Source organism: Malus domestica, chromosome 14 (assembly GCF_042453785.1).
Source record: "Malus domestica chromosome 14, GDT2T_hap1".
NCBI classification, from domain to species: domain Eukaryota; kingdom Viridiplantae; phylum Streptophyta; class Magnoliopsida; order Rosales; family Rosaceae; genus Malus; species Malus domestica.
In genome coordinates this window covers 18,325,772-18,397,860 of record NC_091674.1, presented here as the reverse complement: position 1 = coordinate 18,397,860, position 72,089 = coordinate 18,325,772, and the positions used below count along the sequence as shown (strand labels likewise).

The following is a 72,089-nucleotide window of genomic DNA, read 5'->3' as shown; positions in this document are numbered from 1 at the left end:
GTAGTCACTTTAAGCTACCAATTAGCTATAAAGGTTTCATTATTTCGGGTCAAATGGTACTTTACCATTTCCTTGAGTATATGTCGTATATACACTCAATGTAGTCATAAGGATTTTCATTCTTATTTCTTTCGAATTAAGAGGTGTAACTCTATGACATAATCATAAAGTTCAAACCATTCAACTGAGACAGTTTATAAATCCTTCTCGACTACCTTGGAGCTTGTGGTATAGGAACTAGGTTGTTATATTTGTTGATCACTATCTTGTCTCTCAAAGAACCCATTCTTTGAGTTCTATCCCTCGTTCCTTTGCTCTATCTTAGGCAAATCCTAGTGTAGGATTACAATGAACTACCCAACAAACAACATTTGTTAGTTGGTTTATAGAAATGATATCCAAATGTTATTTAAGGATACCCACAAGATAATTCTTTAAACAAATATTGCTTATTAGCACACAACCCCAAATCTTAACATGATTAAGATTTGTCTTTCTTTCCAACTACATCTTATGGAGTCATGAAAATTTTGGAAGGTCTTCTAATTGACAATCATATTATCTTAGAAGTGTATATCTTATATATGGGTAATTGGTAACATCCAACGAACTAAATCTTATTTGAGTTCGTTCTTCTCTTAATGGAGAAATCCATTATCTTATGATGCTTCTTTCCTTGATATCTTTCAAGGAAACTGTTCTAAAGTGTTACCTTTCATTGGATCAAATCTAAGGAGGTAAATACTTTAGACATCTTACTCATCAACTTACATTTCTTGAATTCTTTGAAACCTTTTGCAAAGTATTTGGACTTGTGTTTATTCAAAATAAATGATAGTCCAACCGAGAGCGATATTCGGTGAATGTCATACAACATGAGTAGTATTAGGTTGTGGACAAGTGCCACTAACATCTAAGTGAATTAACCTCAACAACTTTGTGATTCTTTCTTCCTTTCCAAAAGAATAAAGATTCAAACATTTTGCCTCTATACAATTTTAACAAGAAGGCATTGGATCCGGATCGAACGATCCAAAGCATCCAGCTATGACCAACTCCTAATTTACGTTTTAGAGGTATCACAACTCAGTTGGGATTAGTCACTACCTTGCAACCTTTTGGGTTTTAAGCATCGTTATATTCTAAACAGTTAACACTATCATATCATCTCTACTATAGAGATAATCAATTAGATTACAATAATCTAATCATTCATTAATAAAGAACAATGTTTTGTCAAACACAACATTCATCCATCTCTCATAGTGACGGAATTAAGTTCCTTAAAATTGGAATGTAAAGACAATCTTTGGTTTTTCCAATTTCTTTGGTAGTTCATATGAGGAAGTAAGTACGATCTGCTTTCGTAGAGATCTACATTTGATTCACGTTCCGAATGTGAAGTACTTTCTCTTCTCTCATTAATCTTCTACTTCTTATTAGCCACACTTTTACAACGATTGTAAAACATAGTTACTAATACGGAATCAAGCATTCAAGTAGAAGAACCAACTGTTTTGAACTTTTCAAGAACAATTTACAACACCTTCGAAAGGTGTGTTCTTGACACTTGCAAGACATTTCTTGCAAATACCCCTTCCAATGTCCATCCTTTCATAAAGAAAGTTTGTTCCCTTGGAGTTATTTCCCCTTCTTCATTTGACTTCTCCTTTGACTACAATAGTCATGGTCCTTAAACTCCCACTATCTCTCTTGAAACTTATTTCAATTGTGTTATACACATCAAACGATTTGGAGAGCGTGTGGTTATTGTTCACTATATAGTTTACAATAAACTTAGTGAACCATTTGGATAGGGACACAAAGGTGAAGTCCTTGCCTAGTTTCCGTCTCTAGAAGTGGTTTAACACTTCAACACTCAATGATTCAAAATCATCATAAGTCCATGTTGATGGACTATTTTTGTCAACTAACCATTATGTTCTAAACATAATTACAAACTTTCAAGAGTTGTTCAAGGCAACTCTCATTTCTTCATACAACAATTTGTAAGTGAAGAATCATGGCACATAAAGTGTCCATGCCCTTGTGCTTACTTCTCAAGTTCCTTGTTCATGTAACAAAGAAACAAGCACTAATGTTTGCGTTAGCTAAGGGTTGTTCAAAGCAACTCTTATTTCTTCATACAACAATTTGTAATTGAAGAATTATGACATTAAAAGTGTTGTCCTCTTTATGATAGACTTATCTAACATGTTCTTCCAATGATACATTATCAATAGGAAGATTGTGAGGATGAGAATACTTAGGTACATATACAAGCCATTATAGACAATCTATGGAATTGTAGTACCAAGTCCGGAAACTAAAGCTTTCGGCTTTTTCTTTGTCAAGTTTTGGATAGTGTTTGCAAATATATTGGTAAATAAATACATAACGAATATAAATTGATTGATTTTAAGCCATTTGATCCGGGTCTTTAAATCAAATAGAACCACCCACTATTTTTGGAAAATTCCATATCCCTCATCGAAATTCGAGAGTTTTGGAGGAAACTCTTAGTAGGGTATGGGAGACTCATCATTACCAAGCCCACCTCACAATGATATGATGTTAGCTAGCATCAATAATAATGAGAGAGTACGCTTACTCATTTGCATCTCTTGCAAGTACCCATCTTATTTGGCCTCTAGAGAATGAAGTCTCATAATGATATGATGTTGGCTCCATTGCACTTAGTTAAGTCATTCCCACCATGCAAGTTCGAGTAGGGGTTCAAGAACAACCTCACAATGATATGATGTTGATCATTCTCGTTGCCTACCTTCACAACATCATGTATGCATATAGAACTCCTCCTGAGTGTAAGCACGCACTTTGTAATCCCCCATGATAGGGTGAAGTCGGTGTACGAGTCACAAACGATCAGAGCCTACCACGGTGGAAGGCCACGAAAGAGTGTTCAAAGCACTCTCACGCTTATCAACTTAATAATGGTTTGGTTGAGGGTTTTAGGTCTCATCACATATAAGCATGCATTTTAATCTTATTAAAATAATTTGGTCCTATTACAACTATTGGTCCATGTGATTGATTTAGTTGTATATAATACTCCCACTATGCTTGTAAAACGGTTTTTAAAGCAAGAGTATATGATACTACTAACATAAGGTTTGCATTCATTGATGGACTATATAGTTGCCTTAGGGCCTTAGGATGACTATGAACCTTTGATTCAATCCAACACGAGCCTAGTGTTGAATCTCGGCCTAGGGATGGTGATTGATTTTAGTTACGCGTTTAATCATATTAAGGCGTGTTTTTCCTATTGGGCGTTGGACCCAACTACTCCAATTTCATGCATATCAAATAAAACAAGAAAGGAGTACTTCAAAGTAAAGAAGAGCTTATGCTCTTTTACAACATTTAATCAAAACAAATTACTTTAAAGTAAAGAAGAGCATATGCTCTTTTACAACATTTGATCATATCAAATTACAACCAAAATCTAATCTACACATTCCCATGGTTCAAACAAATTTGAGACGGCCTTTCACATAGCTTAATTATCGTAGGCTTAGGTTCATAATCACCCTTTCTTTAATTAATTAACGCTTTAACTATTTAAACTTGAATGCAACATTTTCATTTGGTTTTTGTTTCCATAGAATTGATTTAAATGGAGCTAAATGAAATGAAAATCCAATTCTCATTTAAAGATACAAACTATTTTGTTCTCAACTAATTTGGGCCAAATGCAATAACCACAACTTTTTGGGCTATGTTGCAAAACACAAACTTTTGAGGTCACTTTGTAAGAACACAAAAGTCCACAACTTCATGTAATTACAACTAGAACCCAAAAATTTCATCAAATACAAAAACTTCATTAAAGGAGCAAAACAATTTGTCCTTTAGTGTTTTTGGGCCTTTACGTAAAAACATAAACTTTCGGGTCAAAGTACAAATACACAAAAGTATCAAAACTTTATGTAATTGCATAAAAGCCCCAAAAGTACCCTATTTTAATAGGGTGGCCGGTTGGTGAGAGTGATGGTGTCATAAAAACTTTTGAATTTTTCAACAAAGTGAAAGGTGATGGGTTGAAAAGGTGATGGGTTGGTTTGAAAAAGTAGGTTTCCATAAAACATGGTTCCTTGAAACAAGGAAAATGTGTAAGTGATTGGTATGGGTATTTATTGAAAATTCAAACAATCCATCACAAACAAAAACTTCATTCAACAACCAAAACTTTTGAATCAAAATACCCAACCTTTTTGTTCTTGCCAAAAACATAACAAGAACAATGAAGAACATCCATGAAAACCCATAAGAGCTCCATGAACATTTTTCACCCAAAGACACCCCAAAAACTCTCAAACTTAAGGGAAATAAGATATTACCATACTAGGGTACTTAGGGGTTCCTAATGTCACTTTAAAACACTTTTAACAAGACAAACATGAACCCAAAAATCCACCATTTGGATTTGGCCGAATTTCCCAAAAACATGGCACCAAATTTTAGCTCCAAAATTCATGCTCATATGAACTACATCTACAACATTTGAGATGGCAAATTTTCTAACAAAATTTACATTCAAAGAAGCAAGAATAAAGCTTGTAACAATTACAACATTCAAATCAAAGACTATGAACTACAAAACCCAAAAGGATTCACCAACTACTAGACCTAGGCTCTTGATACCACTTAAAGGAAATTTTGTGAAAAACATGTTCATTTGAGCAACATCTATGGCATGCAATTAACATTTAAAGGCGGAATCATGCTTGTATGCACTCAAAAACAAAACATTACCCATGAAATTCAAAGCCTAGTAGAAAGGTGAACCAAGACTTAACTCAAGAACAAAGTGAGTTAAGATATTTTATACCTTTGTTGATTCCTCTTTGCATAAGCAAAGGCTAATCACCCAAGGAGAGGGCCTTCATTCCTTGCTTCTTAGTTCCATCGATTTCTTGGAGGAGGATGGTAGAAAGGATTCTCCAAGTTCCCAAAATTGAGAACCTCTAATTTTTCCACACCAAGGAAGGACTTGAAGAAGAGATGAGTGACCTAGAGGAAGTAAGATTGCTAGCTAAAATCCTCTAGGGTGGCCGGCCTCTTAGAGAGGAAGGGAGAGACATTGTGTTCTCATCTTTTCTCTAAAAGAAACCCTAATGAAGAAAATGCTATAAAGTCATATTTATACCTACCTTCATTGGAGTGGCAAACTTGTAATAAGTCCAAAACCCACTCCTTTATCAATATGGCCGGCCATAGGGTGTTATTGGGCTGTTTGGGCCTTTGTGAATATTTAGTCATTAAGTTGTCATACAACTTAAGTTAATGGGCTTAACGTTCGAAGCCCATTGGGCCTTGAGGCCCAAAACTAACCCGAGGTCTTTAACGAACTTTATTCATTTGATTAATTAACATATTAATTAATCTTTGCCATAAATAATTAAACCATTTAATTATCCTTACTCATCTCCGTTGTTTCTTCAATCTCTACCTTACACGGCGTACAATCCATTAGGTTCCTTTTAGCGAGGCAGTGGGCGATTAGAACTCTTTCAAATCAATTGTGAATTAAAACTTACTTTCAATTCTCCCTTTAGTGTTTATACACGTTTAGGGCTTCCACAAACCATGAGTGACACCTAGCAGATGTCATGGTTACCCAAGCTAATCAGAAGAGGTGGAGAACCTATTCAGTTTAGGATTACAATGCAATACGGTCTTTCTCTAATACAATACTCTTGACCACATTGTTTGGTTTGATAGTTTATTCATGTCTACTATCCAATGTGATTCATTTACTTATATGATTACTTTGAATGTGATTTGGAACGACTTCCTAAATCTCATTCATACTCTGGCCAGAGATTCTTAATCATATCATAGAGTATTCTCCCTCAAACGGTTTGAAGGTTAGAGATCCCTTGTTGCGCATTCACTTGCCTACATGGCTAAGTGGCTTAACCCCAACTATGCCGTGGACACCTCTGACAGAGTGACTTTGACATAGTCAAAGATCAATGACTTAACCACAAGACAACTATGATGCCTTAGGTCAAATGACTACTTTGCATTATCCCAACCATGAGTTCTCATGTGACATGAGTTTGAGAACTCCTCGTTGATCGTGTTCAGTGGACTTATTCTCTATTGAGCACCTACATGCTTGTCTTGGTGTCAATCACACCAATGACTCGAGACCAGTCACTCTCCCTGAGAGAAGACACATCACGTAATGATCTTAACGGATTGTCAATGCCTAATTGGCAATCTTATGATCAGGAACATTTAGGATATGTATACGAAAGAGAATGGTCTCATGAATCTAACTTCTTTAAATTACATTCTCCTAATTACATATTCCTTGGACTTATCGTTTAAGCATATAACATTTATATGAGACGGCTTAAAACAATAATCTTTGCCCTTGATATTAAACTATATTAGTTTAACATGTGAAATGTCCGTAAAGTATCATCATATGGTTGGTTTTAGGGCACATTTCCAACATAGACAACTTGATGCTTTTAATAAGTTGATTGCCAACTTGTTAAATTTAGATGAAGATATTAAGGATGAAGATAAGGCCTTAATATTGTTGAATTCCTTGCCGGACTCTTATGAGAATTTTGTTACCACTATTAACATGGTAAAGAAACTGTGAAATTTGAAGATGTGTCAAATGCCTTGATGAATTATGAAATGAGGCATAGAGATGAAAATCATGATAGTACCTCTGAAGCTTTATTTGTTAAAGGTAGATCATCGAAGAGGAGATCCTCTTCTAGTAGGAAAAAATCACACTCTCGACCTAAAGCAAACTCTAAAGGTAGAAAAACCTTAGAAAGGGATGAATGTGCCTTTTGTCATAATAAGGGTCATTGGAAGAAAGATTGTCCTAAGTTGAAGACCAAAGGAAAAGAAAGTTCTGAAGCCAATGTTGCTGAGGTTGAAACAGATTTTTTTTATTTTGCTTTAACCACTTCCTCATCATTTGATTGTGCTACTAAATGGGTGTTGGATACGGGTTGTACTCATCATATGACTCCTCACAAGGATTGGTTTTCAAGCTTGAAAGAGTTTGATGGTGGTGTTGTGTTCATGGGAGATGACAATCCTTGTACAACAAAAGGGATTGGTACAGTTCGTTTGAAGTTGCATGATGGCATGGTTAAAGAGTTGACAGGTGTTCAGTATGTACCGAATTTGAAGAAAAATCTTATTTCTTTGGGAATTTTAGAAGCCAAAGGCTTCAGGTTTCATTCAGATGGGTAGGCATTGAAAGTTACTTATGGTGCACTTGTGTGATGAAAGCGCCTCGATGTGGTCATTTGTACCTATTGCAAGGAAGCACCGTGACAAGTGAAGCGTATGTAGTCTCAGAAAATATGATCATTGTGTGTACTTCAAGAAGTTACAACATGGGTCTTTCATTTATTTGTTGATATATGTTGATGATATGTTGATTGCCTCAAAGAATGTCGAAGAGATTGAGAAATTGAAGAAGCAAATGAAGAATGAGTTTGAGATGAAGGATCTTGGTGAAGTGAAGAAGATCCTTGGCATGGAGATCACTAGAGATAGAAAGAAGGGTTTGGTCAGTTTGAATCAAAGACAATACCTTGAGAAGTTGATCCGGAAGTTTGGAGTTTATGATTCAACCAAACCGGTTAGTACCCCTTTGGCTCCTCATTTTAAATTGAGTTCTCCACAATGTCCTAAAACTGATAAAGAGAAGCTGCAAATGAAAAATATACCATATGCAAATTTGGTTGGTAGTTTGATGTATGTAATGGTATGCTCTAGACCAGATATTGCTCATGCAGTTGGCATGGTGAGTCGATATATGCATAATCCAGGTAAAGAGCATTGGCAAGCAGCTAAGTGGATATTGAGGTATCTCCATGGTACTCGAGATGTTGGTTTACGTTTTGAGAGAGATGACTTTGGTATTGGTCATTTTGCAATTGGTTATGTTGATTCAGATTATGCAGGTGATCTGGATGGAATGAAGTCGACTACAGGCTATGTGTTTACTATGGTTAAAGGGCCAGTTTGTTGGAGGTCCATTTTGCAGTCGTCTGTTGCCTTGTCTACTACAGAGGCTGAATATATGGCAGTTTCTAAAGCTATAAAGGAGACCATTTGGATACATAGGTTGATTAGAGATTTGGGGGTTGATCAGAAGCAGGTGAAGGTACATTGTGATAGTCAGAGTGCCATTTATTTGGCTAAGTATCAGGTTCATCATGCGAGGACCAAGCACATAGATATGCGTTATCACTTTGTGCGTGAAGTCATTGGTGAATGAGAGATTATTCTCCAGAAGATTCCAACTAAAGACAACCCCGCTGATATGTTGACTAAGGTTGTTGGTGTAACCAAGTTTGTTCATTGTTTGAACTTGGCTCACATTTTGCCTATATAAAGAAGGCGTTGAGTAGTAGGAGTTTTGAAGCATTTGGCTCGGCATGAGTTGTTCTCTTGCTAGTATTTGGGAGTGATGTTTTGGTTGATTGTTAATTATGTTGTGTTGGCTTGTCATGACGCTTTCGGAATTTGGCCAAGGTGGAGATTGTTAAATATATGGCCAAATTGAAGTGGCCTTTTATGTGAAAGCCCAGCAGCCCATTTAAAGGGCCTTTTGTTCTTGGCCCATGTGGAAGTCACGGGGTGACTTAGGGTTTTTATTTGGCAGCAATTACTGCTTTTGTTATCAGAAGAAAGGCAGCCGCTTAGCAAAAAAAACAAAGGGCAAAAAAGAAGAAGAGAGGTGCCACAGCTCCCATATACGAAAGAAAACTGATTTTCTTTCTTGGTTAGTTCTCACTCCATCAAAGTGTTATTTGTTATAATAGCTTTGAGCTTTGTATAGAGAAGAAATTAATCACTATATTTCTTTCTCTATTTGTTTATTTGGTGTGTGAAAGCTATTGGTTGTATTGGGGTTTTGGGTTGTGAGCTTGACAACACTTTGTAAACTCCTATTTGGTTGATAGTGGATTATTGAGTGAGCTCCTACTGCTCCGAGGACATACTCCAGTTACACTAACTGTTGAGGAACCTCGTTAAAATCTTGGTGTCTTTTATATTTTGTTCTTGCATTCCATTTGATATATTTCCTGTGGGTTAGCTTGAGTTGGTTCCAACGGGTTTTGTGCTATCCTAGCACAACATTGAAACTCGTTATTTGACAATGCTTTGGTGAATATTTCAACAACTTAAGAAGTAATTCTTGAGTTTAATCTACCTAGTAGCTCCAATATCTTTAGGATCCGAATAGTTTTTAAGTCTTGCCAATGGTGTGAAAGTTTCATTAAAATCTACTCCAAGTTTTTGTGAGTAGCTCTTTTCAACTAGCCTTGCCCTATTCTTTTGGATTGACCCATCCAAATTAAGCTTTGTCTTGTTAATCCACTTGACACCTATGACATCTTTGTCAATACGCCTGTCCACCAATTCCTATTTGGAATTCTTCTCAATTACTAACTTTTCTTCCTCCATAGATTTTTGCCAAGCTACATCTTGCATAGCCTCTTAAAATATTTTTGGTTCAATGATATACTAGTTTATCATCAAAGCCTTATGTGATAAAACTCAACACCTAATAACAGGTGGTTAAGTTAGGACAATATCAGTGATATTGGTGGTAGACCATGTTTGGGCCTATAAACTTTTACATGGTATCAGAGCAAGCTATTCCTTCAACACATCCTGGGCCCGATTTACTAGGCTCAAATGTACCTCCTTAAGTTGGGTTTTCGAAAAGTTGCACTAGCACCACCTTAAGGTACTAAATGATTAGGCCCTCGAAAGTTGCGTTGGCCCTAATACTTGAATGATGATCGGACTCTGGAAAAGTTGAGTTAGCTCCGGTGTTATGACTTGACTAGTTCCCGATGTGGGAATTGGTTTCCCTTATGACCCTGTGTGGGGTCACTCGTGAGGGGACGTGTTGGAGAATAGGATCCCACATCGGTTATATGATAAAAGAATATACAATTAATATATGAGAGTTTTCACCCCTAATATTACTGAGGCTTTTTGTGATAAAACCCAACACCTAGTAATAGGTGGCTAAGTTGGGACAATATCGGTGATATTGGTGGTAGACCCTGCTTGGGCCTATAAAATTTCACATAACACACATATCTTAACCTTTTTCAGGAAGCATTGTATTATTAGTCTTGAACGTTATATTGACATGCGTGAGTAGTACATATATATCGAAATATCCCACATGGGCATAATGAGGGAGAAAAAGAGAGTTTAAATACCGAAGCCTTTTGTGAAAACTCCACCCTTGTCGAACTGTGCATGTGGTAATTAACAAATTTGGAACATTACAAGTGTTATGGAAGTGTCATTTGGCCGTCTCTCTGATAATTTTACAAGTCAAGACAATGTACTAAGAGCGCGTCATTTGGCTGTTTCTCTGATAATTTTACAAGTCAAGACAATGTACTAAGAGCGCTTTTACGTAAGGGTAATGGTAACCAAATAACATAATTGAATTTCGATTACGGATTACTCCGGTGTTTACTAATTATTAAGGAATCAACAGTGTGGTGGACCCCACCCAAAATAAGGAATGCAATTCCTGAAATTGGTGGAGTGGGATAAATAAGGTATTTGAATTTCAGGAGGGTAAGGGAATCGGGAATGCAAATTTTCTTCCTATTATGCCATCTCGCTTGCTGGCTCATCAGGCGGTGGATATGCTTCTCGCTCGCTGGCTCATTCCAAGGAAAAAAGTCCATTCCCAGTTTGGATGCCGGGAAAATACTAGGAAGCTGTGAGAAAAACCCAGGTGAAGAAAGTACCCAAAATAGGATTTTGAAAAATTTAGAGTGTGTAACGGAAAACAAAAATTGGAGTGATCTTCACGATGAGAAATAGAGGATTTGAAGATTGTAAAAATGCAGAGGCTGAGGTGAGTTATAATCTTGCTTGGTGGATTATAATCGTGTTTAGTGGCTTTCCTGGGTATACAGGGGGATGAGTGGGTTATAAATTTTTAACTTGTTTGGTCTGCGGAGAAGATGATTTGGCTAGGGTTTTTTAACTCCACTTTAATCAAACAAATAAAAATAATTATTTAAAATGTTATTAAAAATAAATATAAAGATAAGATGAAAAAGATAAGGGCATTTTAATAATTATATTGATTTATACTCCGACTCAAGTGAATTGGTAAACACCTCATATGAATTCAATTTTATTCCTACTCTAATTCCATAACATTTAAGTAAACAGTTTCAACAAGAATTTGATTCATATTTTAATTACGGTTACATAAACGAGCCACAAGTGATTTGAGAGTTATTACCAGATGCTAATTGTGGCTGTGACTTCTTTGATTGGTTCAAGCTTATTTAGCATTCAGTTGTTTTTTTCCTGCTTGTCATATGGGGCTAATTAGAAGAACTAATCCAAGTTAAATAACAATAAATTTTTATTGATCTACCGTTCCATAGGGGATAAGTGTCCTCTAATAGATCCCACATCACGTTCTCACCTGTCATTCGGAGATTTGATCTATTTAATTATTAATAGAAGCTTCTACGGATATTTAATATTAAAATTTTCTCTCTTGGCTGACCAAAGAAAAAACCTAAAATGTCCTCACTCCACCAAATTCATCGATTATCTAGAAGTCAATAATTCCCGCACTTGGACGCGTTTGGTTCGGTGTGTGCGATAAAATTGTTCCCTGATGAACTCACATTTTCCAGGAAATTCATTCCACAACACAACTTATTAAAAATAGGACAAACTCCAAACACTATATAAAGCACAGTACTCTTGCCTCATTTCCACAAACAACTCCCTCACTTCCAATCTTTCATTCCACAAAAAGAAGCCAACAAAGCAGGTAACTTTTATTTTTTTCAGCCCTTATATCAGAAAAGAAAAGGAGATTAACATGGCTTGGAAACAAAATGATGCGGAATCGTTGCAGTCCGCTGACGAGCTGAAACGCCAGAAAAGAATCAAATTGACCATATACATTGGTATTTTCATTGTGTTTCAGATTATAGTTATAACGGCTATTAGTCTTACTGTGATGAAAGTTAAGACCCCCAAGCTCAGGCTAGGCAACATCAACGTCCAAGAGCTCAACTCCGCCCCAACAACACCTTCATTTGACACTAAATTCACAACCCAAATCAGAGTCAAGAACACAAATTTTGGTCCATACAAGTTTGATGAAGGCACTGTCACGTTTTTGTACCAAGGCGCAACTGTCGGGCAAGTTTCTATTCCAAAGAGCAAGGCTGGAATGCTTTCCACCAAAATAATTGACGTTGAGGTGAGCTTGAGTTCAAGTGCATTGAGCAGTTCTAATATTGGGAATGAACTGAGCAGCGGGGTGTTGACTCTCAACAGCGCGGCTAGGTTGACTGGAAAGGTTGAATTGATGTTTATAATGAAAAAGAAGAAGGCTTCTACCATGAACTGCACCATTGCATTTGCTCTGTCATCGAAGACGCTCAAAAGTTTGCAATGCAAGTGATCAGACCTGCGAGATCAGTATTAGTTCTTGAATTTTATTGTTTCATTTTTTATCTTCTATGGGACTTCTTGCATTTTGCTGCAGAATTTTCATAGTATTGCTCTACTTTGTTTTTCTTTTTCTTATTTTTAATTTTGTTTGATTGAATATAGAAACAGATGATTAACTTCTGTAGAATATATAGCAAGAATTCCTTCCTTCATCAAATCGAATCCAATCACAAAATTTAATAGAATCGGATAGTGAAATGAAGAATAGATGTTGGTAGAAGTACTGTTGGACTGCACAATCACATTTGCCATGTCCTCAGAGACGGCCCAAACTTAAAATGCAAGTGAAATCAGACGTGATATTTATTTGAAAAGAATTTCCGTGGACACTTCTGTCCTTCTGCACACCTTACTTATTTCATTGTTTGATTTTCTTGATTTCTTCAATTCAAAAGTAAAAAACAAATGCAGGTACGTAGGATGAGAAAAAAATTGTACGGAAATCACTTTTCTATTGAATTCTTTTATCCTAAAGTGTGTTCCCGTAAGGTCGTTAATTTTTGGTTCCTGCTGCAATAAGAAGGTCATTATGACGTTAAAAAATAACTCTAAAATGAATAAAAGGATGAACAAATTAAACATGAAATATATCCTTGTTTTGGCCAGTCTGACTAGGGTTCTTGTTCGACCGGTCTGCCCTATTTCGAACTCCAAACTGAAGAATCTGTTTCTCTTGGATCTGCTCTACCGGCTGCGGGTTTGAGCATCTTTTTGGGGTATACTAGTAAAGAGAGAAGAAAAAGTATGATATCAATTTATGGTTGGGGGACTAAATGTACCCTACTTTTCGCCTAGTTTAACAACTACACAATTCAATGTAAAACAATGAGTATAAACAACATTGTAACCACCACACTGTAACAGTTGAATCTCAATACAAGTGTACATTTACGTTCAATTATCATTCAATTCTAATCTGAGTGGCTAACCTAAGTGGCAGCGAGTACCTCTGCAGCTTCATCTCTCCTCTATAGACTACTTGATGAAGGCAACCACCATTCCAACTCAATCTTCATCCAAGCTCAGTCACCAGATCCATTGTGTATGTAAATGGTCCTGTGATCATAGAATCAGTGAATTAACATTGGAAACAAACGTTATTCTAAGCGTACAAATACAGAGAACGATTATGATGCTCTGATATGAAGAACATGTTGTAAACTAAACAAAAAACCAATCAAGCAATAAACAAAACACAACGATTTGAGAGTTCAGAGTTCCTCCAATATAGGCGTACCTCTCTAGCAATGGAAGCTTTATTGATTACCAACAAATACAAGAGAACTCACAAACACAAAGTGTTCTCAAGTATACAAACTTATGCCTCTCAAAAACTCTCACACATAAAACTCTATCCCACATCCATCTATTTATACTAATAGATGTCATAGGTTTACACAAAGGCCCTAGAATATAGGAAACCAAATCCTATACTAAAACCAAATCTCAAACCAACTAGGAAACACAAATCCAAATATCTTGCGTCCAAGATATCCTAATCCTTTTTAGTTTAGGCATGTTGATTTAATGCCAAATCCAACAATCTCCACCTTGGCATGAAATCCATAACAAGGCATCAAACAATTTCCGTTGCTCCACCATATCGCAAGATCAAACTTGCTTCAACCGCACCAAATCCAAGCAGTGCTCGAACTTAGCTGCATTAACCATCTTTGTCAACATAACAACTGGATTATCTTCTGTAGCAACCTCTTTTAGACAAATCTCACCTTCAGCTACCACTTCTCTCACAAAATGATATTGTACATCAATGTGCTTAGTCCTGGCATGATGTACCTGATATCTGGCCAAATAAATGACACTTTGGCTATCACAATATACATCCAACTTGTGTTGTTCTACACCTAAATCTCATAACATTCCTAGAGTCCACTTTGCTTCTTTGATAGCTTCAGCGATCTCCATGTATTATGCTTCTTTGGTTGTAATATTGATCTCCAGCATATAGGACCTTTTGCCATAGTAAACACATGCCCAGTTGTCGATCTTCTCTTGCCTAAGTCTCCAACAAAGTCTGAGTCCACATATCCAATTGAGAACTTATCAATTCCTTCATCACATCTTTCAAAATTAGTGGGAATTTCAACCTTAATTATTGGCAATGCATATACACCATGTAGGCCATGCAATCTTTATATCTCGCAGGTAGGGATATGTCTCTTTTTCCCTTCTTTTTGGCTATGCAATCATCTTGTATCCTTAGTTCTTCTGATGGTGTTTCTTCTTCACAATCACTCTCTTCATGTTCAAATTGATCACCTTGTCTTTCTTCTTCCACAACTTTCTTACTTAGCTGTGAATTCACAACTACTTGTTCCCCAATCTCCACCATCTAAACATCTTCCTTTAATTTCATGTGACTTTCATCGAATGTCACATCTCTACTTACTATATTCTTGTTCAACTCATGACACCGAAGTCTAAAGCTTTTCACACCACTATTGAATCCCATAAAGACAGATTTCTTGGCTCATGGATCCAGTTTGTTTTCTTTCACATGAAAGTAGACATTGCATCCAAACACTCGTAGCTTATCGTAGTCCTAAGCTAGTTCTCCAGACCACACTTCAATAGGTATTCAACCCTCCAATGTTGTTAATGGCAGTTAATTAAGCACATAACATGCAGAGCTCAAAGCTTATGCCCAAAATCTCTTTGGTAGCTTAGCTTGAGATAGCATGCAAAGAACTTTCTTGAGCAAAGTCTTATTTAGTCTCTCTGCAATCTCATTCTGTTGTGGAGTATGTCTAACACTGAAATGTCGAGTAATCCCTTCCTTTTTACACACTTTGAAGAAAGGATCAGAGGTATATTCCCCTCTATTGTCACTTCTTAGTATCTTAATCTTCTTTCCAGTCTTGTTCTTCACCATGTTCTTTTATTCCAAGAAGATGTCAAGAACCTTGTCCTTTCGTTTCATCATATATATCCATGATCTGTGAGACTAGTCATCAATAAAAGATACAAACCATCTTTTTCCACCTATAGAAGCATTCTTTGTAGGCCCCCAAATATCAGAGTGAACATAGTCCAAAATCCCTTTCATTTGATTAACAGCTAAGCCAAATTTCACCTTTGTTTGTTTGCCAAGAACACAGTGCTCACAGAACTTTATCTTTCCAGTCTTTACTCCTTTTAAATACCCTTGATTGATCAATCCTTGCAATGCTTTTCTCCTACATGTCCTAACCTCATGTGCCATAATGCAGGCAAGTCATTTTTATCACTTTGCACTTCATCAGCTACCACAGCCACTCCATTTTCCAAAGTACTTCCTTGTAGCATATAAAGTAAACCATTTTGAGGCCTTTCATTATGACAAGTGCTCCTTTAACAACTTTGAGCACGTTGTTATCGGAGTAAAACTTGAAGCCTTGTGACTCGAGAGTGCATAGTGAGATCAATTTTTTCTTTAGATTTGGGACGTACCTTACACCATGCAATTCTCGAATCACACCATCATGATGCTTGATCCTAATGCTTCCAATTCCTTTAGTTGTGCATGGATTATCATCTCTCATATACACAGTTCCATTCATAACTTTGAAGCTTGAAATCCAATGCCTTTGAGAAGTCATGTGATGTTACAACCTGTGTCGAGCACCCACTCTTTCATATAATCCACAATGCTCGATGCAGTTAGGGCATAGACAAATTTCTCATCCTCGACTTCAACCATATTTGCTTCGGAGTCGTCATTCTTCTTTTTAGTCTTTTCTTTGATTTTAGGGCAGTCCTTCTTCCAGTGTCCTTTCTCATGACAAAAAGCACACTCATCTTTGCCCAAGAACCTCCTATTCTTTGAGACTCCTCTAGTACGAGACCTACTATTTTTCTTGTGCGAACCTTTCTTTTCTTTCAATCTCCCTCTCACCATCAAAGCTTCAGAGTTATTCCTTTCTTGCCTATCAAGGTGTCTCACCTCATGATTCATAAGAGCACTAGAGATTTCATCATACTTTATTATCTCCCTGCCATAAATCCAACTAGTCACGAAAGGGTCATAGGATTCAGCCAATGAGTTCATCAGGATCAAGGCCTTGTCTTCATCTTTGATTATCTCTTTAAGATTTGTCAGTTCAGCTAGAAGCTTGTTAAACTCTTCTAGATGGCCAATCATTTTTGTGCCCTATTTATACTAGAACCTGTATAACTTGCTCTTGAGATGCAGTCAATTCTCTGCACTTTTCTTCATGTATTTTGTCTCAATGCAGCCTGCAATTCCTTCGTAGAAGTTATGTTCATCACACCATACTTCTGTTGCTTTCCCTAGCATAGCCAAATTGTAGAACATGCATGAGCATTCAATCTTTCCCATTCTTCTTTTTTCATCGCAAATGACTTATCTCCTAACACAACAACCAAACCTTGTTGTACCAGGACATCTTAAACCTCACACTGCCACACAGCAAAGTTGTTTGTTCCATCAAATTTCTCAATTTCAAACCTAGCAACTTGGTTCCACTAGTGCCAGACTTTTCTTCAACATCATCATCACTGGTAGAATCACTAGTCTTTGTCATTGCTTAATAGTCACAACCCACGTAAGAACCTAAGCTCATGATACCACTTGTTGTAAACTAAACCAAAAACCAATCAAGTAATAAACAAAACACAATAATTTCAGAGTTCGTCCAATATAGGACTACCTCTATAGCAACGGAAGCTTTATTGATAACCAACAAATACAAGAGAACTCACAAACACAAAGTGTTCTCAAGTATACAAATTTATGCCTCCCAAAAATTCTCACACATAAAACTCTATCCCACATCCATCTATTTATACTAATACATGTCATAGGTTTACACAAAGTCCCTAGAATATAGGAAACCAAATCCTATACTAAAACCAAATCCCAAACCAACTAGGAAACACAAATCCAAATATCTTGCATCCAAGATATCCTAATCCTTTTTAGTTTAGGCATGTTGATTTAATGCCAAATCCAAGAGAACAATACTCACAAGCTTAGTTGATAATTAGTATCAAATAGTAAAAATCATTTTAGCTTCTCTCAATTGAACTGCAGCTCAAATGCTTAGTTGATAATTAGTAGGATATATCATCAAAACATATGATTTCAAAATACGCAATGCTCATAATTTGAGGATACAAGAAAGAAGAATTGATTCATACTTTCATGAGTTTTTAACAGAGATGAGACATTTTCTCTCACTAGAATTGAGAGGATTTTCTCACTGTAGAATGCAGATTCGGAAAAATTCATTGAGTGTTATGGGGAGCTCACAAGAAGCATGTGATAGAATGATACTGCTCAAATCTCTCGGCAGCTGTATTTGGGGAAGAACCCATTAATTATAAGAGCAGAATGATATTTCACATTAGCAAGTTAAAAGAGAAACCATTAGCTCAATAAGTAAACAGTAACCATGAAATAATCAAAAGTAAAACTAACAAGTGTAAAAAATACAAACATCTACAAGGTTTGAAACTTGACAAAGCAACATATATTGAAGACAGGAAGAAAGGAAAACCAGGCATAAATGGTTAAAAATAATCAATAAATGTTTTATAAATACAAATTCAAGGGTTGCACAAAGAATACAAATCAAGAACTAGTCTTGTTCACTCGCAGTTTGAATCCTAAATATGTTACAGAAAGAAGCAGTTCAACTCCACCCTCCTGCTTCACGCTACTTATCTTGTCTAATCACTTGCATTGCAAACTTTTCAGCTTCTTTGATGACAAATCAAATGCAATGGTGCAGTCCATGGTGGAAGACTTCTTCTTCTTCATTATAAACATCAGTTCAACCTTTCCGGTCAAGTTAGCCGCGCTGTTGAGAGTCAACACCCCGCTGCTCAATTCCCTGCCAAGATTGGAACTGCTCAGTGCTCTTGAACTCAAGCTCACCTCAACTTCAATTTTTTTGGTAGAAAGCATTCCAGCCTTGCTCATTGGAATAGCAACTTGCCCGACAATCACGCCTTGGTACAAAAACGTGACAATGCTAGCATCAAACTTGTATGGACCAAAATTTGTGTTCTTAACTCTGATTTGGGTTTTGAATTTTGTGTCGAATGAAGGTGTTGCCTGGACAGAGTTGAGGTCTTGGACGCTGATGTTGCCTAGCCTTACCTTCGGGGTCTTGACTTTCATCACAGTGAGACTCATCGAGGTTATGATGATGATCTGAAACACAATGAAAATACCAATGTATATAGTCAATTTGATTCTCTTCTGGCGTTTCAGCTCATCAGCAGATTGCAAAGATTCCGCATCACTATTTTTCCAAGCCATGTTAGTTATCTGCTAGATTTTGTTGGTTTCTTTTGTGGGATGAAAGCTTGAAAGTGGAGGGAGTTTGTTTGTGGAAGTGATGGAAGACAGTGGATTATATATAAGCATTTAAGATGGAATGGGATGTTTAGTGGTACAAGCTTCTACGAAATGCTGAAATGTAACCAAACACGCGTACATTATTGGGATTTTGACTATAGTCAATCTAGACTGCTGTATGTAGGATGAAGTCTTTTATATGACATAGCTTACAAAGAAAAGGATAATATAAAATAAGACGTGAGGTGCATTTCTCTCTAAGGCTTGGAGAGATCCGATTGTTTGTGTTCTAGGAAAAGTCTTCATAGGTGCTTTCCATTATATTAATCATTTCAATCACACGTTGAACACAATATTAACTTGAATATTAAATTAAGCTTCTCAAGCCTTGTTGGATTGGTTTAAGTTTCTACTATATTTATCATTTCAATCACATGTGAACACAATATTAAGTTTATTTGCTGGATTGGTTTAAGGACATCTTTCACTCCTTAATTTTATAATTTGAACACCCCATTCCACTTTGTTTCTTTAAGCAATAGAAAAAGGCAAGTTTTTTGGCCCATCATTTTTCTCCTCTGCACTCATCCAATTTTTTTTTTCTGCTCTACATTTCTCCATTTTTCTAGTCTTACGATTGAGTAAATTAAAGAAAAACTAATGTAGAGGTGATCTTGAGTTCAAGTGCCTTGAGAAGTTCCAATCGTGGCAGTGAACTGAGCATTTGGGTGTTGGCTCTCAATGCCGCGGCTAGGTTGACGGAAAAGTTTGGACTTGTGTCTATAATGAAGAAGAAGAAGTCTTCCACTATGGACTGCACCATTGCTTTTGACTTTGTCATCAAAGCCGCTCAAAAGGAAAATAAATAAATAAATTTTTAACGTTTTCCCAACGAAATAGGTGCAGTGCAGGTCGTGGGGCAACGTAACCGTATACCCGTTTATCCATACCCCGTTTACCCGTTTATCCAATTTTTAACCCATTTATCCTTTTTTGCACTTATTTACATTTTTTTTTAACCGTAAGCGTATACAACTCCAATAATTCTAAAATATCAATTTGCAGCACCCAAAACATGAATTCAGACTTCAAAGTTCTAAAAATGTAAAAATATAGAAATATGTGATGCTTAATTCTAAAATATCAAGCAGAACATTTGTATCCATTGTGAATTCAAACTAGTTTTACAAATAACAACCTAGTTTTACAAGCAGAACATGAATTCAAACTTTTCTAAGATATAAAGGACTAACTTCCACGACTACATAAGTGTATACAAAACATGTAAAAAAAAACAGGACAATACTATTAGGAGAAAGAAAAGAAACCCATTTGTTAGAAATAGTTAGAACATCTAAAAATATGAATTCAGACTTCTTCCACGACTTCCCTAATTTTAATTGAAAATCAAAATTACTGATTATTCATAAACGGGTAACCGTTATAACCGCGGTTAATGCCCATAATCGCCCATTTAAATTTTACGGGTAAACGGTTATACCCATACCCATTTAATTATCTAAACGGTTATCCGTAACCGCAAAATTTAAATGGTTGGATAACCGCGGTTACCCATAATCGATGGGTATTTGCCCATCCCTACATACAACTCAAAATAACCCAACCATAATTTAACCTATAACTCTAAACTTTGACTGCCACCACAAATTTTGAAACCGTGTAGCCATAAAACTCATCGCATCTCGCCATAAAGAACATAGGTACCATTTGGTACATGGGACGGGACAGAACAGACTGGGACGAGGCGTTTCGTCTCACGTTTGGTGCGCCTAAAATAGGTGGAATGTGTTGTTCCACGAGACGAATTTTGGGTGAATTTTCGTTCCGCCTCACCCATCTGGAACAACTCGTCCACATCCGTGGAACACTGTAGACATTGAAATTTCGGTAAAATAAATGTTAATCAATAATTAAAATTTCAATGTTTATGTGTCACATAAATTTTACACATAGCATGTGACTAAACGAAAAATCAAAATAAATCGGAAAAGTCATCAAACAGGACACGTGTCAACACCTGGCAGAAATGATTTATTTCATCTAATTATTTAAATCCAAAAAAATCAAGTTTTGGAATTCTATAAATAGGAGGCCAAGGCATTCATTTTGGCACACGAATTCATAACCAATTCACCTCACACCACAACCTTGAAGCTTTGAAACTCCAAAGCTCTCAAGCAAACCCCGAAGGATCAAGAAAGCTCTCTTCATTCTTCGTCAAATCCTCATTCAAAAGCAAGCCCCAACGATCCTTGAAGAACTTCCACTAATTCAAGATCAAGCCACCCCCCACAGCCCTTGAAGAAAACGTTCATCATTCATCATTCGTTCATCCCTAGATCAAGCCCCGACGGCCCTTTGGATAAACGACGTCAACAAATCCGCACAACTGTTTATCCCAAGATCAAGCCCCGACGACCCTTTGGATCAAGAACATCAAATCCACCCATTACAAAGATAGAATCAGAGGCTAAATTTGTAGAAGAGATTGTAACCCCTAAATCATCAATACAAATATTATTTTGTACACGTGTTTCTTGTCTCGTTCATCGCAGGAATTTCCGTGTTTACAAATTTGGCACGCCCGGTGGGACCATCTCTACCTCTCATCTCTGTCTTTGAATCCACAAAAAGCACAAATGGCATCAAAGAAGGCTCAAGTTGTTCTCGCAGCCAATGCAAGGAACAAGAGCGTCATCACCGCAGGCGGTGTCACTTCGGGCATCATAACTCGAAGCAAGGCAAGAGCTCTTTCTGCCGCCTCTTCTACCCCTACATCAACTCCGCCAAATGAACAAGAGCACCCGAGGCACGAACCTGTGATCACCCTGGCCTCGCTAAGGGCGCCAATGAAGGAAAGCCCAAAGAAGTACTCTGGTTCCACTCTTTCCAATGTCGACTCAAGCGGCAGCTCAGCCATGCAAGTTATGACTATTGGAGCTACTTCAATAGATGAGCAGCTGGCTCATATGAATAAAGCGATCACAAGGCTGACACGGATTGTGGAAGAAAAAGACCAGCAAATCGCCGCACTCGTTAACCAACTAGATGTAAAGCCCGACATGAAAATCGAGCAAGGGGATGATTCAGTAAAGAAGGAAAACGACGAGGATGAAGAGCCTCCGGTGGAGAAAATCAATGTGAAGCCGGAACCAGGCCAAGCAGCGGCACTCACGGGATCTCTTTCTATCCAACAGCTGCAATAGATGATCGTCAGCACCATTAAGGCACAGTACGAAGGAAGTTCACATGACTCTGTACTATACTCAAAACCCTACTCCAAGAAAATTGACGCTTTGAAGATGCCAAGAGGTTAACAGCCACTAAAGTTCATGCAGTTCGATGGAAAAGGAAACTCGAAGCAACATGTAGCCCATTTCATTGAGACTTGCAACAACGCAGGGACAAAAGGAGATTACCTCGCTAAGCAGTTTGTACGCTCGCTGAAAGGAAATGCCTTTGAGTGGTACACGGACCTAGAGCCTGAATCCATCAACAGTTAGGAGCAATTGGAAAAGGAATGCCTCAACCGCTTCTACAGCACCAGCCGCACCATGAGCATGCTAGAGCTGACAAGCACGAAGCAATGGAAGGATGAGCCAGTCGTGGACTACATCAACTAATGGCGCAATCTGAGCCTCGACTGCAAGGACAAGCTCTCGGAGATCTCTTCGATCGAGATGTGCGTCCAAGGCATGCAATGGGGGTTACACTATATCCTTCAAGGCATCAAACCACGGACATTTGAAGAGTTAGCCACCCGTGCCCACGACATGGAGCTAAGTATTGCCTATCACGGGAAGAAAGAGCCGATCACTGACTTTAAAAAGGATAAGGTGTTCTTCCCAAATGTAGACAAGACTGGGAAGAAGCGCCCTAAGGAAGCGTTCACCGTCAGCACTGCGCCTGTCAAGACCACCTCCGCACCTATCAAGATCTCCTCCAAAACCAAAGCAAATGAGATAAAGAAAAGTGAGCCTCCTCGCACCCAAGAAAGGTACAAAAGCACCTTGAGGGAATTGGAGCAGAAGGTATACCCTTTTCCTGACTCAAACATGGATGCAATGTTAAACGACTTGCTAGAAAAGAAGGTAATCGAGCTACCTGAATGCAAGCAGCCTGAAGAAATGAATCGCATAAACGATCCTAAATACTGCAAGTACCATCGAATCGTGAGCCATCCTGTGGGTAAATGCTTCGTCCTCAAAGAGCTTATCATGAAGCTAGCACAACAAGGGCGAATCGAGCTTGACCTCGAAGACACGGCCGCAACACATATTACTACAATTGCATTTGGATCTTTCGATCCCGTGCCTCTCCAAGCAGCACCTGACCATTCCTATCAATGCTCAAGTTACACGATACCTTCTGCGCAACCATCGTCGGGGGCAAACGAACAAGATACACATACCGATGATGAAGAAGGATGGACATTGGTGACCTACAAAAAAACAAGGAAACCAAAACCACAAGCCATAAGACAAAAGGTGGAACAAGTGAGAAAGCACCGTCGCCGCAACAGTAGGAAGCCCAAAAGAAACGTAAAAGTTGATAAGCCAACGTATGCCGGGGAACCTATGGAGCAAGAGCTACGCATTCCTGTCTCATTGCACGAGTACTTCCCGAATGACTTCTTCCAACAGTGCACTATCGTTGCATGTCATATGGTCGAAGTAGAAATAGAAGAACCTTCAAAAGGCAAAGATATCACCACTGAGGGAGAAAAAACTCTCGCGCTCGAAGAATGTCTGCCAACACACTTTAGCATTGAGGAAGCGCTACGATTACCAAAGAAGATGCGAATAGCATTAGCAGCAGTCTTGGAAAGTCCCAATGACCACGAAGTGCAAGAAAGCAAGAACGAAGGTTTCAAGCTTCGGCCACATGAATGTGCCACATGCTGTGCCATCGATGACGCAATCCATTTCACCGACGAAGACTTGCTGCTAGGATCCAAGCCTCACAACCGTCCTCTCTTCGTCTATGGGTACGTAAGGAAGCACAAAGTCAACCACATGCTTGTGGATGGCGGATCAGCCATAAACATCATGCCAAAGTCAACAATGACTACAATCGGCATCAAGGCGGATGAACTGTCCCTAAGTCGTCTACTAATCCAAGGTTTTAATCAAGGAGGATAAAAAGCGATGGGCATGATCCGAGTGGAGATGACTATTGGTGAACTCAAGTCAAGCACGATATTCCATGTGATTGATGCAAGAACTTCCTACGGCTTGCTCTTAGGAAGGCCTTGGATCCATGCAAATGGAGTAGTACTGTCCACCCTTCACCAATGCTTAAAATTCTATCGAGAAGGAGTGAAGGTGATCTATGGCGACACCAAACCATTCATCGAAGCCGAATCACATTTCGCAGATGCCAAATTCTACATGGATGAAGACATGGTGCCCGAAGCTCTTCCAAAAGAGATCAAATCCACAGGCAAAGCAACACCTAAAAAGCAGGAGTGGCAAGCCATGCCCAAGAAGCAAGAAGAAGAAGCCATGTCGTCTTCAAGCAAGAACGATGATGAGCTTGCTAAACCTGCAACAATCAAAGGGAATAGGACGCCCTCAAATAGACTAAACACACCCGTTTTCCGATACATCCCGATGTCAAGAAGAAAGAATGGTCAATCCCCATTCGAAACTTAAGCAAGCAAAGCCGATGCACAACGGTACATGGATAATGTAAAGTTGCTCAAGACGGATGCAGTTTTACCTCTGACACAGCTAAGCAACGCTAAGGTTGCTAGATTACCATAAGGCTTCGTAAAAGCTCTACCAAAGGGGGTGGAACCAAGCTTTCTCCCAACCAAGAGGACCGAAGAAAGTTTTGATCCAAACGCCTACAAACTCATGTCAAAAGCTGGGTACGACTTCGCTTCTTCTTCGAATCCTGGAAAGAAGGTTTCAAACACCGTCAACAATAAAGAACGTGACCTCACTGAGACTTAAAAGAAGTTGAAGAAGCATGGTTACGGAGTTAACAACAACAAAGCTGGACTTGGCTTCACACCAAATGCACCCGTGAAGATTTCGAGCAAAGCGAAAAATGCTAGCACTCAACACATTAGCGTGAGCATTGAACAAGATCGAGAGGAGCCTAAATCCGCCCCTCAAACGCCAATCTTCGATAGGATGAATCGTTCAAGACCCAGAACGTCAGCCCTTGATCACATTGGTGGTCAAAACCGAACCTCCGTCTTCAAGAGGCTTAATAGGCCAACATCCCGAAGCTCTATTTTTTAAAGGTTGTCAAAACCTAGGAAGCAAAGCAACACGGCTAGCTCTCCTCCTCGTCAGTCAGCTTTGGAAAGACTTGAAGACAACATGAAGTTTTCTGGAAATAGGGAAACAACGTCAAAGGAAGAAAAGCTCGACAGGCTAGCAGAAAAAGGCGATATTCGAAGCTCAATTCCTTCAAGGATGAAGCGTCAAGCAATCTTGGAGGTTGACGCAAATGGACCACTGATAGTAAGAAGGCGCACCATCATCCATACTGGACAATCTTCATACCAACAAACCCAAGAGGACGACACTAAAGAGGAAGTCTAAGATGTCTTCCACATCACGATCCAAGAAGGTAAAGAAGACGAGATCCCTGAAGAAGGTGTCACTGCTGCACCACCACAACTCAAGGATGAGGGGCAAGCCACGGTTGACGATCTCAAGGAGCTCAACTTGGGCACAAAAGAGGAGCAAAAACCTATCTTTGTAAGTGCACTGCTAAGAGCAGACGAGATAGAGGAGTACTACCAACTGCTATCAGAGTACAAAGACGTCTTTGCTTGGACTTACAAAGAAATGCCCGGCCTTGACCCTGTCATCGCTGTGCATCATCTTGCAGTCAAGCCGAGAACGCGACCGATAAAGCAAACTCAAAGGCGCTATCGATCCGAGCTCATTCCACAAATCGAGGCAGAGATTGACAAGCTAATCGAAGCAGGATTCATTCGAGAGGTGCAATACCCCAAGTGGATCTCCAACATCGTCATCGTCCTTAAGAAATCTGGATAAATATGTGTTTGCGTAGACTTCCGGGACCTCAACGACGCTTGCCCGAAGGACGACTTCCCCTTACCAATCATCGAAATCATGGTGGACGCAACCACTGACCACGAGGCACTGTCATTCATGGACGACTCTTCTGGATGCAATCAAATTCGTATGGCTCTCGAAGACGAGGAACTAACAGCATTCCGCACTCCAAAAGGTATCTACTGTTACAAGGTGATGCCCTTCCGTCTAAAGAACGCTAGAGCTATATATCAACGCGCAATGCAGAAAATCTTCAATGACATGCTACACAAGAACGTATAATGTTATGTGGATGATGTGGTGGTCAAAACAAAGAAAATATCAAATCACTTGAAGGATTTACGAGTAGTGTTCCAAAGGCTGCGAAAATACAACCTCAAGATGAACCCATTAAAATGTGTGTTTGGCGTCACCTCCGGAAAGTTCCTCGGCTTCATTGTCAAGCACCGTGGTATTAAAGTGGACCAATAAAAAATCAAGGCCATTCAAAGCATGCCTGAGCCAAGAAACCCGCACGAGCTGAAAAGTCTACAAGGACGGCTAGCCTTCATCAGACGCTTCATCTCTAACCTTGCATGGCGTTGTCAACCGTTCCGCCGACTCATGAAGAAGGATGTTTCGTTTGTATGGGACGAAGCATGCCACAATGCTTTTGAAAGCATAAAAAAGTATTTGTCAAGTCCACCTGTCTTGGGGGCGCCTGTGCCCGGGAAACCACTCATATTGTACATCGCCGCTCAGGAAAGTTCAGTTGGAGCACTCTTGGCGCAAGAGAATGAATCCCAGAAAGAAGGAGCTCTCTACTACCTCAGCCGAATCCTCACCGGCGTCAAGTTGAACTACTCCTCAATAGAAAAGATGTGCCTTGCCTTGGTGCTCGCCATCCAGAAACTCAGGCATTAGATGCATGCTTACACCATCCACTTAGTTGCAAAAGCTGACCCGGTCAAATACGTCATGTCCAAATCAATCTTGACAGGGCGACTCGCTAAATGGGCGCTGCTTCTTAACCACTATGAGATCATCTACGTCCCAACTAAAGCCGTAAAGGGACAAGCGCTAGCAGACTTTCTTGCCGATCACCCAATCCCAGCTGATTGGAAAATCTCAAACGACTTGCCTGACGAGGAAATGTTCTACATTGACATCTTCCTGACATGGACGATGTTCTTCGACGGATCTGCACGAGCAGATGGAGCCGGGGCATGAGTAGTATTCATGTCGCCGCAAAGGCAGCTATTACCTTATTCCTTTCAACTAAGCGAATTATGCTCCAACAACGTCGCTGAGTACCAAGCACTGATCATCGGACTCCAAATGGCAATCAACATGGGAATCACAGCCCTTAAGGTATTTGGCGACTCCAAGCTTATAATCAATCAACTCTTAACTGAATATGAGGTGTGGAAAGATGACCTCATCCCATACTTCCGGCTGGCAACTCAACTGCTACAAAAGTTTGAGACTATGACACTAGAGCATGTGCCAAGAAAAGATAATCAAATGGCAGACGCTCTTGCCAACCTAGCCTCAAGCATGACATTAGGAGAAGACGAAGTTGTAGACGTGCCAGTCTGCCAAAAATGAGTGATCCCCCTCGTCACTGAAATGCTACTGGATGATACAAATGTCATCTCAGTACTTCCAGTCGATGTTGAAGAGTGGAGACAACCGCTGATCGATTACTTAGAGCATGGAAAACTTCCAGGTGATCCTAGACACCGTTCCGAAATACGTCGACGAGCACCTCGCTTCCTCTATTACAAAGAAACACTCTACCGACACTCTTTCGAATGAGTACTTCTGAGATGCCTAGGTGAGGAAGAAGTTAATCAAGCCATGGAATAAGCACACTCAGGCGTATGCGGGGCGCATCAATCTGGACCAAAGCTACATTTCCAGCTCAAAAGAATGGGTTACTACTGGCCAAGCATGGTGAAGGACTGCCTGGAACATGCAAAAAGGTGCCAAGCCTGCCAATTCCACGCCAACTTCATACACCAACCACCTGAACCATTACACCCTACAGCTGTTTCATGGCCATTCGATGCATGGGGATTGGACGTCGTAGGACCAATTACTCCGAAATCATCTGCATGAGAAGCTTACATCCTAGCGGCAACATATTACTTCTCTAAGTGGGCTGAAGCCATACCCCTAAGGGAAGTAAAAAAGGAAAGTGTCGTCCGTTTCATCAAGGAGCACATCATCCACCGATATGGGGTGCCTCGCTACATCATCACTGACAACGGAAAGCAATTCTCCAACCGACTTGTGGATGAGCTATATGAGAAATACAAGTTCAAGCAGCACAAGTCTTCCATGTATCATGCCCCGGCCAACGGTCTTGCAGAAACATTCAACAAAACATTGTGCAATCTCTTAAAGAAGGTGATCGGCCGAACAAAGAGAGACTGGCATGAAAGAATAAGCGAAGCACTTTGGGCATATCGGACCACACATAGGACTCCTACCCAATCTACGCCTTATTCTCTTGTATATGGCGTGGAAGCTGTTTTACCGCTCGAAAGTCAAATCCCCTCACTGAGAATGGCTATACAAGAAGGCTTGACTGATGAGGAGAATGCAAGGTTGCGCCTTCAAGAGTTGGAAGCACTCGACGAAAGAAGGCTCAAAGCTCAACAACACTTGGAATGCTACCAAGCACGGCTATCCAAGGCATTCAACAAGAAGGTCCACCCAAGGTCTTTCCAAACTAGAGATCTCGTCCTCGCATTGCGTAGGCCTATCATCACAACTCACAAGACGAAAAGCAAGTTCACATCAAAATGGGATGGACCATATGTAATACAAGAGGTCTACACCAACGGCGCCTACTTAATCATGGCAGAAGACGGCTTGAAGATTGGCCCTATCAATGGAAGATTCTTAAAGCGCTACTACCCCTAAAAGGCGACAACCAAAGCTCCTGGCCCACAAGAGCATAAACTATGTACGGCAAAATCATCATAAAAATAAAAAAAAATAAAAATGCATTTGAACTACGTTATGACTTAATCTCTCCTCAACAGAGGGTACGTAGGCAACTTGAAACGTCAAAACTTCAAGTACAGTCACACCATCTAAAAAAAAAAACACTTTAAAGAATGAAGAGCAAATTCAAGAATGTAAATACTTTATTTCTTTGAAAGAAGGAGTCGGCTCCAAAAGCCATATCACAAAAAAAAAAAAAAAAACCAAAAGATACTACTTGAAAACTATGTCCCCAAAACTACGAAGACGATCTTCAAGCAAGCTTTCCAAAGTCTTCAAAGTCTCTGCCTCGGTGGGAGACAAGATGGGCAACTTCATAGTCATGCATTTCTCTCATTCAAGTTGCGATGCTTCGATTACCAACTACTCTCTCTCTCTCGCCAACGTATCTAGACGCACATGGACATAAGATAAAGAAGTCTCTGTAACTTGATAATCTCCCAAAGCAGCTTGCTGAGAAAACTGGACTTGAGCCAGTGACGAGTTTATTGTTGCTAGCTGATGAGCTCTAACATCTGGACTCAACTTCTCCAAGGAAATGGCACGCAAGGAAGAATACTCAGTCGAGGCGGCCATAAGTTTGACAATCTTGATCTTCAAAGATGAAGAGTGAACGTTAAGGTTGTCAATAACAGAAACAAGCTTCAACAAATCCTCATTGAGCAACGTAAGGTCTTCCAACGGGCACTTGGAAATCCTCTCCTCTATATGGCTCTTGATATCCATTGTCGCACTAAGACTGATGCGATGGATGACTTGCTCAGTACCGCTAAGGTTCGGCCCTCTCAAAGAGATCTCAGAGCTAGCTGGCAAAGGAGTTGGACACATAACGTGTTCTTGCATACCTTTACCTACACATGGCAAACTTGGGAAGTTCGGCGGATTTGGAACAAGCTCTGCACCAGGCGGATCCCTGATCTCCCTTTCTGTAGGTAGTTTGCCTGCAAATAGCATATCCGTATAGGAATAAACATCTGCAGTTGCCAAATCAAAAGAACAAGAAGGCCCAACCTAAAGAAGACAAAGAAAGATGTTAGAAACGAAAGAAAAATAATGAAAGCATAAGAAATCACGAGAGAGAATGAAGTACATACATCTCTCTCAAGTGGCACACAGTCATCGAGTAGAGGAGGTCTAAACACTTCTTTCTTCTTATGACGAAAATTGACATCGCTGTCAACCTGAACATCCTCAAGTGGTCGCTTGTTTGAAACTTGTTGACACTGTTGCAAAATAAATCCATCTTCGTGCGAGTCAACTTCATCTCCCGCCTCTTCAGAAACATCTGGATGTCGAGAAGACAAGCATGGGCGTTGAGGAGCTAAAGCTACAAGTCTATCTTGTAAAGAAGCCGCACTGGTGGAATCAAGAGCTACCGCTTGCATAGGAACCACATGACAGCCCTCTCTTGACATATCATTGCCCGAGTGAGAAGAATTGGTACCACTTGCCATCCCCAAGTTCTTATAATATACCTTTGACCACCAACGAGCATAAACATGGGTCACTGGATTACTCTTGAACTCGTCCTTGGCTGGTAGCGTGATAACAACATTTGTACATACACGACTTACAAGGATGCTGATTGGTTCTTTTCCTTCAGCTTGCCTGGCAAGTTCTGGACAAAACCAAATTGCCTGCTGAAGCGGTGGGGACTATATGGCTAAACAATGCATCGGCCTTCTTGCCGCAAAGAAACAAACCCCGAACGAAGACTTATAAGATAAGACAAGTCTGACGAGCGAAAATACGAATTGTCTACGATGCCTCGTCGCGCCGAGCCAACTCTCGCTAAGGGGTCCATCCTCAAATCTTCATAACTTTCAAATAGCGCTCGTGCCTGCAAATCATCAAGGCTTTTCGCGGAGAGCACGCCAGAATACTTCGTTATCAAATGCCTCATCTTGGCTGCAGTCGATGAAGAAGGCATTGACTTGTCTAGAGTCGTCAAAGAAAAGTGAGTGCCAAAATATTCACCCAACCAACCATACACATAGTGGTAAGAAAGCACCGCAGCACGATCTTCAGTGCTTGCCTAGTTCAAAACAATGCTCAAGCCATTGTAAATGTTGGCTAAAACCGGAATAGCAAGGCTAAAAGACTCACCTGCAACCATCTTGCTAGCAATTTTGAAAACTCCAGGATGAACTAAGTTGACGTCGCCTGTCGGGAAAACAAACTTACAAAGCCAACAAGCTAAGAAATCAGCTAGGTAAGACTCATCCACATGCTCTGATACTATGCCAAGATCCTCAAACGCTCTCAACTCGTCAAAAGAGTGGCGCCTGGTTGAGCCAATAACACCGGACGGGTCTGAGTCTCCCTTTGGCCTAGTGGTCTTGTTACGACAACTTTTCTTCGAAGACCTCTTATACCTCATAGCCTCCCAGTACCAAAATCGGATCCATGAGGAAATCGTCACGCCTGATTTACCTTGAGCATCCTGGAAAAGCTTGTGATACGCCCAAAACAAATAGCGGCAACTCGCAGGTAATCCTCGGCTATTGCAAAGAGAAAGTTCCTCCGTGCTGGGAACGACCTCATCATAAAACTTACCATGGATCGGCAAGCCTCCTATTGACATCTCCCCTTGCGTCGTGTGAAGTGTGTTGGTCCCTAAACACCAATACTCAAAGAACGCTCGAAGGACGGAAGGATGACAATCATAACTAAACAAAGATGCGTACACAGCGTGGTAAAGGCCCACTTTAGTAAGCACATCTTTAGATCGGCTTAAGACATCTTCGAGCCACTCCCAATAAAACTCATCAAAGACGGCTTCTCCAGTAGTCGACAGGGTACCATTCCAAGCCATGGCTCCGTTGCGAATGTGTTCACCAAGAAGCTTAAACGAGGCCGGGTGATGGTCACGAGCATGGTGCGAATGATTCAAAATAAGAACCCTCAATGTGTACGCCTTTTTCTTCGTATTTGGTTGAACAGCGTCTACCACCTCCCAAGATACTTCAGAAGACCACGACTTAATATGCATGGAATTGTCTTTCACAGGAAAAGCAAGCGCCTTAGGACCAGTTAGTGGCGGGTAAAGCTTCAATGTTGTTCCTTCATCTTGTGAATCGTCTTCCTTCGCAAGAATGGTGATGGTGTTGTTCCTAAAACATTTGAAAAATACCAGGACCGCAAATCAGCCACAAAACTTGAGCAGCACGACAAAGATGGCAGCTACAGGATGGTCCTTCAAAGCACACTACAGTGGCAAAGGAAACCAAAATGCTACGCAATCGCACTACGCAAACCCGCAGCGATTACGCAAGCAGTTTCTTGCACCACACGTCGACGTCACCACCAAGAAAGAACTGTGACCAAAAGGCATTACGCAGCAAAGTCTCGCTGCAAGCTCTTGCACAGCACCACACGGCAACGCGCCACCGAGGGAAAACTGTGGTCAAAAAGCACTACACAGCGAAACCTCGTTGCGGTCTCTTACACAAGCACACCCACGGCTTTAAAAGCTTTGCGAAAATCCTGGCGTCAAGCTCTGCCTTCTCAAGATTTAAAAAAAAAATTCCTGACATTACAAACAAAGAAATCCATCAGTGGGGACACACACATTGTGCGTAAAAAAAAAGCATTATATTACGTTATATATATATATATATATATATATGTATATATGTATATATAGACATATGTGTGCATGGTTTGGTAATGGGACAAGTGCACAAAATGGAGATGGTGACAAGACGATCAACCTCCACATATATATATAAGGACGCAAATGGTGATGGTGATGGGACAAATATATATATACATATATGCATGGCTCAAAAGATGGAAATGGCATGCACGGCTCAAAAGACATATATATACACTCAAGTGACTCACCAAGTAAAAGCAGCAGCGCAGGATTGCTGGACAATGGTGCAGTGGCGATGCAAGGCAACAAGCAACGCAGTGGATGAAGCTATGTAATAAGTGTACAAGCAAAGGAGCAATCCCATATATATATATATATAAAGGTCCCCGGAGAAGCAAATGAAATACGGTGGCTATTCAAAATGCAGGTCCGTGACTGTGTAAACTGTGCAAACGACCACCCGTGCCTGGAAAAGAAAAACCAAAATGAGAGGTGATGGGATGGTGCATTGGGAAAATATGATTGTGTACAAAAAGAAAGTGCCAACTAAAAGAAAGTGCTAGCTATTGTTAAGTAAAATGGTGCACTAGGAAAATATGATTATGTACAAAAAAGAAAGTACCAACTAAAAGAAAGTGTCAGCTATAGCTACTGTTAAGTAAAATGGTGCAGTAGGAAAATATGATTATGTACAAAAAGAAAGTGCCAACTAAAAGAAAGTGCTAGCTACCCTAAATGGTGCACTGGGAAAATATGATTATGTACAAAAAGAAAGTGCCAACTAAAAAAAAGGTGCCAGCTACTGTGAAGTAAAAAAAAAAAAAAAAAAAAAAAAAAGAGAAGAAGGAAGTAACGCATTTTAGTCAGATATACGTTTTATTTGTATTTAGCACAACATACTGAATAAAATAAAGCATGTCCATTGATATCTAAAATGCATTAAGAGAAATAAAGTCCATTTTATTTATTTTTATGGAAATTTGCATTATACATAAAAAAAAAAAAAGTCAAATCAAATTTACAGGAAGGGATCTTCAAGGATGATCAGGTGGCGCCTCATCACTCGGCAGAGCTCCAGAAAGATGAAGCACCAGAGATTGATTATTCGGAGCTTCAACACTTGGTGAAGCACCAGAGGACGAAGGCAGAAGTTGCCGCTGGAGTAACGCCACAAACCTCTGATGATCACTCTGAATCCGAACTTCGGACTCCTGCAGCTGGTCAAGCTTCCTCTTCATGCTTGTTGAGTAATTAGTTACGAGCATGTGCAACTCTTTATTCTCGTGCCTAAGCACTCTAACCTCTTGCCGAAGACTGGCCACCTCAGCCATCAACGACTCAACCTAACGAGATCGAGCAAGAAGGCATTGGCCCATGTTTGAAACTGAGCCTGCACATCGGACGTTGTAGGCCAGAGAGTCCTGAACAATCAGCTCGTCGGACCGTCTGGAAAGTATCCTAGTGTTTCTAGGAGTGAGAAGATTTCTAGCCACCACCGAAGCGGTTGTATCGTTCATCATCATAGAATCCCCAACTGTAAGAGGACCATTGGGAGATACGAAGGATGGCTGCCAAATGTTGTTTGAAAAAGATATGTCACTATCTTCCCCGACATTCAAGTTAAGACGACGGTCAGAAGGGCAAGACATTTTCGAAGGTGTGAAGAAAAAGAAGAGGTCGGACAAATCAAGTTCTTAGAAGTGCAAGTAGGGAGCTTCTACAGGCGGAAAATTCAAGTGTGCATTGGAATGTGATGCGTGCCTGTCTTTAAAAATCAGCACTCGACGGAGCTTCAGAAATTGAAGAGGCGAGTTCAGAAATCGAAGAGGCAAGCTTAGAGATCGAAGAGACGTCTGCTTTCTCAAAAGCTGGGCTGCTCAGAAACCATGGGCCGATCTCAAAAATTGAAAAGGCACTTGCTTTTTTCAGACGTGTCATCACCTGTCACATGCACACTCAACTTTGCGAAAATCACGGATAATTTGTCGAAGCGCCAATCTCAGATATCGAAGAGGCGCCAGTCTTTTTCAGCCTTGTCAGCACCTGTCACATGCACACTCAGCTTTGCGGAAATTACGGGCAATTTGTTGAAGATTTTTTATGAAGAAGAAAGCATGTGAAGCCATACTGATCAATCACTCAATGGTTGCCAACACGAGTGAAAGAATAGTACCTTTACAGGTATTAAAGAACTTCCTATAATTGTCCACCTTCACCGTCCATAGCAAGGCAGACCTGCAAAAATGCCAAACCCTTCCTCATTTCTAAGAGTACACTCTCAGCAGAGCCTCTCGAAATACCCAATTTTCTTCCTCTCCTAGAATACCTCTGCAAACAAATGACACCAAAGAAAAAGTATCTCATATCACCAGGGTAGAAAGCAAGAGTATCTCATATCATGCTTTATCCCTGTCCTTTCCTTTGTCCTTGTTCTTACCTGCAAAGACAAGGATAAAGAAAGCAATATGTCGAAACCTCCACTCAAACTCCGGGCAAGGAACCGACTACCTGGAACCTTTGCCTGGTTTCTTACCTAGCTTTGCTTTTGAGTACTCGTCTTCAGTTGCTGATGTACTTCCGAAGAAGATGCCATATTTGCCCGGAGAACAGATAAGGCAAGTGAAAATGATACCTTGAAGCATGTGGAGACATCGTGCTGATTTCCTTCAAGATCAAGTCTCCCTTTCCTTGTACAATCAACCAACCCAGTAGAAGGAGTCTGAGTTGAATCCAAAGCTCGAGAAGTTTCAACAAACATATTGGCGGCATCATCGTCGAAGAACAAAGCCTCGTTGTGCAATGCTGTCAAATCGCCACCACTTCTTCGAAAGCAAAAGTATTTCATATCATGCTTTCTCCCTATTCTTTTCTTTGTCCTTGTTTTTACCTGCGGGACAAGGAGAAAGAAAGCAAACAGACAACACTTGGTATCAATCTTCCGATCTGGAACCAACTGCTTGGAACCCTTCCCTGATTGCTTACCTAGCACTGCTCTCGAAGTACCCATTGTTTCAACATCTTATGCTTCTAGAGAAAATACCACATCTGCCTGAAGAACAGATAAGGCAAAGGAAAATGATACATTGAAGCATGTTGAGACAAGCACAACAAAACACTTGCCGATTCATCCGCTACTTCTTCAAAATCAAAAGTATCTCATATCATTAGGGTTGCAATCACTCTGGGTTTGGTGGACCTGTTTCGACCCTCAAATTCTTGGGTCGGCCCGCTAGGCGTTGTGAGCTGCACATGCCGATTTACCACCCTTGAATCAAATCCTTAAAGATTAAGTCACCAACTAGAAGAAGCGCCCATCACTCTTGAAGATCATATCGTTGACCAAACTGCTCAGGGTTCATATGAAAATGCTACGAACTTCCTTGATCTTTCAAAGCATGCATGTCCTGAAATTGCTCGTGGTCATGTTTAAGTTCGAGATCAAGCCTCGACAGCCCTTAAAGAAATTACAAGTCCGATTCAAGATCAAGTGTCCACCACCCTTGAATCAAATCCAGTTCAAGATTAAGTCTGTGGAAAGTCCCTTGGAGGAAACCAGAAAACCCTCCAGCCCAGCTCAAGAATAAGCTATGGAAAGTCAACAATTGGAGGAAACCAGAAAATCCTCCAACCCAGTTCAAGAATAAGCCTGTGGAAAGTCAACAATTGGAGGAAACCAGAAAATCCTCCGAACCAATTCAAGATCAAAGCTGTGGAAAGTCAACAAGCGCAATAAAATACGTGCCGATTCACCCACTACCAAAGCAAAAGATCATCTACCACATGAAGCTCCTTGTGGTCCAATTTCAACATCCAAGATCAAGCCTCAACGGCCTTTGAAGAAATTTCAAACAAAGTTCAAGATCAAGCCCCAACGACCCTTGAAGAAATCACCAACCTAGTTCAAGATCAAGCCTCAACAGCCCTTGGATCAACATCTACAGTAAGGGACTTCAAAACGCATCTTCTACACGTGACAAGCACATGTATACGACGCGCCTTGAAGTGGGGGCATTTGTAGACATCGAAATTTCGGTAAAATAAATGTTGATCAATAATTAAAATTTCAATGTTTATGTGTCACATAAATTTTATACATAGCATGTGACTAAACGAAAAATCAAAATAAATCAGAAAAGTCATCAAACAGGACACGTGTCAACACCTGGCAGAAATGATTTATTTCATCTGATTATTTAAATCCAAAAAAATCAAGTTTTGGAATTCTATAAATAGGAGGCCAAGGCATTCATTTTAGCACACGAATTCATAACCAATTCACCTCACACCACAACCTTGAAGCTTTGAAACTCCAAAACTCTCAAGCAAACCCCGAATGATCAAGAAAGCTCTCTTCATTCTTCATCAAATCCTCATTCAAAAGCAAGCCCCAATGGTCCTTGAAGAACTTCCACTAATTCAAGATCAAGCCACCCCCCACAGCCCTTGAAGAAAGCGTTCATCATTCATCATTCGTTCATCCCTAGATCAAGCCCCGACGGCCCTTTGGATCAACGACGTCAACAAATCCGCACAACTGTTTATCCCAAGATCAAGCCCCAACGGCCCTTTGGATCAACAACATCAAATCCACCCATTACAAAGATAGAATCAGAGGCTAAATTTGTAGAAGAGATTGTAACCCCTAAATCATCAATACAAATATTATTTTGTACACGTGTTTCTTGTCTCGTTCATCGCAGGAATTTCCGTGTTTACAAACACAAAATTATAACATTTTTAGACAAAATTGCCCCTCTCCCATTGTCTCTTTCCTCATGTCTCAACCTCTCCGTCTCCTTCTTCCTGCATTCATTCTGCCGCTGCCTTTCTCTTCCCGTGGGCTTCCTCCTCATCCTCTCCCGTAGGTGTCGGCTGCACCCAGCCAACACGCAGTAGCACGAAGCCACTACTGTTGTGCTGCAGATTGACCCAGGTATGCGATTGATGGCTTGATGAATCTCAATTTTTTTTCATTGTTTTGCGTTTCGGTTGAAAGTTTTCTGGGTTTTAATTAATTAGGGTTTTCTTTTTTATCTTTTGTTGCTAATTTGTTAATTATTAGGTTGTGTTAATTACTGGGTTTTGTTAAGATTTGTGCAACTGGGAGTGCGAGTGCATAGATTTAACATGCCAATTTGAGATTTCTGAATTAGAAATGAAGAAAGGAGCAAACAAATGTAAGACCCCACTGGTGATATTTGGATGCTGCTGTAGTTCCAATTTGAGATTTCTTAAATTCTTACTGATCACTGATGGTGCTTAGATGATATGAATTTACTATCATACACATGGGCTCTTGTTGTTGTTGTCGTTTTTTTTTTTTTTTTAATTTTGTTTTTTTTATCAGAACATGGGCTATTGTTTAATTTTGTTCAATTTGTTTGGGAGTTTAAAACATTGGAGAGAGGAGGCGGCGGCTGCAAGCATGGCGGAATATCATGGAGTGCCCAATGTGAGGGAAGAGAGAGTGGCAGCCATGGTTGTGGATTTTTTGGGTCTGTTAGGAGGGGTAGAGAAAATGAAAGATGGAAGAAAATAAGGAGAAGAGGAGGAAGAAGAATGTAAGAAAAAGGAGTGGTATAGACTGGTCTTTCTGTGGTTGCGAGCTTGTGGCTTATCAAAGACTAATCTATATACTGTCTATTTATATATATGAGTTGGAGAATTTGGCCAAAGAAGGGCTGGAGTAAAAATGACGACATGGAATTGGAATTCACTTTGTATGATATATACAAATGAGGGATTGCTTGGTGTACATATAATTTGGATAACAGTGAAGCTTATGATATATGTTAATCTATCTGTTATCTATATATTGGTGTAGATAACTGAATTTGTTAACTTTCATGCCTACAAGTTAGCATGCTGATTCTTGTATCGGAATTCCCTCTTATAATTTTACAGGGAGAAGGATGGTTACGAGGTGGTGAATTGCATTGCTTTTACCTTCTGTGCTTGTATACGGCTGCCTTGTTGGTATTGTTGTTCAGTGAGTGAGGTTTTGGGAGGATTGCAATCGGAATTGGAGTGCATGAGAGATTTGGTCTTGTGGGCTTGTGATAAGGATCAGGGGAAGGGGGGCAAATGTGGCTGAGTCCTTGTAGGATTTGAGGACCTGGGTTCTTTCCATTTTTGCTTGATCTTAGCTGGGTAAGAGCTTTTTGGCTCACTTTTTCGAGTTTTCGAGATTTCATGTTCAGGGTTTGACACATAAATGAAGCAGGATCACACCGTGGAGTTTAATTTCAATGTCTGCTGATTGAGTGGGACATTTGTTAGCTAAGATTGCAACATAATTATTGGTTTAGATCTTACTGATGTATAATTAACAGCTATTGGATTTAGTTTTTGTTTTATAACAGTCATAATGGATAATGGCATAAGTTAAAGCGAATAACCTTTGATAGATATGTTTCCATTCTTATTCTAGTAGTTTACCAATTCATTGTTTGATGACAGTTTGATGACATTTTGCTGAAATGATTGTTGTAATTGTTTTTTATTGTTTGAAGACTACTGAGATGTAGACATGTATGGAAAGCCTACTTCCGTAAAATAGAGACTCATAATTTTACACTAATACTATCATATTGTTTGAATGTTGCCTCTTCACATCATTGAACCGATAAGCTTCAACCATATTGAAGCTAAGCATCGTATTGTTATAAAAGATAGAATTCATGGCATAACATATCTTTAGCCATGTGCTAGTGTAAAAAATATATCAAAATATATCATAGATAAGCATATATGTATTCAAAATATGAACAAGTTCAAAAAGAAAAAAAAACCTTTGTCCCATCTCGTCCCACGCATAAACATTGTACCAAACAACAGACAAAACAGGGATGAGTTAGTCATTTAATCTTTTGGTTCTGTTCCATCCAGCACGTACCAAACACAAAATTGAATAACCATCATGTTTCGTCCTGTGCGTACCAAACATAACACGGAACCTCTATTCCTATCCCGTCCTGTCCCGTCTGCGTACCAAACAATACCATATGGAACAATATTGAGGATTTGTGAAATTGAACTTGGTCTCAAACAATTTAGATGCATATTAGAAAACAATTAATAGTCTTGATTTGACTTAGTAGGCAAAAAAAAAAAAAAACACAAGAGTACACTGCAACAAAGTGCTTCAAATCTGTAATGCAATAAAAAAATTTAAAAAAAAAAAAAGAGATTAGAGAAAGAATATCATTAGTAGACTTGGCATGGAAGAAAATTAGAAAGGTAGTGATGGGGAACTCAAATCTGAGCATGCCTCAAATTAAATCACCACTAGAAAATTTATAGCAAGAGATCATGCACCATAAGGGAATATTATTCACTTGAAGAAATTTACAAAGGAGATATTATGCACCATAAGAGAATATTATTATTGACACACCCCGATCCTAGAATCAAGGTGTGTTGGACATTATGAGCTTTGGTGGCCATGAGGAATCCAACGGTGTTCTAACAGAATTCACAAAAGTAGGACTCACCCTCGGGTGTTACATCTTAGTAATTGTATATTTAAAGCCTCCAAACTGTGTAAATGGTTACGTCACTCTCACGTGACGGCCAACATGCCCTCCTTCGAGACGGGGTGTGTCAATTATCATGTGGGACACTAAAGAATAAAATCAAAGTTTATAAACAGTAAAGTACCTTAATATATACTAGTAGAAAGCACACACTTTGTGTGTGTGAACAATTTCTCTTAATTATATGATTGTTATTTTCTAAAAAAAAAAAAAGGTAAAATAGGAAAAATATGGATATGATTGTCATTTTGTCAAAAGGTACAAATTTACTATTTTGCCTTCCTCATGTCAATATTGTGTGTTCAAAAGTGAGGGCAAAATTGGAAAAAAGGGGAAAAAAAGTTGACAAGTCCTCTTCTCTTAATAGAATACTAGCATTTGCCTACATACTTGTGTGTATGAACACATTTTTTTAGAAGATGAGAAGGTGAGAGGGAGAGAGAGAGAACGTAGGGAGAGTTGAAGGTTTTTGTTTTTGGTTTTTTTTTTTCTAATATTAGAGGTATTTTAACATCACATGTAGGTGAGGCTTCAATAAAAAACAGTAAAATCTGGACATGTGAAATTACATTATTGCCCATCATTTTTTTTGTGTGATAGAATACTAATTGTCTTTATACCTTTTTTTGGTTGACAAATAAGATTTTATTAATTAGTAGATATATATATATATATATATATATATATATATATATATCCCTTCACCTATCGTTAGGTGATTTGCTTCACAAAAAGTCATCGTTGCAATAATACATGACAAATTAAGAGAATTTTCTTTTCACTTTTATCACAAAGAGAAGAACATGGCTGAGAAGAACCAATAGGTTTATCCTTTGGCACCAGCAAATGGTTACACAAGAAGCGATGCAGAGTCTTTGGAATCCAATGATGAGCTGAAACGCAAAAAGAGAACTAAATTGGCCATTTATATTGACATTTTCATCGTGTTTCAGATGATGGTTATAACCGCCATAGGTCTCGAAAACTTAATTTTAATCCCTAAATAAGATTAATACAGTATTGAAGATTAAAAACTAAAAATAGTCCTTTAACTCATGTTCACATCAGATTATATAGTCCATGTCATATTTAATTATTTTTCTAGCAATTTATTATATTTTTAATTTACCTATATTTCCCTTAGGTACAAATATATGTTTAAACGTTTTGTAGTTATGGATTCCTCATGTCTGTCTGCATCGATTACGATTCATCTCTCCATCTTCGGCGTCAATGAAGCTTTTCCCTTTTTTCTCTACTGATGATGATGTTCACGCTTCCTTTCTATATATTGATCCCAAAAATCAGTTTCTCGTTATTGGTTGGATTGTCTCATTATCAATTCATAGTAGAATTTTCTTATATAAACTCTTGGGTCTAAAATCAAAGTGAAGCAGTTGTTGTGTTATTCACTGGTGATTCGTGCATACTAGACTATTTTTTGTTCAGGTTTTTAGCACCAATTCCGACCAGTTCAGGTAATTTCTGTAAATTGTAAAATGTTGTTCTTTATTTCTCTCAAATTTTCAATTTAACTTTTTTCAAATAGTTGAAGCATGGATTAACTTTGACGAAATTTGTGTTGGGGTTCATATGATTAATACACAATGCATATTTTGTGTATGATGAAATGCTCAAGTGAATTCTTTTTTAAATGATCCCGCACATGCGAACTTGGTGGCATAGTTTTACTAATATGTGCATTAGTGAGAATTTTGATGGCAATTTGTACCAAATTCTCTAGTATATCATAACATCAGTTTTACTAAACTGTGCACAATCCCTTCTCTGTATGTCCCTTCAGTAAATATCCTACTGGTTGTGGCAAAATTTTCAGGGACTATATTGTGCATTTGTTTTGCAAGTGTGCTTATGCACCTACCCCAGAAGCCTTTGATGTGCACCTAAGGGTTCTAAAGGATGAAGATGGATCCATAATGAGAACTTTCTTGGATAGTCTTCTAAAAGAAAATTGGTCCAATGCATCTTTTGAAGGTGCCAGTATGTGCATTTTTCGGTTTTTATTTTTCTCTTTCATCTTTGGTTGTGAAATGAGGTTCATACATTAATCACCATTCCCTTATATAGGTACGGAGAAATGTGGTCCAATGTTGCAGAATCTTTTAATTCTTGGATATGTGAAGAACGATCTTTACCAATTTATCAATTGGTTGATTGTATTAGAGTGAAGATGATGGAAATGAATAAAGAATGGTTCCGAGCAACACACAATTGGAATACATTTCTATGCCCTGAGATGGAGGAGCGCTTTAATCAAGTTTTGGAAGTTGGCAGGCATTGGGAAATTAGTAGGTTAAGTCTATCTGTTTTGAGGTACACAATGACATTTCAGTGATGGTGGATTTGCAAAATCGTTTCTATTCATGTTATCAATGGCAAATCAAAGGGTTTCCTATAAGCATGCAGTGGCTGCGAATATCAATGATGATGGAAATCCTAATGACTATGTTGAAGATTTCTTCACCGTTGAATACTACAAGTCTTCTTACTCCTTCCCAATATATCCAATTCCGAACATTGATAGGCCTGATATTGATGGACATGAAGAAATTGTTGTGGAACCACCATTGACCAAAAAACAATATGGGAGGCCAAAGCTTAAGATGATGAAATCAATTGGTGAACAATCAAGGCCAATAACATGTGGGAGGTGTCATCGAATCGGGTGGCATAATTCTCTCACATGTTAAGCCCAAATTTAAGAGCTTATCTTTTCAATTTATCGTTTGCAATAGAACTATGTTTGTTTCAGCGATTTTAGTTTTATTACTCCCAGAACTATATTTCCATTTGGTTATTAATAAAGAGTTTAGAATAAAGATTTACTTTTAAATGAAATGGTGTCTCGTTTTAGTTTTTCCGAACCTATTCAACTGCACCTACACAAGTGTTGATACTAAATCGTACGAATGAAAATATTAATTTTCTTTTCTGTAATTTCTTGGCAACCCATTATTGTAAAAATCATTGTCAAGCTTAGAGATACAAGCAAACATAAGTTCTCTACTTGCAACAATGGTTAATTTGGTATCATCCATGACAACACCAATCCATGTTGCCCTTGAAAGTTTAGGTACAGTCAGATAGGTTCAGTGTATATGGCTCACGAATGATTAAGTTGGTGAATTTCAATGGTCAAGGTTGATTAATTTTGGAATGTCAATAATGAGTACGATATGTTTTTTATTACAATGGTTATGAATTTCCTTTATGAAACACCAAATGGCTATTTAATTGTGCCCACAATTTGGCTGATTGTAATGGTTAATGAAATCCCTTGTTTTTTGCAGATTACAATGGTTAATTTGTCTCATAACACCATGATTATTAGAGATTTGTCATTTCCACTGTATCACTGTAATCAATGGTTAAGAAATCCCTTGATTTCAGCTAATTAAAACAATTTTCTTTTTCATTTCATTTTTTTTAAAATAATAAACAAATAAAATTTTGCTTAATTTTACATCCGAAATGACAAAAAAAAAAGGAAGCAAACCATGAAAAATAAGAAGGTACAATAACATATGCATCATGCAGTTGCAAAAATTCTAAAATAGCAAACTATGAAAATATGAAGCACACAACATCAAGTTCGATACCCAATTCATTGTTTTTGACATCATGCAGCAGCAAAAGAAATGGGCTCGATAGCCTTTGTGTCACACAACAAAATACTAAGTGATCAAAACATTAAGCATCACGTAGGTACAAAACATTTAAGATCCTTATTATATGTCTGTAGTATATCAATAACATCGTAGTCGTTCTTCCATGCATCATCTGTCGCAATGCCTTCTCTATATATCTTGAACAAACCCCAAAATGGTGTCCTTTCCATAAGCTCTAGGTGGATAGTTTTGACATGATTTTGAAATTTTTGGTAGGCTCCTGCAAAAATCCCCATGTTAGACCTGTATTGTAGGAATGAATATTCACTCCTCCTCTTTCGTGCCATATTCCTATAACCTGCGGATTCATACAATATGGAAAAGTATCATGGTTTACACAATGATTGAAATGCATCAAGTATTACAACAAAATGGATTAAATAAGTCCTCAGGTGGATTCAAACCTAATTAGTACAAACAGTGCCAACTTTTTTCATATTGAATTGTTCGGACCTACACTATAAACATAATTATTTGAAAGTGTGCCCAAATTGAGCTTACCAAATCAAACAGACCTAAACATCATAACGTAAGTAATTGAATTCACAACCTAATTGATCATACCAAATCAATTGGACCTAAACGTACGCAACATACCTAAATGAACGTACAGAATGAAGGGGACCTAATTGACCGTACTGAATGGAGGGGACCTAATAGACTGTACTGAATGGAGGAGACCTAAACATACGCAATGTACCTAACTGACCATTCCAAACCTAAAAGACCGTACAAAAATATAGGATGGCATTGCGCAGCCAGCAATGATTTTAGGCCATATCCTCATTCCCTTCCCAACTAAGATGCACAATACACTATTTTTCAATGAGCTTTCATCCCCCTGCTTCACATCCTATTCTACTTGCAATTTTGCAATGTTTCAATCTCATTTATCTTTACGCTGTCTCAAATGCTTTCATTTTTTTTAATAGTCCTGCACTCAATAAATTAAAAATGAGTCCAAGGATAAACGAAAGGAACTAATTGTATGTAGAGAAAATGACCGTAACGAAACGATATAGTGTACCTAACTGACCGTACCGAATGGAGATGACCTAACTAACCATACCGAATGGAGGGGACCTAATTGACAAGAACCTACAAATACAAAATCTCCACAGAAGCCTTTCAACAAACACATGGTATGCATTGTAAAAATCAATTCTTGCTAAAACAATGAAACTTATCGGACCAATACATGCACACCATACCAACAAGTTATACAAGTATCAACTGGTGTGTTGATTATGACAGCTAAACACATTTTCCACACCATATAGCTTATGATTACGACAAAAGAAAAGCACACATAGTATCTTACAAGTGATTCGTGGGTTCTGACGAAGTCAACAAATCGAGGAAGCCGAACAATCGTAGCTTCAAATAGATTTTTGTGGAGCAAGGGTCCAAACGGTTACAACAACTGAAATACTGTTTTGCGAGAGTAAACAACATGTTTGAAAATTTGAAAATTTTCATTGATTACAGGTGCAATTCAAGCTGCTTTTAATGTCGTGATTTCCATACCGGATAAAAAGGGACTCCCCCCTCTCTCTCTCTCTAAATCTCTCTCTAATGTTGATGGTTAAGAATTTGAGAACAAGAGGTAGTTCTAACATTTGAGATGGCAGGCATGTAAATAGTGGTAAAGACTTTGGTAGTTGTATAGGTGACATGTCATGGTGCATTGAAATAAAGGAGTTTTTTTAAATACTGAAAACCTCTTAGGTTATATTCTAAAAATTATCTTTGATAAGGACTAATCTCTAAGAGCCCCAAGTTAAAACCCTAAAGGTCTAGCTAGGCAACATCAATGTGCAAGGCATCAACCAGGGCTGTCTTTGAGATTTCGGGGCCCTGTGTGAAATTTATAAAATGGCCCCTTTTTAAGATATATATTTTTTTAAAGTATGATAATATATTGGTACTAGAAAATAATAACTTCAATCAAAACAACCTTTAGGACTCACTGATTGTAAGTTTACAAGTATCATTAAATAAGTAAAAAGAGTTATAAACATAATCTTCACTGAATAATAAAAAACAGTTCAATCTTAAGCAACCAAATAAAGAAAAAAAAACTTCAAAAACTCTAACTTTAGAGTTTTACTTGAATATATAGCATTATTCTATAATTAATAAAATTGAAAAGAAAATCGTTTTTTAAGATGTTGTTATTAACACTCCTAATATCTCATTGTGCGTTCCAAATTTTTATATTTAGAAAGAAAAAACAATTACACTTATAAAAGTGCACTATAAGATTTTAAAGTGCTAATAAAAGTATTTTTTTAATATATAACATTATTACATATAAATATAAGATACCAAAAAATTTTGGAAGCCCTATGCAATTGCATCTTTCGCTCCCCCTTAGTGCCGCCTCTGGCCTCAACTCTGTCCCAGCAACACTTTCATTCAACACTAAATTCACAACACAAATCAAAGTCAAAAACACAAATTTTGGTCCATACAAGTATGATGCAGGCATTGTCTCGTTTTTGTACCAAGGCGCGACCGTTGGGCAAGTTTCTATTCCCAAGAGCAAGGCTGAAATGCTTTCCACCAAAAAAATCAATGTTGAGGTGAGCTTGAGTTCAAGTGAATTGAGCGGTACAAACCTTGGCAGTGAAATGAGCAACGGGGTGTTGACTCTCAACAGCACGGCTAAGTTGACGGGAAAAGTTGAATCGATGCTTATAATGAAGAAGTCTTCCACCATGGACTGCACCGTGGCGTTTGATTTGTCATCCAAGACGCTCCAAAGTTTGCAATGCAAGTGATTAATGATCTGCGACATCAATACTTGTACTTGATTTGTTAATTTTTTAATTGGTTCTCTTTGTTACTTCTTGTATTTTGTTGGAGAACTATATATTAGATTTCTCTGTAATTTTAAGCCAATTAGGCCCCGGGCCTGATCTGTTATTTCTTTTTCGTTATTTTATAGGATTGGATATAGAAATAGTTGCTTTTCTCTACATGTTTAGTAATTGCAAAATTTTAAGCCTAATGAGGCCCCGGCCTACTTATCATCAAATTGAATCCATCACATAATTTCATAGAATTTTGAGAGTGATGCACCATCACATTTGATTTGTCATCAAGGGCGGTCCAGATTAAGTTTAGAATGCAAGTGCAACCACACATGATATTTCTTTAACCTACAAATCCTAAATAGTATGCTAGCCCATCTGGTGTCGAGTTTTTGTTCAAACTAGCCCCTTGCAAACATTATGAGGTGGAGAGTGAGTTGGACCTCATACTGTGCTTGTGGATGCAAATTTCTTCTTCCTTGATCTTGGACAAAATTGCACTTACAAAATAATTAACATCTTTGGTTAATGCCAAAAGCCTCATGTGCTCACAATGAATGGGAGGGCTTTGACCGAAGAACCTCTTATGCCAAAGTTAGAATTTAGAGAGAAAGTGTTTGAGAATTTTAGTAAGAGAGTTGGAAGTGGTTTTTGGAGAGAATGGAGAGCTATTTATAGGGATATGTAGCTAATTAGCCATTAATAGATTAATTAGGTAATAAATCCATTAATTGACTAATTAACATAATTTGCTTTCTCTCCACAGTGCTAGCCATAATAATATAGTTCAAATTCATATTTGGCAAGAATCGAACTTAACAGACCTCTGGCTTACAAGTGAATATGAATACCACCAGACCGTAATATTAAGTTACTACGGTCCAGATTTATTAGAATTTTGATAGTGATGCACCATCACATTTGATTTGTCATCAAAGACGGTACATATTAAGTTTAGAATGCAAGTGGAACCACATATGATATTTCTTTAACCTTCAAATCAGTATGCTAATTTTTTTTTTTGAATAATAATATTATTTACACTAAAATGGTGGGAAGTGGACTAAGTCTTACAATGTGTTAACTATAATAATGTGGTTCTAATTCATATTTGGCGAGAATAAAATCTATGATCTCTCACTTACAAGTGAAGAAGAATACTACTAGATTGTAGTACTAAGTAACTACGAATGTGTAATTGGCATTTTATAATTTTGTACTTATGTATTTTTAAATTATTTTTGAAATTTTTTATTTTTAAAATGTGAAAGAAAACTAATAAAAATAACCACCCCAAAAACGTGGGGACTCTTTAATTATCACCATGGAAGTTAAACTACTATTTTACCCTTTTCAAATTAAATTGTTTTCCTTTAAAATCTTAACTAGAGAAGGGCAATTTTAGGTAGTTCAAAAACTTCACATTTCAAAAGCACTCAACTAGCCCCTTGCTTCTTGTTCCTTTCTTGTCGAATGTTTTGCTCCTCATGCACAGATTGCAATTACTTCATTTAAATCCCACTTTTCCTTTTGAGCAATGTAAAGCTCTTCAACTAAGAGTACTGCAGGGAGTTTCAGGCAAAGTGAACCAGGAAAGGATCTTCAATCTTAATGTGTAGTGCATTAAGCTTGGCAACCACATCAACCATGGAAAGGATGTGTTCTCTTACATCATCACCAATTTACTTAGTAGTATTCAGGGTGTTCATTAGGATTCCATTCTTAGATTCCTTAAATTTGACTTCAATGGAATCATGGTATGCTTTAGCATTATCAGACTCAGTGATGGCTCCTCGAACAAGGTCAGACATTGACCTCTTGATCACCAACAACGCCTTCCTATTTGCCTTAATCCACGTCTCATACTCATTCTTTTTGTCAGCAGGTGCATCATCTGCAGGCTTGGCAGGTTCCTTTTCCCATAAAGCTAAATCGAAATCCATAAGTCTTAGGGCTATTTCAATGTCTTGTCTCCACTTATTATAGTTGGTTCCATTGAGTGTTTTTGAATTGAATTGAATTCTGGGAGCCCAGTGTTAGAAAAGAATAACTTTTCATTTACCAACCTAATAAAGTTACATGATAGTTGTATATATACAACTCATTTACAACTGTCACCATCAGCTACTCCAACTAACTAATTACACATTTAACCTGATTAACAAATATCAAATATTGAATTACATTTCTAAGTATTAACTAATAGTTTCATTTACATAAGTATCCTTAATATCCCCCCTCAAACTGAGCGGAGGAGATCGAAGGGAGAGTTTGTTGCGGAGAGAATGAAACCGATCCTTAGCAAGAGCCTTGGTACAAATATCTGCAATCTGTTGTTGGGTGCAAATATAGTGAACAGAAACTTCGCGAGCTAAAACCTTTTCACGAATGTAATGGTAATCAAGCTCAACATGCTTGGTACGAGCATGGAACAAAGGATTTTTGACCAGAGAAAGAGCAGAGACATTATCACACCACAGGTGGGGAATAGAAGGAGATTGGTAAGCAAGATCCACTAGAAGTTTGCAAATCCAAGTGAGTTCAGCAGCAGTATTGGCAAGAGACCGATACTCAGCCTCCGTGGATGAGCGAGCAACAGTAGGTTGCTTTTTAGCGCTCCAACTAATCAGAGAAGAGCCAAGAAAAATGCAGAAACCACCAGTAGACTTTCGGTCAAGAGGACAACCTGCCCAATCGGCATCAGAGAAGGCAGTAATGGATGGAGAAGAGGAACATTTTGGAAACCATAATCCTAAATCAAGAGAGCCTTTAAGATACCTGAAGATCCATTTAACAGCCTAAAAATGGGAATGGCGGGGACTATGCATATATTGGCAGACCAAATTCACAGCAAAGGAGAGATCAGGCCGAGTCCAAGTTAAGTATTGAAGGGCTCCGACAAGAGATCTGTAGTGAGCAGCATTGTCCAGTAAAGGGGAAGAATGATCAAGCTTTGATGTACTCAGAGGAGTAGCACAAGGTTTGGCACCATCCATGTGAGCTTTCTTAAGCAAGTCCAGTATATATTTGGTTTGGGAGATGGAAATACCCTTAGATGACCGTTTCACCTCAATACCAAGAAAATAGTGAAGTGGACCGAGATCCTTGATAGGAAACAGAGAGCTAAGCCGAGTAATGACTTGTTGACAAGCAGAAGGAGATGGGCCAGTGACAATAATGTCATCAACATAGACTAAGACGAACACCATGGGATCAGTCTTGACAAACAAGGAGTGATCGGATTGAGAACCAGTAAATCCCAAAGAGAGAAGTGCACCATGAAGTTTTTCATACCAAGCTCGAGGAGCTTGTTTGAGACCATAGAGAGACTTGCGGAGATGGCAAATGTGATGAGGATGATTAGAGTCTTCAAAACCTGGTGGTTGTTGCATAAACACCTGTTCAGAGAGAGTACCATGCAAAAATGCATTGCTGACATCAAGCTGATTGAGAAACCAATCAAATTGAGCTGCCAAAGTGAGGAGAATCCGAATTGTGACCGGTTTAGCAACCAGACTAAATGTCTCTGTATAATCCAAGCCGGCCTGCTGGTGGAAGCCTTTGGCAACAAGACGGGCCTTGTATCTGTCAATAGTACCATCGGGTTTCCTTTTGATTCGGAAAACCCACTTGCAGCCGACAACATTGGTGGAGGGAGAAGGAGGAACCAAAGTCCAGGTTCCAGTTTGCTGCAGTGCAAGAAACTCATCCTGCATAGCTTTAAGCCAGTGGGGATATTTAGAGGCCTGAAGATATGTAGTAGGAACAAAGTCATGAGAAAGATGAGAGGGTAGAGGATGTTTGGTTGCAGTAAAGGCCTTGGGCTTGTAGATTCCAGATTTAGCTCGGGTCTGCATAGGATGGATATTGGTGGGGAGATGGGAATGGGAAGGTGTATGGGAAAGGGAAGGGGATGGAGAGGCACTGATGAAAGGTAATGAGATTGGAGAGACAGTAGGAGGGGAAGAAACCGGAGAAAGCTCTGGAGAATAAGGACTGGGGAGGATTATGGGTTGAGAAAAGGTTAATTGAGTTGGAATAGAGGGAGGATGAGGAAGATTGGATGGTGGAGATGGAGGGGCAGAGATTGGCAGGTGAAAAGGAAAACTGGACTCATCGAAGATGACATGGCGGGACACATAGATCCGTTGAGAAGTAGGATCAAGATATTTGAACCCCTTGTGATTGAGACTGTAACCCAGAAAAACACAGTGTTTGCTTTTAGGATCCAACTTGGATGAAGAATAAGGCTGCAACCAAGGAAAGCAACTGCAACCAAAGATTTCCAGTGTGTGATAAGATGGAGATCGGTTGAATAATAATTCCCATGGAGAAGCTTTGGATGTAGTCGGCATTCGATTGATCAAATAAACTGCAGTAGCAAAAGCATAATCCCAATAAAGATGAGGAACATGAGAAACTGTCAACAATGTCCTTGCTGTCTCCACTATATGTCGATGTTTACGCTCAGAGCAACCATTTTGCTCCGGAGTGTGAGGACAACTGAGTTGATGATGAATGCCATGATCAACAAGAAATTGAGAAAACTGAGAACTCAAATATTCACCACCAGAATCAGATCGCAGAGTTTGAATTTTGAGGCACAACATATTCTCAACATGAGCCTTAAACTTCACAAAAGTGCTAAAAACATCAGATTTGTATTGCAAAGGGAAGAACCAACAAAATTTGGTAAATTCATCCACAAAAATGACATAATACGTGTGATGATGAACAGAAGATACAGAGGCTGGCCCCCAAACATCAGTGTGAAGTAATTCTAACGGTTTACTAGTCCGACTCAGTACTGGAACAAATGGTAGTTTAGAGCTCTTGCTTAATGCACAACCATTACAGAATGTAAGATGAGGATTACCAGAAACAGAAATACAAGACGCATAGGACAACTTATTAATGATCTTAGGAGAGGGGTGACCTAAGCGTTGATGCCAAACATCCCTGGATGCATTTGCTGAAGCAGCAAAGGCAAGATGAGAAGCATTCACCAAGGCAGAGTTGAGAGGTTGAAACTGATAGAAACCATGATGCACTGGTCCTTTAAAAAGCATCTTCCCCGAAGTAATATCCTTCACAGTGAAGTGAAATGGATAAAGATGCATAGAACACCAATTATCAATGAGAAATTGATTTGCAAAAAGCAAATTGTGTTTTAAGTCAGGGACATGTAACACATTACGAAGCTGAAAATTGTAATGAGAAGTAGGTAATTGAGAAGATCCAGAGTGAAGAATTGGCAAACCTTTGCCGTCGCCAATATAAACTTGCTCAGGGCCTGTGTAAGGTTCCGGATTTTGGAGATGATTAGCCGAGTTTGTCATATGAGATGTAGCGCCAGAATCCACAATCCAATTTGGAGAAGAAGTGTTTGTACTGGCAACCATAGCAGAGGGAGAATGAGGACCAGAAAATTGGGGATTCATGCGGTGAGGACAAGCAAGGGCTTCATGACCAAATTGTTGACAAATTTGACAAGGAACCTTCTTGCCAGATGAGTAGAAATTTGAGCGACCACGATTATACTTTGGATAGCCTTGGCGATTGAAATTGGGGCGAAAATTGTTAGAGCGAAAATTTCCACGACCTTGAAAATTCCGAGAATTGGAGATGGCACCGCGAGCTGAAGAAGAGTTGCGATCCGAGCCACGACCTTGAGAATTGAAGTCTGGAGCCACCAGAAGAGCTTGAGAGGGAGGCGTGGGAAGAAGGCCAGCAGAAGAATTAAAGGCCTGAAAAGGCGAAGACGAAGATGTTTTCTTCTGATTCGTTAATTGAATCTCCTTACTGAGAAGAAGGCCATGAAGTTCATCAATTGTCGTGGAACCAAGGCGAAACTGAATCGCATCAACAAACGAGTCATATTCAGATGGAAGGCCATGAAGAATGACAGAGATGATCTCAGAATCTTCAATCGGAGCGCCGACACTGGCAAGAGCATCAGCAATTTCTTCAATTTGTTTAAGAAATCATGCAGCAGAAGAATCGCCCTTAGTTAGGGTTCGAAGACGAGAACGGAGTTCATGAATGTGCGATTGAGAAGCAGTCGCAAGCCGGGATTCCAATTTCGCCCAGAGTTCTCTGGAAGAATTGACTCCAACCGTGTAGGGAATCAGAGAATCAGAAAGTGTAGAGTTGATCCAGATGAGAATGTTTTGATCATTCTCATACCAGGTAACATATGTTGGATTCAGAGTGCGAGATCCAGCGGCATCAGTGAGAAATTGAGGCGGTGGAGGAAGCGAGCCATCGACAATGCCCGCAAGGTTGTACCGACGGAAAATGGGAGCGAACAAGGCACTCCAGGTCAAGTAATTCGTCGTGGTCAGCTTGATTGGAACCAAAGAACCAATGTTCTGAATCGTGATGGAAGCAGCATGAGAGGCAAAAGAGAGATTAGAGTTGGAATCGACGATCGGAGGAGGAGGATCGTGAGAACCAACGTTGGAGGAGGGAGAAGCCGAGGTCGCCATGGAAGATTGCAGGAGAAAGTAGGGTTTCGGATGCAAGAAGCTTCAAGAAAATGGAAGCTTAGCAACGAAGAGTCGCAGAAAGCGTAGGGACGAAGGAAAGAGGATCAAGTCGTTAGACAGAGGCGAGTGATACCATGTTAGAAAAGAATAACTTTTCATTTACCAACCTAATAAAGTTACATGATAGTTGTATATATACAACTCATTTACAACTGTCACCATCAGCTACTCCAACTAACTAATTACACATTTAACCTGATTAACAAATATCAAATATTGAATTACATTTCTAAGTATTAACTAACAGTTTCATTTACATAAGTATCCTTGATACCCAGAACTGAAATTTTCAAACAAAAGGAAGAAACATTCAAGACCCTATGTACTTTTTAACTGAAACAACTTTAACCTTTGGTTTTTAAGTTTAATCAGTACCAGTACAAAAATATCAAATTACATGAGCAAGGAGTTGAACACATAAAAATCATCCACCCTTGTTTGGAAATTAACTTTCACAGGCTTCATGCAATTCATACTTTTCACTGAGCTATTAGTAATCAAACCAATTAAGGTAACTCACACCCTTGTTATGGGGATATAACCTCATTGTTATGATTACTGACACAATGTGATCAACTAGACCTTGAATTTTAGCAGTCCTTGAAGCAATGAGACGAGTTTGTTGTTTTCCTTCACCCAAAAACATCTCAAAACATTGATCATGTGATGACTTTCAGCAAGCTTTAAAAATAAAACTTTCAGTCAATAACATGCTTAACAAACAAGGTTTTGAAACAAACAATTTTCCAGTTTTTATAAAGATTGGATAATTGGATTTCTGTAGCGAAATACAGTAAACCTTATTGAGGTTGGCTTAATTAAAAATTAGGGAAGTGATATTTGATTTTGTTGGTTGATTAACGTAGTTCATTGTTAATATTGTGCCGCTTGGATTCATGAAATCTTTTATTTGTTGTGATTGTGGAACTGTGTTGGAAAATATGTGATATATGTGAATGGCGAAATGACAATCCTCTAGCTGGTATATAGTTTCACTATGTATTTTGGAATCTAGTGATTCATGCTACTCGAGTTTCATTGAGTGATTTTGGAACTCTGTTTATCTGCTAGAAGGTACTATGAGAAATATCAAAGTTTAGCAAATGGTGAATTACAAATGGTTTCATCCCGTCATAGGATGTGTAGGTAGTTTAACACAGAGGTTAGATGCAACCATGAAATATAGTAAAAAAGTTGTTATTGAATAGTTTGGTTGTTTCTGATTATGACTTGTAAGCAAGGCATGATCAATGAACAAATATTTTTTGACGTCACGTGTCGATCTTGGACGTATTTGGACGTATTTCAGGATCAGGACGTGACACTACTTACGTTCCAAAATAATCCTGATTAACTGTAATGACCTATTAATTGTTGGAGCATCCAACAAAAAGAGCAACCTTCAACAAGTAAACAGTAACCATGAAATAGTCAAAAGTAAAACAAACGTGTAAAATTACACACATCTACAAGGCTTTAAACTTGACAAAGCAACATATATTGAAGACAGGAAGAAAGGAAAACCTAGCATAAAAGGTTAAAAAATAATCAATGAATATTTTATAAAATACAAATTCAAGGGTTGCACAAAAGTATAACAAATCAAGAACTAGTCTTGTTCACTCGCAGTTTGAGTGCTAAAGATGTTACAGAAAGAAGCAGTTCAACTCCACCCTCTTGCTCCACGCCACTTATCTTGTCCAGTCACTTGCATTGCAAACTTTTGAGCGTCTTTGAAGACAAATCAAAAGCAATGGTGCAATCCATGGTGGAAGACTTCTTCTTCATTATAAACAGCAGCTCAACCTTTCCGGTGAACTTAGCCGCACTGTTGAGAGTCAACACCTGGCTGCTCAATTCCCTGCCAAGATTGGATCTGCTCAGTGCACTTGAACTCAAGCTCACTTCAACATCAATTTTTTTGGTAGAAAGCATTCCAGCCTTGCTCTTTGGAATAGCAACTTGCCGACAGTCACGCCTTGGTACAAAAACGTGACAATGCCAGCATCAAACTTGTATGGACCAAAATTTGTGTTTTTAATTTTGTGTCGAATGAAGGTGTCGCCTGGACGGAGTTGAGGTCTTGGACACTGATGTTGCCTAGCCTTACCTTCGGGGTCTTGACTTTCATCACAGTGAGACTCATCGAGGTTATGATGATGATCTGAAACACAATGAAAATACCAATGTATATAGTGATCAATTTGATTCTCTTCTGGCGTTTCAGCTCATCAGCAGATTGCAAAGATTCCGCATCACTATTTTTCCAAGCCATGTTTGTTATCTGCTAGATTTTGTTGGTTTCTTTTGTGGGATGAAAGGTTGGAAGTGGAGGGAGTTTGTTCGTGGAAATGATCGAAGAGTAGTGGGTTATATATAAGGATTTAAGATGGAATATGATGTTTAGTGGTACAAGGTTCTACGAGATCCTGAAATGTAACCATGCACGCGTACATTCTATAGGATTTTTGACATGGGTAATGCTAGAAAGACTAAATTTGGAGACAAAATTTGGAAACTAAATGATGTATTACTAATAGGAATGAGCGCGTTTATTAATACTTAAGTAATAAACTAATAAAACTTTCATGTCCTTTAGTTTTCAAAATTTTATCTATAAATTTAGTTTCCTTAGTATCACTCTTTTGACATATAGTTAACCTAGACGTACGGCTGTATGTAAGAATAAATCTTTTATCTGATGTAGCTTACAAAGAAAAGGATAAAATAAAAAGAGTAATGCAATTTATACCATGTTTTTGTACCACATTTTCATACCACCTTAGGTTGCATTTGATGTGGACAACCACATCATTTGAATTAATCAGATTTTTAAATTTAGTTCATTATTTAATAAACTAATAATAAAAAAAACTAGTTAATTAAATGATGATTGTGGTATACAATGAGTCTTTCTCCTTCATTTCCTTGGGTTTTGCAAATTTTTCAAATGATGTGGCTGTTCACATTAGATGTCATCTAAGGTGGTACATAAATATGATATAAAAACATGGTATGAATAACATTACTCAAATAAAAATAAGCCGTGAGGTGCATTTCTCTCTAATAAGACTTAGGGAGATCCAATTGTTTGTGTTCTAGGCAAAGTCTTTATAGGTGCTTTCCATTATATTAATCATTTCAATCACATGTTGAACGCAATATTAACTTGAATATTATATTAACTTTCTTTAAGCCTTGCTGGATTGTTTCAAGTTTCTATTATATTTAACATTTCAATCACATGTGAACACAATGTTAACTTGAATATTAAGTTTATTTGCTGGATTGGTTTAAGGACATCTTTCATTCCTTAATTTGAACACCCATTCCACCTTGTTTCTTTAAGCAATAGAAAAAGGCAAGTATTTTTGGGCCATCATTTTTCTCCTCTGCACTCATCCAATTTTTTATTTTTTATTTTTCTGCTCCTGCATTTCTCCAGTTTTTTAGTCTTACGATTGAGTAAATTAAAGAATGACTAATGTCTAATGTAGAGGTGAGCTTGAGTTCAAGTGCCTTGAGAAGTTCCAATCTTGGCAGTGAACTGAGCATCTGGGTGTTGGCTCTCAATAACGAGGCTAAGTTGATCGAAAAGTTTGGACGTACGTTTATAATGAAGAAGAAGAAGTCTTCAACCATGGACTGCACCATTGCTTTTGATTTGTCATCAAAGCCGCTCAAAAGGAAAATAAATAAATAAATTTTTAACGTTTGCCCAACGAAATAGGTGCAATGCAGGTCGTCGTGCAAACCTACATAATTCCATCGGGCCACAATGTAAAAATTTTGCCTCATTTTTTCCTTAGATAAAATTGTCACATTCCGGCCTGGCTCCCACCACATCCTGAGCTTGACTCCGCCATAACACGATATTGTCCGTTTTGGGCCCCAACCATACCCTCACGTTTTTGTTTCTGGGAACTCACATGGGAACTTCCCAGTGGCGCGCTCGTGTACTTAGACATTTTTAGGTTTAAGTTTATTCACATTTTACATATCATCACATTTTATGGTTTCGTCACCTTCTAGTATCGACAAACACAACTCGATTCGGAGTGGATATTCCAGGTGTCAAAAAGTGTTTGCTGGACGAAATATTCTAAAATTTCATCGATCAAAGTGTTTGGGCTGACATGATAAAGTGACCTTTGCCCGACGACCTTGGTTAGCTTGCCCAACGAAATTTTAAGGTTAGGAACACGTGTCATAATTTTCGGGTTTTGGCATTTATGGTTGAGTTTCTTATTTTATTTTATTTTCTGTCTTTAAAACCTCATAAATGAGAAGTATTTAAGTATAATTTAAACTAAATTCAAATATAGGATTGTTTTTTTCTTATTATTTATTTTTGTTATTTTTTTTTATTTTAAGAAGAAACTATATTTCATTGGGAAAACTTTAATCGTAGAAGACATCTAAGGACATCAAAGATGTTAAAAAATAAAATCAAAAGAAAAAGTTACGCATGTCATAAAATTTTAGCAAGATTCGAAACAAAACTCATACAACCCAAAATAACCACAACCATATGGTAACCTATAACTCTAAACTTTGATTGTCACCACAAATTAAAATCTTGTCGCTGTGAAACTCATTTCATCTTGCCATAAAGAACTTATGGAACAATATCGAGGATTTGTGAAATCGAACTTGGTGTCAAACGATTTAAAAGCATAATAGCAAACAATAGTCTTGATTTGACTTAGTAGGCGAAAAACATAAGAGTATTGTAAACACGGAAAATTCCTGAAACGAAAGAGACAAGAACGACGTGCACAAACAAATATTTGTATTTGATGATTTTGGGTTACAATCTCTCTCAATTTTGATCCTCTGATTCGATCTCCGTAAGGCGTTGATTTGTGGATGTTTCGTTGATCCAAGGGCCATCGAGGCTTGATCTTGAATTGGTGGATTGTTGGAAGTTTCTTCAAGGGGTCGTGGGCTTTGATCTTTGAAGGTGGATTTGAGCGGATCTTCAAGGAGCCGTTGGGGCTTGATGTTGAGGATGAGTGTTTCTTCAAAGGCCGTTAAGGCTTGATCTTGAATAACGGTGATGAACGGGTCTTCAAGGGCTTTTGGGCTTGATCTTGAAGAACAGTGATTAGCAGATCTTCAAAGGCTTTTGGGCTTAATCTTGAAGAACGGTTTGGATGTGTGGATGTGTCGACGTTTGTTGATCCAAAGGGCCGTTGGGACTTGATCTTAGGATGAACGGATGAACGAAGAATGAAGAACACTTTCTTCAAGGGCCGTCGGGGCTTGATCTTGAATTGGTGGATGATTGTTGATCTAAAGGGCCGTTGGGGCTTGATCTTAGGATGAACGATGATGAACGAAGAACGAAGAACACTTTCTTCAAGGGCCGTCGGGGCTTGATCTTGAATTGGTGGATGATTGTTGATCCAAAGGGCCGTTGGGGCTTGATCTTAGGATGAACGAAGAACGAAGAACGAAGAGAGTTTTCTTGATTCTTCGGGATTTGCTTGAGAGCTTCGGAGTTTCAGAGCTTCAGAGCTTCAAGGTGTAATATGAATTCCTCCCCAAATGAATGAAATTGGCTTCTATTTATAGAATTTTCCAAGGCCTAATTTTGAATATAATATTCTAGATGAAATAAGTCGTTTCTGCCAGGTGTTGACATGTGTCCTGTTTGATGACTTTTCCGATGATTCTCAATTTTTTGTTTAGACACACGCTACGTGTAAAATTTATGTAATACATGAGCGCTGAAACATTGATTTATTGGTCAACATTTATTTACCGAAATTTTGTTGTCTACAAATGCCCCCACTTCAAGGCGCGTCGTATACATGTGCTTGTCATGTGTAGGAGATGTGTTTTGAAGTCTCTTATTGTAGATGTCGATCTAAGGGCCGTCAAGGCTTAATCTTGAATTGGGCTGGAGATTTCTTCAAGGGCCGTTGAGGCTTGTTCTTGAACTTTTGTTTGAAATTTCTTCAAGGGCCGTTGAGGCTTGTTCTTGAACTTTTGTTTGAAATTTCTTCGAGGGCCGTCGAGGCTTGATCTTGAAGGTTGAAATTGGACCACAAGGAGCTTCATGTGGTAGATGATCTTTGGCTTTGGTAGTAGATGAATCGGCACGTCTTTGTTTTTTGCGTTTTGTTGACTTTCCACAGCTTTGATCTTGAACTGGTTTTGATTCAAGGGTGATAGACACTTGATCTTGAATCGGACTTGTGATTTCTTCCAGGGCCGTCGAGGCTTGATTTTGAATTTGGCTGGAAGCTTCTTCAAGGGCCGTTGAGGCTTGATTCTTGAAGGCTGACTCGAACATATGGCAAGCAGGCACGAGGTGAAGGTGACAACTTGTTGCTTTGTTCAATCTTTCTAATTCACACCTGAGCAGTTTGGTCAGCAGTATGATCTTCAAGATTGATGGGCTTTTCTTCCAGTTGGTGACTTGATCTTTAAGGATTTGATTCAAGGGTGGTGAAACGGCACATGCAGCCCACAACGCCTAGCAAGTCGACCCAAGAATTTGAGGGTCAAAACGAGTCCACCGTCCAGAGTGATTGCAACCCTGATGATATGAGATACTTTTGATTTTGAAGAAGTAGCGGATGAATCGGCACGTGCTTTGTTGTGCTTGTCTCCACATGTTTCAATGTATTATTTTCCCTTGCTTTATCTGTTCCTCAGGCAGATGTGGCATCTTCTCGAGTTCTTCATCTCAGACTATTTCTGCTGAGTTGATTGTGCATGCTGCATTCTTCTCTGCTTGTTTCTTCAGGCAGATGTAGCAGCTTCTCGAGTTCCTCAGTTCAGACTCCTTCTACTGAATTGACTGTGCAGACCGCATTCTTCTCTGCTTGTTCCTTCTGCACCTTGTCTCCACATGCTGCAAGGTATCATTTTCACTTGCCTTATCTGTTCTTCAGGCAGAAGTGGCAGCTTCTTAGGAAGTACAGCAGCAGTGGGAAACGAGTACTCGAGAGCAGTGCTAGGTAGGCAATCAGGGAAGGGTTCCAAGCAGTCGGTTCCTTACCCGAGTTTGAGTGGAAGTTTCGGCATATTGTTTTCTTTATCCTTGTCTTTGTAGGTAAGAACAAGGACAAAGGAAAGGACAGGGAGAACACATGATATGAGATACTCTTGCTTTCTACCCTGGTGATATGAGATACTTTTGCTTTGGAGTCATTGGCTTGCAGAGGTACCCCAAGGAATAAGGAACACTGAATGACTCGAGAGGCTTCGTTGGGAAAGCATTTTTTGGAGATGAAGAAAGGCTCTGTATGTCTGCCTTGCTACGGAAGGTGAAGGTGGACAGTTATAGGAAGTTCTTTAATACCTGTAGAGGTACTATTCTTTTACTCGTGTCGGCAACCGTTGGATGATTGAACAGTAAACTTCACGTGCTTTCTCCTTCACCCAAAAATCTTCGACAAATTATCCGTGATTTGCGCAAAGTTGAGTGTGCATATGACAGGTGTTGACGCGGTTGAAAAAGACTGGCGCCTCTTCGATATCTGGGATCGACGCTTCGACAAATTACCCGTGATTTCCGCAAAGCTGAGTTTGCGTGTAATGGGTGCTGACGCGTCTGGAAAAGCAAGATGCCTCTCCGATTTCTGAGCTTCGTCGAGTGTAGAGGTTGTATGTGACAAGTGCTGACAAGTCTGGAAAGGAAGATTGCCCGTGGTTTTTTTTTTTTTTTTTGAGCAAGCCCAGCTTTTGAGAAAGCTAGCACCTCTTCGATTTTTGAATTGGCCCCTTCGAATTCTGAGCTCGCCTCTTCGATCTCTGAAATCCCATCGAGTGCTGATTTTTTATAGAGGCACGTTGTTCGTTTCAAAGCACACTTGAATTTTCGCTTGTGAAAACTCCCTTCTTGCACTTCTAAGATCTTGATTTGTTCGATCTCTTCTTTCTTCAACACTTTGAAAATGTCTGGCCCCTCCGATCGTCGTTTTGACTTGAACCTTGGTGAAGAGGCAATCCCTTCTTCTCCAGACAACATATGGCGCCCATCCTTCATATCCCCTACTGGTCCTCTTATCGTTGGGGATTCAGTGGTGAAGAATGATATGACCGCTGCGGTGGTGGCCCGGAACCTTGTCACTCCCAGAGATAACAGACTACTTTCCAAACGGTCTGATGAGTTGGCTGTTAAGGATTCTCTGGCTCTCAGTGTGCAGTGTGCAGGTTCTGTGTCTAATATGGCCCAACGCCTATTTGCTCGAACCCGTCAAGTTGAATCATTGGCGGCGGAAGTGATGAGTCTCAAGCAGGAGATTAGAGGGCTCAAGCAGGAGAATAAACAGTTGCATAAGCTCGCACATAGCTATGCGACAAACATGAAGAAGAAGATTAACCAGATGCAGGAATCTGATGGTCAGATTTTACTTGATCATCAGAGGTTTGTGGGTTTGTTCCAGCAGCATTTGCCTTCGTCTTCTGGGGCTGTACCACTTAATGAAGCCTCAAATGATCAACCTTCGGTGCCTCCTCCTCCTGGGGTTCCGCCGAGTACTGAGGTGCCACCTGATCGTCCTTGAAAATCCCCTCTTGTAAATTTGATTTTTTTTTTAAGGTATGTATAATGCAAATTTATGTAAAATTTTCAGAAAAATAAATAAAATGGACCTTATTTCTCTCATTGTTTTGTTTTTTTTGTTTTTTTTAAGGTATGTATAATGCAAATTTATGTAATCTTTCCAGAAAAATAAATAAAATGGACCTTCTATTTCTCTCAATGCATTTTTTTAAGTGGTGCAATCCGCACCATCATTTTTTTTTAATTTTTTTTATATATATATATTTATTTTTTTATTTTATTTATTTATTATTTTATTATTATTATTATTATTTTTTTTTTTTTGCTTTCTATGGTGCTCACACCACCACCACCAACTAGATGATGGCCACCATAATCATACCGCACCATAACCCTTTCTCTCTTTTTTTTTTATTTTTTTTATTTTTTTTTATTTTATATATATATATATATATATATATATTTTCTTTTGACTAACACTACCACTACTAATCCTTTCTCATTTTTTTATTTATTATTTTTTCTTCTTTTGCTAGCACTAGCACTACCACTCAAATTTTTTTTCTTCTTTTTACTGGTGCCAGATGCACCATCCTTTTATATATATATTATTTATTTATTTTATTATTATTATTATTTTATTATTATTTTTTTTTTTAATATATATTTTTTTTCTGTATAAATTTGGGTTTTGGGTGGAGGAATTTGCAGGGATGAAGCCGAGCTTCGGAGCACCGCCGCATAGCACCGATGTTCAGAGCAATCCCAGGCCCCAAACTCTGCTCTGCGACCCGACCCATCTCTCCGGCCTGCACTCTACCCAGATCTTCACCTTCGCCGCCGATACCATCTTCCACGTGGACCCGAATCGACGGCAAGTTCACAAGCGATGGCGACGATGACGTGGACCCAAACGAAGAGGAGTCCTCAAGCATCGGCGAATCGGGGACGGAGTGAACGTCCTGCTCGTTGACTGTGCCCTGCCCGCTGCTACTTGCTACGCTTGCTGCCATGGCTGTGTTCTGCAAGGCTTAGGCTGAAGTGAATCAGCAGAGGAGAAGAGCAACTTCGAAGGGGACTAGTCGCCGCCATTCGTAGCAGTGGACATCGAAGGCGCTTGCAGAGGAGGAAGAAGGTTGCTGCAGGGCGTTGAGCTGCTGCGGCTGTTGTTCTTACGGCGAAGAAGAAGAAGGTGGGAAGAGAGGGCGGATAATCCAAAAGAGGAGCGGTGTAGTCTTGGAGAAGCTGTGGTGTTTTGGATGCTGAAGTCCCGCGAAGACCTCGTGTTTAATGGCAGATTCCATCCCATGCCTCAAGTCCTGCGAAGAATATTGAGTTCATAAGAGATGGTGCCAATGTTATAGTTACACGCTGGTACTCTTGGAGACACCTACTTAGAATGGAACCTTCGAGATGATCGATTATTTGGTTGGGGTACTGCATTACATGGAGGCTGGCTGTCATGTACGGTGAACTTGGTACCCAAAAAGTTGGACCTCAATTTACCAACATATGTAGTGCTGGCTCGAGAAAAATCATCTGAAACCAAAGATATAACGAACTCGGTGCTTGTTGCCCTTCTGATCCTTTTGGCTGCTAACAATAATTTATCTTTCTCACCCTCAGATGGTACCAGACCGTAGTAAAGATAATATGTGGAAGTTTCTCTACCCCTTCGAATGAAGCACTGTATTGGAGATTTGGCGAGGCCCCGGCTGCTTCAATGAGATTGGAAATGTGAGCCTTCCACATTGCTCGGGAGTTTTGACTATATCCCTCATAATGCCCCTCCATGACTTACAAACCGAACCACAAAAAACAACGACAGCTCGAGCAGGCCACGATGTTTCACTTTCTTCTACCCTTTGAATTATGTCCAGAAGCAATTCCAGAGGCAAGTTAGCCCATTGACCCTGCTGAATCACATCAGTTGGCGGGGTTGGAGCCATATCAGGAGCAATATGCGACAAAGTCCGACTACGCCAATGCTTCCGTTCACCAACTCGCCTTGACATGCTCCCAATCCTATCTTTCATCTCCCGCAGCTCACGAACAATGCCTTTGAACGACATCTGTTGAACCAGCTCGAAAGCTCACAGCAGCTATTTCACGAGGCAGGCGGCAGGCGGAAGAGAAGCTTCTAGAACGTCCCGGTATCGCAAATCGGAGAACAACGGCCAAGCTCTCGGCAGCAGCCGACCATGCCGTTCTCCGACTTGGGGTCTCTACTTCGAGGTGTGGCTCGTGAGGAAATGGGAGAGTGTGAGCTGCTGGGCTGCACATGGTCTTTGGGCTGTGTTCCTCAGCTGCTAAGACCTGTGTGTAGATGGGCTCGCAGATTGGTGACTGCATGGTGTTGGGCCGAGACGTATATATATATGTTTCCCTTTTTTTTTTTTTTTTGAAGAAATTGTATCTTTTTTTTTTCTTTTTTTTCTTTTTTTTTGTTGTAAATACATAATAACATATGTATTTTTTTTTCTTTTCTTCTTTTTTTTTTGTAAATACATAAAACATATATCTCCCTTTCTTTCTTTTTTTTTTGGTACAAAGAAATTGTAATAGCATTAAAACTTTTAATAAAATCTTTATTCCTTATTTTGGTGTGACTGAACTCAAATTTTGAATATTCGAGCTGCCTACGTACCCCTCCAAAGAAGAGATCAAGTCGTAACGTAGTTCAAATACATACATATTTTTTTGTATTTTCTTTTTGTGCCGTTTGCAGTTTTAACTTATGCAGGCAAGGAGTGTTGGTGTCGTTTGCAGTTTCAACTCGTGCAGACAAGGAGCATTTGGTGCCGTGTTGCAGTTTCAGCTTGTGCAGGCAAGGAGCGTTGGTGTTGCCTTTTATGCTCGTGCAGATCAGGAGCTTAGTGCCATGCAGTTTAGGCTCGTGTAGGCAAGGAGCCTTGGTGTCGCCTTTTATGCTCGTGCAGACAAGGAGCTTTGGTTCGTGCAGTTTAGGCTCGTGCGAACAAGGAGCATTTGACTGGGTAGTTGAAGAAGTCTTCTGGGAAGATGTCACGCATCGTGATGGGGATGGATGATCTTCGTGTCAAAGTTTCATTATCTCCAACACTTTCACATTGTTCTGGAGGTGAACAGGAGCTGTTTTGCCCCCTTTCCCATTGGTGAGCTCGTGGAGAAGACATATGCTTCTTGTGCAATTTCTTCGGAGTGACATAAGTCCATCCTTCAACTTCACTCGGCTTGACTGGCATGTTTTTGGAGCATGCCCCCAGCGATTGAGGTGAAGATTTTGAGTTGACAGAGCCGGAAGTGACGCCTTCTTCCAGGATTTCGTCTTCTTTGTCTTCTTGGGCCTCCTCTTCAGTGCGGTCCTCTTGGGTTTGTTGCCGTGAAGGTTGGCCAGTGTAGATGATGGTGCGCCTCCTTACCTTCAGTGGTCCTTTTGTGTCGACTTCCAAAGTTGCTTGGCGCTTCATCCTTGAAGGAATCAAGCTTTGAACATCGTCTTTTCTTGCTAGACTGTCGAGCTTTTTTCCCTTTGGCGTTGTCTTCCTGTTTCTAGAAGGCTTCTTAGTTTCTTCAAGTCTGTCCAAAGCCGACCGTTGTGGAGGAAATCTAGCTATGCCGTTTTGTTTCTTGGGTTTTGATAACCTTTCAAAGACAGATCTTTGCGGTGTTGGCGTCTCAAGCCTTTTGAAGACGGAAATTTGGTCTCGACCACTGATGCCATCAAGTGCCGAAATTCTAGGTTTTGAATAATTCAGCCTTTCGAAGACTGAAGTTCGAGGGGCGGGTTTAGGCTCCTCTTTTGGCCTTGTGGCTTGTGGTCTTGGCTTTCTCGTTTTTTTGTAGGTCACCGATGTCCACCCTTTCTTATCACCAATAGCTGCATCTTGGTTGCTTGCCCCCAGTGATGGTTGTGTAGGAGGTGTCTTGTGACTTAAACATTGACGGGAATGGTCATGCATGCTTCGGAGAGGCACATGATCAAGTGATCCAAACACAATAGTAGTAGTGTGTGCCGCAACCGTGTCTTCGAGGTCAAGCTCAATTTTCCCTTGTTGTGCTAGCTTCAGGATGAGATCTTTCAGTACGAAGCACTTTTCTCTTGGATGGCTGATGAAGCGGTGGAATTTACAGTATCTTGGACTGTCGGTACGATTTATCTCTTCCAGCCGTCTGCACTTAGGCAAATCGATCACCTTCTTTTCCAACAGGTCATCCAGCATGGCAATCACATCAGAGTTGGGGAATGGATAAGTCTTCTCCTCAAGCTCCTTCAAAGTGCGTCTACGCATCTCTTGATCACGAAAAGCTTCAGTTTGAATCACCTTGCCTTGTGTGGAGATTTTGACGGGAGATGCGTTGACCGTCATTGCTTCCTTGGTGGGTTTCCACGCAGCCTTTTCCACCTTTTTCCCAAGAACTTTGTCGTTCTTGTAGTCGGCGATCGGTTCTTTCTTCCCATGATGGGCGATGCTCAACTCCATGTCATGGGCGCGAGTGGCCAATTCCTCGAAGGTCCGTGGTTTAATGCCTTGAAGGATGTATTGCAAACCCCATTGCATGCCTTGGATGCACATCTCGATTGAAGAGGTTTCCGAGAGCCTATCTTTACAGTCGAGGCTTAGAGTGCGCCATCTGTTGATGTAGTCAATGACTGGCTCGTCCTTCCACTGCTTTGTGCTTGTTAACTCTAGCATGCTCACAGTGCGGCGAGTGCTGTAGAAGCGGTTGAGGAATTCCCGCTCTAATTGCTCCCAGCTGTTGATGGACTCAGGCTCTAGGTCCGTGTACCACTCAAAGGCGTTTCCTTTCAGCGAGCGCACAAACTGCTTGGCAAGGTAGTCCCCTTCGGTCCCTGCGTTGTTGCAAGTTTTAACAAAGTGGGCAACGTGCTGTTTCGGGTTTCCCTTTCCATCAAATTGAATGAACTTTGGCGGTTGATAACCCTTCGGCATCCTTGAGGCGTCGATCTTCTTTGAATACGGCTTCAAGTACAACCCGGAGGTATTTGAGCTCCCTTCGTACTGTGCCTTGATGGTGTTGGTGATCATCTCTTGCAGCTGTTGGATAGAAAGAGATCTCATGAGTGTTGCTACTTGGTCTGGCTCCGGCTTTACATCGTTTTTCTCCGCCTGAGGCTCATCTTCTTCGTCATCTCTTCTCTTTAGTGGATCATCCTCTGGGTCGGGTTTCTCGCCGTCCTGCGCCTCCAGTCGGTTGACTAGTGCTGCAATTTGCAAGTCTTTTTCTTCCACAGTTCGGGTTAGCCTTGTGATTGCTTCATTCATTTGAGCCAGCTGCTCATCGATTGAAGTTGCTCCAATGGTCATGACTTGCATGGCTGAACTGCCGCTTGAATCGGCATTGGAGAGCATGGATTCGGAGTATTTCCTTGGGCTTTCCCCCCTTGGTGCCCTTAGTGAGGCTAAGGTGATCAAAGGCTCGTGCCTTGGGTGCTCTTGTTCCCTTGGCAGAGTTGATGCAGAGGTGAAAGAGGTGGCAGAAGTAGCTCTTGCCATGCTTCGAGTCGTGATGCCCAAAGTGACACCAGTTGCGACGAGGATGCTCTTGTTCTTTGTGCCGGTTGCGGGAACAGTTTGAGCCTTCCTTGATGCCATTAATTTTGGAGGTCCGCTTGAATTTCTTGAACGGAGAAAGAGATGAGAGGCAGAGATTGTCCTACTGGGCGTGCCAATTTGTAAACACGGAAAATTCCTGAAACGAAAGAGACAAGAACGACGTGCACAAACAAATATTTGTATTTGATGATTTTGGGTTACAATCTCTCTCAATTTTGATCCTCTGATTCGATCTCCGTAAGGCGTTGATTTGTGGATGTTTCGTTGATCCAAGGGCCGTCGAGGCTTGATCTTGAATTGGTGGATTGTTGGAAGTTTCTTCAAGGGGCCGTGGGCTTTGATCTTTGAAGGTGGATTTGAGCGGATCTTCAAGGAGCCGTTGGGGCTTGATGTTGAGGATGAGTGTTTCTTCAAAGGCCGTTAAGGCTTGATCTTGAATAACGGTGATGAACGGGTCTTCAAGGGCTTTTGGGCTTGATCTTGAAGAATAGTGATTAGCGGATCTTCAAGGGCTTTTGGGCTTAATCTTGAAGAACGGTTTGGATGTGTGGATGTGTCGACGTTTGTTGATCCAAAGGGCCGTTGGGGCTTGATCTTAGGATGAACGGATGAACGAAGAATGAAGAACACTTTCTTCAAGGGCCGTCGGGGCTTGATCTTGAATTGGTGGATGATTGTTGATCTAAAGGGTCGTTGGGGCTAGATCTTAGGATGAACGATGATGAATGAAGAACGAAGAACACTTTCTTCAAGGGCCGTCGGGGCTTGATCTTGAATTGGTAGATGATTGTTGATCCAAATGGCCGTTGGGGCTTGATCTTAGCATGAACGAAGAACGAAGAACGAAGAGAGCTTTCTTGATTCTTCGGAATTTGCTTGAGAGCTTCGGAGTTTCAGAGCTTCAGAGCTTCAAGGTGTAATATGAATTCCTCCCCAAATGAATGAAATTGGCTTCTATTTATAGAATTTTCCAAGGCCTAATTTTGAATATAATATTCTAGATGAAATAAGCCGTTTCTGCCAGGTGTTGACACGTGTCCTGTTTGATGACTTTTCCGATGATTCTCGATTTTTTGTTTAGACACATGCTACGTGTAAAATTTATGTAATACATGAGCGCTGAAACATTGATTTATCGGTCAACATTTATTTACCAAAATTTCGATATCTACAAGTATATCGCAACAAAGTGCTTCAAATCTGTGATGAATTGAAAAAAAAAACCACTAGAGAAATTACAGCAGAAATTAAACCACTAGATATCGCAAAAATATCTGAGCATGCCTGAAATTAAATCACCACTAGAGAAATTACAGCAGAAAATATCATGCACCAAAGGGAATATTACTCGAAGAAATTTACAAAGGAGATATTATGCACCATAAGAGAATATCATTGTCATGCGGGACTAAAAAAAGAATAAAATAAAGTAAAAAGAATTAAAATCAAAGTTTATAAACAATAGAGTACCTTAATATATATCCTTCAACTGTCGTTACTCGTTAAGTGATTACTTCACAAAAAGTCATCGACCATCTAGAACTAGGAAGTCAATAATTCCACCTTCGGCAAAGAACGCGTTTGGCATCTGCAATAAATTAATTCCTAGACAAACTCCAAACATTATATATAGCACCCTACTTTTCCATCATCTCCACAAACAACTCCCTCCACTTCCAAGTTTCATCGTTGCAAAAATACATCACAAATTAAGAGAAATTTCTTTCACTTGTATCACAAAGAGAAGAACATGGCCGAGAAGAACCAACAGGTTTATCCTTTGGCACCAGCAAATGGTTACACAAGAAGTGATGCCGAGTCTTTGGAATCCGCTAATGAGATGAAACGCAAGAAGAGAATCAAACTGGCCATTTATATTGGTATTTTCATTGTGTTTCAGATCATGGTTATAACCGCGATAAGTCTCACTATTATGAAAGTTAAAACCCCAAAGGTCCGGCTAGGCAACATCAATGTGCAAGACCTCAACTCCGTCCCAGCAACACCTTCATTCAACACTAAATTCACAGCACAAATCAGAGTCAAAAACACAAATTTTGGTCCATACAAGTATGATGCAGGCATTGTCACGTTTTTGTACCAAGGTGCGACTGTCGGGCAAGTTTCTATTCCCAAGAGCAAGGCTGGAATGCTTTCCACCAAAAAAATCAATGTCGAGGTGAGCTTGAGTTCAAGTGCATTGAGCGGTACAAACCTTGGCAGTGAAATGAGCAACGGGGTGTTGACTCTCAACAGCGCGGCTAAGTTGACGGGAAAAGTTGAATTGATGTTTATAATGAAGAAGAAGAAGTCTTCCACCATGGACTGCACCATGGCATTTGATTTGTCATCGAAGACGCTCAAAAGTTTGCAATGCAAGTGATTAATGACCTGCAGATCAATACTTGTACTTGATTTGTTAATTTTTTCATTCGTTCTCTTGTGACTTGTATTTTGCTGCAGAACTATATATAAATAGATTTCTCTACTATTTCAAACCAATGAGGCCCCGGGCCTGATCTGTTATTTCTTTTTCCTTTTTCCATACGATTGAATACAGAATAGGTGCTTCTTTTCTCTAACATATTTAGTAATTGCATAATTAATAGAATACCTGGCCTACTTATCATCAATGAGTCCATCACACAATTTTAATAGAATTTTGATAGTGATGCACTGTCACGTTTGAAATGTCATCAAAGACGGTCCAGATTAAGTTTAGAAGGTGAGTGGAACCACAGATTATATTTCTTTAACCCTAAAATCCTAAACAGTATGCTTGCCCATCTGGTGTGGAGGTTTTATCCCAACTAGCCCCTTGCACACACTACGTATGTGTAACGTTTTGTATTTTTGTATTTTTTTCAATTAATTTTTAAAATTTGAATGAAAATTAATAAAAGTTACCACCCCAAAAACGTGGGGACTCTTTAATTATCATCATGGACTCTTTAATTAGGTTGCCCATTGTGTGGCTTAGCCGAACTCTCCATCCCCTTGGTGTAAAAATATCGATGTACTAAAAAAAAAATTATCATCATGGAAGTTAAATTTTATTTTACCCATTTCAATTTAATTGTTTTCCTTTAAAATCTTAATTAGAGAAGGACAATTTTAGGTATTTTAAAAACTTTACCATTTCAAAAGCACCCAAATAGCCCCTTGCTTCTTGTTCCTTTCTTACTGAATGTTTTGCCCTCGTGCACACAGATTGCAATTAATTCATTCAAATTCCATCTTTTTGAGCATTGTAAGTGCTCTTCAGCAAGAGTACTGGTAGAGAGTTTGGGGCAAGGTGAACCAAGGAAGGATCTTCGACGGAGGTCAGACATTGACCTCTTGATCACCAACATTGTCTTCCTATTTGCCTTAATCCACTTATCATACTCATTCTTTTTGTTAGCAGGTGCATCATCTGCAAGCTTAGCAAGTTCCTTTTCCCTTAAAAGCTAAGAACTGAAATTTTCAAACAAAGTAAGAAACATTCAAAGACCCTATGTACATGCAATTCATACTTTTCACTGAGCTGAGAGAAATATGATGACTGGTGATGAACGAAATGCTTGCATGTAACCAAAGGAGTAAGATTTTCTTCCCTTCTAATCTTTCTCTCCTTCAATCCCCTCTTATTTAAATAGTTGCGATTATGTCACATGTACATCTTATCTTGAATTTTTTATATATAGAATAAAACAAAAAGAAGAATGAGAGGAGGAGATAGTAATAGGAGGAGAGAGAATCTTCCTCCACATATGGGCCTAGTGCAGAGTTTTTGACTTATATTCAATCTAGAGGGTTGTATGAAGAAGTCTTTTATGAGGTGCATTTTTCTGTAAGACCTGGAGATCCAATTGTTTGTGTTCCAGGCAAAGTTCCTGTGCCACCATCACATTTCCCCTTAGAATATTAAAATGGGAGATGATTTTCGATCATACACCTATTTTAGCCTCTCTTTGTCTAATTGATTAAGGGGTGGTTTGGGAGTGAGGTGCTTAAAAAAAAAGCACCCATGAAAAAAAACTGTGAGGGTTTTAGGTGTTTGGTAAACTGAAAAAAAAAGGCTTATTTTGGAAGCTGCTGTGAGAATAAGCTGAAATCAAAGGAAAAAGCTGAAGCTGCTATTTGTAGCTTTGGAAAACTGGTTTTTTTTCAAAGCACACGGAGCTACATTGCCCATTTAATGAAAAGACTCACTATCAGACTGTTTTTTTTTTTCCAAAAGCACTTTTACAAAAAAGTTTACCAAACACTCTGTTGATTTATTTAACAGCCGCTTATTCTCACAGCAATTTTTTTTCAAAGCACAGCAATACCAAACCAGCCCTAAGTAACACAAAAGCAACAAACAAGATAAAACATGGATATGTGTGAGATGTTGAAATAAGTGCGTCTATCATTTAAAAAAAAAATTATATGTATATGTTGATGGATTGGTATCTCCATTACCGTTAGAATTTACACATTTTATATTCATCATTTCAATCACATGTTGAACAAAATAAAAGCTTGAAAATTAAATTATCTTAAGCCCTTGGATTTGCTCGATTGTTTTTTAACCTTATGATTGAATAAATTAATAAAATATTCATGAATAAAACAAGGAACAATACTTGGCTACTCAAACATGAGTAGAAATTCCTACTCAAAATTTCTCAAAATTGTTCATTGTAAATTTATAGAACTTCGTGTTTATAATCAGAACCGTTCATATTATAAATCACCCTATAAAGATCGCATTTGCAAAAAATCAACTAAAACTAAGATCGTTTAGTCATCAAATTGTTTAAAAATAATAAATGGTATTGGTAAAAGCACTACGAACCGTCTATGTATTTGCTACAATAGATTGACTAAACGACCTTAGTTTTAATTTATTTTTTGCAAAGATAATCTTT

General features: G+C 39.3%; 3 protein-coding genes, 3 long non-coding RNA genes and 1 pseudogene across 8 annotated transcripts; 4 read left to right on the top strand and 3 right to left on the bottom strand.

Annotated features, from left to right (window-relative positions):
• The first annotated feature begins 11,908 nt into the window (after window positions 1-11,908).
• Window positions 11,909-12,499, top strand: LOC103427362 (late embryogenesis abundant protein At1g64065-like). Its single transcript, XM_008365418.1, has one exon. It carries the CDS (start codon window positions 11,909-11,911, stop codon window positions 12,497-12,499), a length of 591 nt encoding a protein of 196 aa, XP_008363640.1.
• Window positions 12,500-18,244: 5,745 nt separating this feature from the next.
• LOC103427361 (late embryogenesis abundant protein At1g64065-like) lies at window positions 18,245-18,835 on the bottom strand. Its single transcript, XM_008365417.1, has one exon. The coding sequence runs from the start codon at window positions 18,833-18,835 to the stop codon at window positions 18,245-18,247; it is 591 nt and encodes a 196-aa protein (XP_008363639.1).
• A 17,968-nt stretch (window positions 18,836-36,803) lies between these two features.
• On the top strand, window positions 36,804-38,937 carry LOC103431369 (uncharacterized). The gene is made up of 2 exons (XR_528869.4): window positions 36,804-37,460; window positions 38,432-38,937. It is a non-coding gene; the product is annotated as an uncharacterized lncRNA (long non-coding RNA).
• Window positions 38,938-40,812: 1,875 nt separating this feature from the next.
• On the top strand, window positions 40,813-42,834 carry LOC139191441 (uncharacterized). Of its 3 annotated transcripts, none has more exons than XR_011575498.1 (3): window positions 40,813-41,540; window positions 41,900-42,057; window positions 42,151-42,834. It is a non-coding gene; the product is annotated as an uncharacterized lncRNA (long non-coding RNA). The 3 variants fall into 3 exon arrangements; XR_011575499.1 differs by having other exon boundaries at window positions 41,867-42,057; XR_011575497.1 differs by having other exon boundaries at window positions 40,813-42,057.
• An 819-nt stretch (window positions 42,835-43,653) lies between these two features.
• LOC108172876 (uncharacterized) lies at window positions 43,654-45,346 on the bottom strand. Its single transcript, XR_001789456.3, has 2 exons — window positions 45,073-45,346; window positions 43,654-43,971 (listed from the first exon to the last, which is right to left on the bottom strand). It is a non-coding gene; the product is annotated as an uncharacterized lncRNA (long non-coding RNA).
• A 16,997-nt stretch (window positions 45,347-62,343) lies between these two features.
• LOC103412005 (tubby-like F-box protein 5) lies at window positions 62,344-64,017 on the bottom strand (annotated as a pseudogene).
• Window positions 64,018-68,944: 4,927 nt separating this feature from the next.
• Window positions 68,945-69,577, top strand: LOC103408035 (late embryogenesis abundant protein At1g64065-like). The gene has a single exon (XM_008346905.2). The coding sequence runs from the start codon at window positions 68,945-68,947 to the stop codon at window positions 69,575-69,577; it is 633 nt and encodes a 210-aa protein (XP_008345127.2).
• The last annotated feature ends 2,512 nt before the right edge of the window (window positions 69,578-72,089 follow it).

What these genes read in the sequence shown, in the direction of transcription:
- LOC103427362 (XM_008365418.1), top strand. Translation starts at nt 11,909, where the DNA reads ATGGCTTGGAAACAAAATGATGCGGAATCGTTGCAGTCCGCTGACGAG.
- LOC103427361 (XM_008365417.1), bottom strand. Translation starts at nt 18,835, where the DNA reads ATGGCTTGGAAAAATAGTGATGCGGAATCTTTGCAATCTGCTGATGAG.
- LOC103408035 (XM_008346905.2), top strand. Translation starts at nt 68,945, where the DNA reads ATGGCCGAGAAGAACCAACAGGTTTATCCTTTGGCACCAGCAAATGGT.